The following is a 72,089-nucleotide window of genomic DNA, read 5'->3' as shown; positions in this document are numbered from 1 at the left end:
CTAAGATGCTACACCCCAAAGCACTCCCTCTCATAATTATTCTTTCAAGAACAGTCTCCTAAGGGTAGGGTAATTTTTTTTCCCCCCCTTAGGGTTCTATACCAATCCCCAGCCTTCTCACTCAAGGTCAGGCTTAAAGCATTACTCTTATGTAGGTCATTGTGTTCTCCTAGGGAATCGCATATTTGTTTAAACACTTCAATATGCTTTCTCACATCCCCGTTTCCACTAAATTTTTGTGTGAGCTTGGCTATTTGCACTGCCTTACTTCTAGGCTCTCTATCCGGCGTGTTACGCATATTTTCATCAATGGATTGCCCAATAGCTTGAGCAAAGGTTGCCAAGTCACCTAAGTGAGCAAGTATGGTGGGGACAGGTGCTCTTGGGACTGCATGTGGAATGGGGGTTGGCATTGGGCTTCGCATATAAGCCGCCCTTGGCTTCCAAGTTTGATATGGTGTTGTGCCATGTGGTGGCGTATAAGCCGCCCTTGGGTTCCAATTTTGGTATGGTGTTGTGCCATGTGGTGGCCCAAAGTTGATATGTGTGGCCCTAGGCATAGCAGACGTGGGATGTGACATGCTAATGCTAGCAGATGTGGTCCCATTGAAATAAGAGCTTGGATGTTGTGGTTGTGGAGCATAAGTTTTTGAAACAATGGGAGGGTAGAAGCTACATGAGCATGAGGAACCATAGGTGCATATGATTGATACACACTTGTAGGTATTGTTGAAGGCATTGAGCTACCATGTGGTGGTGCTTTACTAGCAAATGAGATCCATGACGTGTTTCTTGGCAAATGAGATCCATGACGTGTTTCTTGGCATACCCATCACTGGGGTAGGCATGGTAGCCATGGTGTCATCAAGAGAAAGATGAGCTAAACTTGGAAAGGTAAATCTATCACTTGTGGTCTAAGATTGTACTAAGACTCCTGGAGAAACAACATATGGAGGAACCATCAGACTTATCGAGGGAGTCTCCATTTGTGATAAGGTTGGTTGCTTAGCCTTCCCTGTATCCAAGAATCTCATGAGACCCGTTGGATGCATGTGGATCCCTTTGTTCTGCCTCTCTAGCTCAATAACCCTAGGGATAGCACCACAAACTCTGTGTTATTGATCCACTATGCTAGTAGCACCAATTGTGGATTGAGTACATTTAACCAACCCACGTGATAGTAGGTGTGACTGTGTATAGGTCAGTTAGTGTTTCTGTTTGTAGTTCATACTCCCAATTATCATTTGGAAACACTCCATCTAGGATTGAGGTGCTAGGGGTGTCCTTTGAACTAGATGCAATGTGGCTCTCTATGGGTTGACCCTTAGTGGTTGCTAACCTAGGAGCACTCGATTGCTCGACTAGCATGGATGTTGACATAGGGGCATTTTCCTTAATCTCTCTCCATTGCTCCACCTTGTGTAGGCTCTTGATTTCCTTTTCCCTAGCGGCAATGATATATCACTCAACCTCCTGCACTTTGACAAGGCTTCTACCATTAGGTAATATAACGTCGGAAGGGAATAGCTCTAAAGATTCAGCGGGTGTAGTGAATGGAGTATTCACGTTGTGACGTGTTTTTACGGAATGATGCAAGCCACCCCAAAGAATTTGGAAAGGCTTTCTTAATGCTTTTGGGTCCCTTATATGTAAATAAAGCATGCTTGTACAAAGTGTACAAAGGCAGTGTGTGCCAACTGTCTCTACGCATGCGGGCCAGTTGTGCGGGGTGCATAGTTTTGCTCTTTTTGTACATAGACGTGTTGAGACTTGAAAGAGTCACTTAGTACTTGAAAAATATGAACAAAAACTGAGTTTTAATCTGCTTGCGGTCGTGAGTGAGTGTGGGATTTGATAGAGGAAGATCTAGCAACAAGAAGCCCTAATTGCCGCGAGGGATAGAGGCGTTTGGGAGTAGAGCAGCCTGTCTTGCTAGTCGAGGGCCCGATGTGGTGAGTTGAGAGTGTGTCTCTCCTCAATGGGCTGATGAAAGTGGGTGCTTAGCTCTGCATATTGACCTCTCTTCATCTTGTTTTGAGGTATGGTGGCTATGGTGTGTGCAGCTCCTTGTGGTGCAGCTAGTCGAGGGTAAACTATGTGCTGCAATGCCTTGCTTGTACATATATCAAAGGGCAAGGTTTCCCCCAAGTTTTCCATCAAATTTTTTGATTTTTTTTGCTGAAATTTGTGGATTTTCAAATTAAGCTTGATTTGAGTGGGTTTTGGTCAAGCTATGTGTATATATGGGAGCGCCTATGGAAGCCCTACTAGCACATGGAAGGGCGTTTGAAAAGAAGTGAAGCTCTTTGAGTTATGGTCAAAAGTGAAGATATTTCCATGGTTTTTTTCTCACTTTTTTCCTTGATTTTATTGCTTCCTTGGTGTCTTTGAGTGCAATGGAGTGTAGTGGGAGTTGTAGCGGTGTAGAGGGAGGCTAGTCGGAGCTAGTCGAGGCTAGTAGAGGTTGAGTGTGTGTGAAATTGAGAAAATTAGTGAGAGAAGATCAGCCCATATTATCTCGAGAGACCTATAATCTTCATCCTCTTTTCTTGGTGTTGGTTTGAGGTGTTGTAGAGTCCAGCCCCCCAATCCTTCACACAAACTGGTGCCCCCACGGAGGAGAAGAGAATCCTTCTAACAGGGTTTTGATCTACAGATTGGCATCCATTTGAAGATCAACTCAAGGCCTATGGCGGGAGATGGGTATGAAGTATTCAAGGGTGGGAAAGGAGAAGATGTGGACAAGTTCATACGAAGGATCGAATTGATTTCATTGAAGAGCAATAGGGACGATGGTGCATTCAAGGTACGTTTGGTGAGTTTGCTACTTGAAGGTGAAGCACGTCAAAGGCATGAAGATAGTCTTGGAGGTGATGTAAAGGGATATTGGAATCTTCTTTCTCATGCCTTGAGAGAAGATTTTGAGAAGGAGGATGATCCTGAGTATTTGTGGAGAGAGCTAAGCAAGCTGCAACAAGGAGAACATGAAGACATCAATGTGCACATAAACAGGTTTGAAGCTTGTTGGAGAAAGATCATAAAGGGACTTGAAGAGAATCAAATGCCCCCTGATTTCTTGAAGAAAGATAGGTTTGTGGTTGTCTTACATCAAAGCATTAGAGACAAGGTGGAGCTCAAGGACCCAGGGACCTACAATGAGGCAGTAAAGGTTGCTAGAGAGCAATGGAGAAAGAAGGTGAGAAGGCATGAAATGGAAAATAGGGAAAGAGAAGTGAATGTACATCAAAGGGATGGTTATGTATCAACAAATAATGTGGTCGAGCCTTTGCCTTTGGATATGCATGTTGAAAGGGAAATCCATGTAGAAGCTCCAAGAGTGGACAATAGAGGACATGAATCCTTTCACCAAGACATTCAAAGATTGATAGAGCAAATAGGAAACCTCAACCTTGCTATGCAAGCTATCCAAAAACAAGTAAGAAGACCTCAAGGAGAACGGCCTCAAAGGAATAGAGGTGATAATGTGATGTGTTACAATTGTGGGGAGAGAGGGCATATATCGCCCAATTGCAATCAACCAAGGAGAGATCCAGGAGGTATATATCCTATCATACAAAGACAAATAGGTAATGAAGGCAATGTAAATGGAAATGTGCAACCTCTCCAAGGTCAAGGACTTGCACAACAACAGGGACAAAATCAAGCTCAAGCACCTCCACAATTTAACGTAGGAATTTTGGAGGCAGTTGAGGAGGGAGATGAAGATGATGAGGTTGATGTCTTTGCAAATAAGATAACAAGGGCACAAAAATCAGGCAGTGAAGGCCTTTTCAAAGAGGAAAGAGCAAGGAAAAAGCCAAGGAGAGATGTAAATAAAGGCAAGGCACCTATGGAAGAGGCTGAAAGTAGTAAGCAGGCAAAGGTAAGGGCAAGAAGAAGGAAGATATACATGGATGATTTTCAGCTTGGGAAGGGTCAATCAGCATACAATCTCTTAGAAGACTTGAAGAACAAGAGGGCCGACATATCATATGGACAACTCTTGCATTTGAGCTCAAGTATGAGAAGGCACTGGCATAAACTAGCTAGTGTTAGAAGGGTGAAGGTAAAGACACGCGATGCACATGTAGTGCAGCTTCATAAAGTTACTGATGTTTTGCCTGTGGTTGATGCTTGGATACATGGAAGGAGGGTGAATAAGGCGTACATGGATGGTGGAGCCCAAGTGTGCGTTATGACAGAGGAAACAATGCAGCAATTGGGATTGCAGCTCACAGGCAAATCCTTGTTCAGTGTGAAGATGGAAAATAGTAGTAGAGTGAAATGCTTGGGAGTTATTCATGACTTGGAGCTTAATTTTTTGGGTCAAAGGGCTGTCATGGACATTCATGTGATGCCTACAAAGCTTGGGGCATATCCAGTTATATTGGGTAGACCTTGGTTGATTGCTATGAGGTCAACGCAGGACTGGTACAGGGGATGTATTGACCTCTTTGTGGACAAGCCTAAAGAGAAGAGGATTAGATATGATATGAAAACATGTAAGGTGCTGGAAATTTCTGATGAACCAGCTATGCATCAAGATTTATCGCCATCCACTTATGACATGTGTGATAGTTCTTCTAGTGCATCCTCTACATGTACTGACGATGAGGTTTATGATCAAAGTCTTCTTGATCTTGATGTAGATCTTTGTGGGATACATGTATATGATGAAAATTGTGATAAAGGGGATGCTATGAGATCAGAAAATGACCATGGGGCTGATCATGAGCCGAATGTACCAAAAGTTGAATTAATGGATATGCTTGCAGGTGACCTGACTAGTCGTGAGAGAGAAGCATATGACGCATTGTTTGATAAGTATCCCAAGTTGTTTGCCAAAGATTATGCTCAAATGAGGGGAAAAAAGAGTGTTGTTCACAAAATAAAGCTTAAAGAAGGTGCAAAGCCTGTTGCTCAAAAGCTAAGGAGATTGGGCACCATTCAACGAAAGGTGTTGGAGATAGAGGTGAGTAAGCTTTTGCAAGCTGGTTTTATCTACCTTGTGAATGATGCAGAATGGGTTTCCCCTATGGTTATAGTCCCAAAAAATGGAAATAAATGGAGAATATGTGTGGACTATAATCCATTGAATGCGGCAACAAAGCAGCATCACTATCCCCTTCCCTTTCAGGATGAGATTTTGGACACTGTTGCAAGTCATGAGAGATATGCGGTATGTGATGGGTTCAGTGGGTATTTTCAAATTGGGATTGCATATGAAGATCAAAAGAAGACCATCTTTTTGACCCCATGGGGAGTGTTTTGCTATAGGGTGATTCCCTTTGGCTTGATGAATTCTTATGCGAGCTTCCAAAGTTGGATGGACAAAGTATTGGGGCCTTACCTTGGAAGCTTTGTAAAAGTCTTTATGGATGATTTTTGTGTTTACAGTGATAGAATGCTTCACATGAAAAATCTTGATATGGTGTTTAAAAGGATTGATGATGATGGGGGTCAACTCAATCCTTTCAAATGTAAAATTGCAAGAGCTAGAGTGATACTTCTTGGCCATGAGGTAAGTGAGAATGGGATAGCTCCAGATCCTACAAAAGTGGAATGTTTGCTTATGATGGAGAGTCCTAAAATTACAAAGGAATTGATGAGTTTTGTACAAAAGCTAAGGTACTTGTCGAGGTCTTTTTGTATGCTTGCTGAATATGTACACCCTTTGCAAGAAGCAACACAAAAAGACCCTTTCCTTTGGACGGAGCATGAGCAAACAGTTTTTGAGGACGTCAAGGAAAAGCTATCTACATTACCTTTGATGATGCCTCCTTGTTGGGATGAAATGTTTTATTTGAGCTTGAGCGTGGGTGAGCATGCTATTGGTGCAGTATTGATGCACAAAGGAAAAAAACAATCTTATATGAGGCCGGTTTACTACATAAGCAAAGTGAAGAATGATGCACAAAAATCTTGGCATGAGATCGAGCAATTGGTTTGGGCATTGGTATATGCAACAAAAAGGCTGAAATCTTATCTTATTTGTAAGCTTTTTGTGGTGTTAACATCATGTAGTTTATGTAAAGAATGAGGATGCAAGAGAGCTACACAAGACAAGCACAAAGCACACAGAGATGGAAAGCTTCTTCTTCTTCTTTACAGAAAAGAGAGTACAAAATGACTAAGTGCTAAAGCTGAAAAGTAGCACATATGTACATGCGGTCACTAAGTGTGAACTCGCTAGAAGTGTACTAGGCTGGCACTATAAGTGTAGTCCAGCTGTAGAATCACTGGCAGAGATCCTCCGTGTCGGTCACCTAATGCGCCAGTGAGTAAATGCCATAAGCGGCCAAGACCCGTAGTGGATGCCAGCTCAAGGTGTAGATCTGGACATCTCAACACTCCCCCTCGAGCTCTGCATGTCGCAGAGTCCAAGCATAGTCCGGAAACGTCGAAGCTTCTCAGCTCCGAGGGCCTTGGTAAAGATATCCGTTATCTGCTCCTCTGTGCTGACGTAGACCAAGTCGATGTCGCCCGCCAACACTCGCTCTCGAACGTAGTGGTAATGGACCTCTATGTGTTTGGTCCTGGCATGGAACACTGGGTTCCTAGCCAACTGCATGCTGCTGAGGTTGTCACAATGGATGAAAATCTGCTGGTCCACCTACACTCCCAAGTCCTCAAGTAATGTGCGTAGCCAAGCTACCTCGCACGCCGCAACTGCTGCACCTCTGTACTCGGCCTTTGTGCTCGATAAAGCAATTGTAGGCTGCTTTTTGCTGCTCCAAGTAACAGCAGCACTCCCAAAAGAGAACATGAAGCCACTCATAGATCTCCTATCAACAATGCTACCTGCCCAATCTGCATCTATATACCCATACAATGCTAATGGTGCATCTGCTGCATAGAACAATGCGTAGTCAAGAGTACCTTGCACATAGCTAAGTGTGCGTCGTACTCCATCCAAATGTGGCTTCCTTGGAAGCTGCATGAATTGACTCTCCAAGCCTACTGTGTAGCTCAAGTCTGGCCTCGTGATAGTCAAGTAGATTAGACTACACACAATCTTCCTGTACATGTTGACATCCTCAACAACATCACCCTTCTCTGCACTCAGCTTTGCATTCACATCCAAGGGAATAGAAATTGGATTACAATCAGCGATACCATACTTTGGCAACATGTCCAAATCATATTGTCTCTGTGATAGCCATACACCCTCTAGAGTCCTGATCACCTCAATGCCAAGAAAGTAGCGCAACTCGCCTAAATCTTTCATTTCAAACTCCTGTTTGAGAAGACCCTTCACATGGTCAATCTCCATAGCATTGTCACCAACAATAATAAGGTCATCTACATATATGGTAATGACCACAATCCCCACATCACTCTCACGTACATAGAGTGAATGATCAGCATGAGTTCTCCTAAAACTAATACTGACAAGATACTTGGCAATCCTGTCATACCATGCTCTAGAGCCCTGCTTCAAACCATACAAAGCTTTGAGAAGTCTGCATACATAATCTGGGTAACCTGGATTGACATAACCAGGTGGCTAATCCATATACACTTCCTCTTGCAACTCACCATTCAAGAAGGCAGTCGTCATCTTTGCCACTGGAGCAAAGGTCTCCTCATAGTCTATGCCATACGTCTGTGCATAACCCTTTGCGACCAGCCTTGCCTTGTGACGCTCAATGTTACCATCAGCCTTATGCTTGGTTTTATACACCCATTTACAGCCAATAGCTTTCTTGCCACTTGGCAATGGCACCAACTCCCATGTGTCGTTTGCTTCCAATGCAGCCATCTCTTCATTCATTGCATCATCCCAATGCACATTTCCAACTGCATCCTCAAAACATGTGGGCTCCACATCCTGTATCACCTTAGCCATGTAGGCTTTGTGATGCGCTAGATACCCATCATAAGTCAATTTCTGAACTGGATTTCTGACTCTATTAGATCTGCACAGTCCTGGGTCACTCCTTTGCCCTCTAGCATCTTCTTGTGCTTTCCTTACACCAGGTGTCCTGACAGCCGGAATTCCAAATTCCTCATCAAGACTTTGTTCAGAACCATTTGAATCCATGTCTACATGTGAAAAACCTGATGATGCATCATCCATAAAGGGAGGTTCATCAACCTTTTCCTTTCCTTTTCGTGATACATTCCCTGTACCTATTGGTGGAGTAACCTGCGTACGTAGTCTACCATTCCATGGTTTCTCAACAAAGCCACGAGAAGAGGACACTTGTGGTCCACTCAAAACCTGTGACTGTGGCCTCACATTTTGTACAACCACATCATCTTTTACATCAGCCCCAATAGTGCCATGTGCATTACTGTACCAGCTGCTCATCTCATCAAAGACTACATCTCTGCTCACTCGTAATTCTCGTGTAGTAGGATTGTAGCACCTGTACCCCTTTTGTTCAAGGGAATATCCCACAAGAATACATTTCTCTGCTTTAGGATCCAATTTCCTACGCAACTCATCTGGTACATGCACGTAAGCTATGCAGCCAAAAACTTTCAAGTGTGCCAAATCAGGCTTTGTACCTGTAAACTTTTCCTCAGGTGTTACATCATGCACCGCAACTGTAGGTGTCCTGTTCAAAATGTACACAGCTGTATTTACGGCTTCAGCCCAGAAATGATGAGGCGTGTTCTTCTCATTCATCAATGCACGTGCAACCTCTGCAATGTGCCTGTTTTTCCTTTCTGCGACCCCATTCTGTTGTGGAGTATATCTGCATGTAAACTGCCTGCGTATACCATGCATTCGCAAAAAATCTGAAAAATCATTGGAGAATTACTCTCCCCCTCCATCTGACCTCAATGTCTTGATTTGCATATCTGTCTCCTTCTCAATCATGACTTTGAAGTCTTGAAAGTGACCAAACACTTCACTTTTGTTATGCATGAAGTAGACCCATACTTTCCTTGTATGGTCATCAATGAAAGAGACATAATACCTGCAACCATGTATACTTGCAGTATCGGTTGGACCCCAAACATTTGTGTGCACCACCTCAAGTGGCTTTTTCCAAACTGGCATGCTGCACACACTTTATGCATACCATCCACCTTGAATTTGGGCAAACCTTTTACAATCTGTTTTGATTGCATGCTGCGCAACCTCTGCTCATTGACATGGCCAATGCGTTTGTGCCAAATGTCAACATCAGCCACAACACCTGTGCTTTGTGCAAATAATGCAGCTTTTACCTCAGGCATGTCTACATTCAGCGTAAACATTCTGCCCACACATTTGCCCTCTGTGATCAGCTTACATCCATTCTGGAAATCTTCTACATAACAACCATTTGGATTGAAGCGAACCTGCAAACCCTGCTAAACCATTTGTCCAACAGAAACAAGATTCTTTGTAATGTTTGGGACATGAAGTACATCTTCTAAGTACTTTGATTTCCCACTCTTCGTATTTAGAGGTATGTCCCCTACATGAGCAATGGGGTGAGCTGTGTCATCTCCTGTCTGCACATAGCCTGACACGTCTGGTTTGCGCATATCTCTAAACCACTCTCCATGAGACATCATGTGATTAGAGGCACCTGAATCCACATACCAAACATCATCTTGGGTGGAATTCTCTGCAGTCATTGTATTCATTACATGCTGCATAACAAACATGCGCTCGTTTTTGTTGTCATCTGCATCTCTGCTAGTAGATGCATAGTTGCCCTGTTCTCTCTTTCCACTTGCTTTTCCCTTTGGACAGTCACGTGACATGTGACCTCTTTCACCACAAGTCCAACATTCTCTGCTATCTGGAGTATGTTGCTGCCTGCTTGATCCTGCACCATGACCTCTTTGACTCCCCTTGCCTTGAGACTGGTTTCCCCTGCCACCTGTATTGTTTTGATTTGATTGACCTTCCAGAAATTGGCCCCTGCAACCCCTTGGGCCTCGACCACGACCTCTACCTCTACCTCTGTTGGAGTTAGAATAGAAGGCCTGTTCAGAATTATTTCTGCCATGAGAAGAAGATGTGTCAAGGTTCTTCTCCTCAAGAATAAGCATAGAAATCAAATCTTGGAACACGGGGATGTCGTCTCTTGTATTCATGGAAGACCTAAAATGTACATACTCATCTCCTAGACCATCCAAGCATGCACGGACAATGTCATCGTCTTCCACTGAGACTTTAATAGATCCAAGAGCCTCAATGATACTCTTGATCTTCAAGGCATAATCATTGATTGAGAGGTTGTTCCTCTTAACCTGATTTAGCTCTGACTTTAGTTGAAGCTTCCTGGCCTTGGTGTTCACCTCGAACACTCTGCCTAAGTTTCTCCATGCATTGGCGGGGGTTTCAGCATCCTGTAGATAGCCCATCATGCCATCTGTGATGCTCATAGAAAGCCAATACATCACTTTGCTCTGGCCTTGTTGCCAGTCCCTCAAAGCTTTCCTTTGTTCTGCTGTAGCATTTGCCTCGGGAATCTCTGGTTCCTTTTCATTGTCTCCTTCTACATAGTCCCAATAACCTTTTCCTTTTAGGAAATTTGTTATTCTGAAATTCCATGCAGGATAGTTATTTTTCTCAAGCTTCTCAGTAAGAATTTGACTGAAACCGTCAGACATCTTGAAGCACTAAGACAAAATAGCTGCAATCTGCAAAAACTTGCAAATCTGCTGAACCTGTTATCGTGGTACCTGTAACGCTTTCTACACTCAACGAGTGTCCACAATCAAGCGTACATACAACCACTGTACTTGTACAGTAAATCTCTGTATACTGCACTTTGGAGACCTGTTCAAAAACTTGTGCGAAAAACCCCTAAAATTGTGGATTACGAACGAAGGGATTGTGATGCTCTTGCTCTCTTAGCCTCTCTTGCCTGCACCAGGCTCTGATACCATGTAAAGAATGAGGATGCAAGAGATCTACACAAGAAAAGCACAAAGCACACAGAGATGGAAAGCTTCTTCTTCTTCTTTACAAAAAAGAGAGTACAAAATGACTAAGTTCTAAAGCTGAAAAGTAGCACATATGTACATGCGGTCACTAAGTGTGAACTCGCTAGAAGCGTACTAGGTTGGCACTATAAGTGTAGTCCAGTTGTAGAATCACTGGCAGAGATCCTCCGTGTCGGTCACCTAACGCGCCAATGAGTAAATGCCATAAGCGGCCAAGACCCGTAGTGGATGTCAGCTCAAGGTGTAGAGCTCGACATCTCAACAGTTTATTGCCTCATGCACTAAGGTATCATGGGGATAGTCCTAAATTGCAAAAGTGGATACTTAGCTTGCAACAATTTGACATGAGCTTTACTAAGGAGGATAGTGGGAGAGCAAATATGGCGGATATGCTAACTTTTAAAGAGATTGCAAGGAGTGAGTTGAAGAAAGATTTGGAAAAGAAGATAGCACCAAGCCCAACTATGCATGCGGAGCTTCAGGATGTAGAGGGTACCTTATACTTTGACGGGGCTTTCAAAAGGAGCATTAATAAGGGCACTATTGGTTATATATTTGTGGATAAAAATGGCATTGAGTGCTGGTTTGGAAGCCAAGAAGTGGATGTAAAGAGTAATAATGAGGCTGAGTATGCAAGACTCTATTTGGGCCTGGAAGAATGTGTCAAAAGACATGTAAGGAGGCTTTTAATCAAAGGTGATTCAATGTTAATTGTGCGGCAAGTTCAAGGTACCTGGAAGGTAAATCAAGAAGGCATGAAGGGCTGGTTTTTCAAAGTGAGGAAGTTGTTAAAGTCTTTTACTTACTTTCAAATATGGCATGTACCACGAAATATGAATGTAAGGGCTCATGAGTTTGCGGAATAGGTGTTCACAAAGGATGTGCATGCGGTGATAATTAGAGAGCCAAGGTATCTTGGAAGGGAATCCCTCCATGAGGAAGAACATGTGTTGCAAACGGGTTTTGCAAGAAAGGGATTGGCTTCTCAACAAAGGCATGCAATCACACGAAGAGCTATGAGGTATGTCTTGATTGGAGAGCAAATGTATCACAAGGGGGCTGATGGTGTCATGAGAAGAGTTCTCTACCATGATGAAGTTTTTGATTGCTTAAAAGCATGTCATGAGGAAGGATGTGGAGGCCATTTTGGAGTGGAAATTACAAGAAGGAAAGTATTGAATGCTCAACTTATGTGGCCAAGTATGAATAGGGATGTTGTGCATTGGTGTAGAAGCTGTCACGAGTGCCAAATATATCAAAAGAGAAAGCTGATACCGGAGCCTTTGAGACACATTGTAAGCTATGGACCTTTTGAGAAGTGGGGTGTGGATGTAATTGGTCCTCTTCTAGGCACTAGAAATGGGAAGCACTACATACTTAGTGCAATGGATTATATGACAAGATGGCCAGAAGAAAAGTCTAGTAGAGGGGCTACAAGCAAAGATGTATGCAGCTTTATTTTTGATTGCATATGTTGTAGATTTGGAGTGCCGTTGGAGCTTGTAAGTGATCAAGGGAAAGAGTTTAGGAATAATCTTATCACTAAATTGGTGGAGAAATTGGAGATCAAACATAGGTATGCTACTAATTATCATCCACAATGCAATGGGTTGGTGGAGGCATTCAATGGAGTTTTACAGAAGATATTGTTCAAGCTTGTGGAAGAACATCCAAAAGATTGGGATATGTATTTGGAGAGGGCATTGTGGGCATGTAGAGTGACTCAAAAATCATCCACGGGCTTCACTCCATTTCATTTGGTATATGGAGAAGAGTGTGTTATGCAAATTAATGTGATGCTTCCTTCATTGGAGTTCATTTTGAAGCATAGTTTGGTTGAGGAGGAGCATGTAAAAGAGAGACTGGCATCTATGAATAGCCTCTTGTTGGATAGAGAAAGTTCCATTAGATACTATGAAGACTTGGGAAGAAGAAGGGCTGATGTATTCAATGAAAAGATGAAGGAAAAAGGGCTATGTGAAGGAATGTTGGTTATCAGGTATAATAGTGCTTTGGACAATACCTTTCAAACAAAGTTCAAGGCAAAGTGGGAAGGTCCTTTTGTGGTGCATAAGGTGTATGATAATGGAAGCTATCAGCTCAAGGACTTGGATGGAAAGATGCATAAGGCAAGAGTCAATGGGATCCGAATCAGGCCTTATGTGACCAGAATCATGTGATGAAGCAAGAAATGTACATGAAACACTTGAAAGTGTTCCATGCTTGTTGGGGGGGAAATATGTGACGTGTTTTTACGGAATGATGCAAGCCACCCCAAAGACATTGGAAAGGGTTTTTTAATGATTTTGGGTCCCTTATATGTAAATAAATCATGCTTGTACAAAGTGTACAAAGGCAGTGTGTGCCAACTGTCTCTACGCATGCGGGCCTGTTGTGCGGGGTGCATAGTTTTGCTGTTTTTGTACATAGACGTGTTGAGACTTGAAAGAGTCACTTAGTACTTGAAAAATATGAACAAAAACTGAGTTTTTATCAGCTTGAGGTCGTGAGTGAGTGTGGGATTTGACAGAGGAAGATCTAGCAGCAAGAAGCCCTGATTGCCGCGAGGGATAGAGGCGTTTGGGAGTAGAGCAGCCTGTCTTGCTAGTCGAGGGCCCGATGTGGTGAGGTGAGAGTGTGTCTCTCCTAAATGGGCTGATGAAAGTGGGTGCTTAGCTCTGTATATTGACCTCTCTTCATCTTGTTTTGAGGTATGGTGGCTATGGTGTGTGCAGCTCCTTGTGGTGCAGCTAGTCGAGGGTAAACTATGTGCTGCAATGCCTTGCTTGTACATATATCAAAGGGCAAGGTTTCCCCCAAGTTTTCCATCACCTTTTTTGATTTTTTTTGCTGAAATTTGTGGATTTTCAAATTAATCTTGATTTGAGTGGGTTTTGGTCAAGCTATGTGTATATATGGGAGCGCCTATGGAAGCCCTACTAGCACATGGAAGGGCGTTTGAAAAGAAGTGAAGCTCTTTGAGTTATGGTCAAAAGTGCAGAGATTTCGATGGTTTTTTTCTCACTTTTTTCCTTGATTTTATTGCTTCCTTGGTGTCTTTGAGTGCAATGGAGTGTAGTGGGAGTTGTAGCGGTGTAGAGGGAAGCTAGTCGGAGCTAGTCGAGGCTAGTCGAGGTTGAGTGTGTGTGAAATTGAGAAAATTAGTGAGAGAATATCAGCCCATATTATCTCGAGAGAGCTATACTCTTCATCCTCTTTTCTTGGTGTTGTTGTAGAGGCCAGTCCCCCAATCCTTCACAACGTGCACACTGTCCAGGAGCATGGGGTGTACATTGGTCATGAATGGTGAATTTACTTCCCCACCCCCTTCATTTACCTCGTTAGCTCCATGTTCAGAGTGAGTGGCTCCACTAAAATTTTCCTTCAAGCGGCTAAGCACGCTCATCCCGGACCGTGGGCCCATGGCATGCATGTCTTGGCTTGAACTATCAGGATTAGGCATTGGGTAACCTTCCATGATGGAAGAGTCACTAGACGCAATATGTGGGTCATTAGTGGTACTACCTTGGGTTCCCACTAAAGGCCTAGAGCCTAAGGTGGAGGAATAATGAGTGCTCTCGTAAACGAAGACACTCTCTATGTGCTCGTCCTCTAGCATACGACCAGAGAGTAGGTGCATGTGACCTCAACACTCTAGAAGTGTTGGTGAGTGTCAATGAAGGCCGCTCACCTAGTTTTTTAGGTATTTATAACCCAATTTTTTTGTTATTTTTGGTATTTTTTTTAAATCAAGCCTTAGAATAATGCATGTGATAGCTCAAAATAAGCATGTTGGCTAGAGGGACAGCCCCCAATTCGGTTAGGTACATTCCTTAGAATCCTAAAAATAGTGTTTTCCTAGGTGGAAAGAGGGCTAGAATTAGTAAGTTCAAAGGGTGAGTGTGAACGGGATGGTGGAAGCATTGCACTATATGGTTAATGTCGGCGCAATGCTTGATCACACACACACACTCTCTCTCTCTCTCTCAAGCATACACACACACACACACATACACACAGAGCACATGAAGGAGAAGGAGACAGAGATGGAGCAAGAGCACTTCTTAGCTTACACCTCCAAGAATGAGGATTTTTAGGTCAAATGGACCTTTTATAAGAGTTCTACCCATTCACATATGGGCGCCCATAGTGGTCGATCGTTGCAAAACTACTATAAAAATAAGATAAGTGGTGCGCCTCTCATTGGCGATCACCTACACACCTATTGAACCGACAAGCCCGGTCCATGACTCAATCAAATAAATAATATGCATCCGTCAAAGGTGATAGGGTATCTGTGAGGGTTAACATTCCCTAACAATGAAGTGGTTCCATACTATATGGTTAATGTGGTAAATAGGAAAGAGGAGAAACTAGTCTTTGAATAACCTAGGAAAGACAAACCGGTGAAAGTAGACAAAGAGGAGTTGTTTTATGATTCACGAAAGCTTCTTGAGCAAGATGAGGATGCAGATAATGAATGCTCTAACAATTTGAGTGAGCCAGAGGAAAAAATAGCAGATGTCAGCTGCTACAACTTTCCAAATCAAGAACCAATACGTCAAGAATGCTATAAGAGCAAGAGAGCTAAAAACAGGACTAGAGAGAATTTGATGCCTAAATTAAGAGGCAAAACAAATTTTTTGATGTTTGCAAAAGCTGAAGATTGTGTTAAATACAAAGTTCCACGGAGATTCTCTACAGCTCCGGATCCAAAGACACAAGACAAAAGAAGAAACGTGAAACAAAACCCAAGAACACAAAAGAACCAGGACTAGATGAGTTCGAAGAAACTAAATGGACCAAGTTGAGAGAAAGAAGAAATACAAAGAGCTCAAGGAAACTTTGAAGGAAGTGTGGACTACATAAATAGATAGTAGTGACAAAGAGGGTGAGAAAAATGACGACAAAATGGACGTGCCTTCCCACTATAGGAAATTCATGATAGAAGGTAGGAAGTAGTAACACCATATTAGTAAAGTTCCCAATTCCCACTTTCAACAAGATCTTAAGATTTTTCCACATGGTCAAATCTTAGCCAAAGATTTGAGGATATAGCTTCAAAGATCTTTTCAATTAATACCTTGTGAAGGCTTTGGTCATAAAAAATAGTTTGAGATTTTTCCATATGGTCAAATCTTCAAGATATTGGTGATTCCCACATTGGCTATAAAGTCTCTAATTTCATAAATTGGTGTTTAGTGATGAAACTGCCCATATGAGAGCAAAAGGACAAGGAGTCATATGATGGTGGGCCAGGGGATGCAAAGAAGATAGACTTGGTAGAGCTAGGAGAAGATCCAAGACTGGTCTATATAGTAAATGATCTGAGTCCAGATGAAGAGGAGAAGCTCATAAGTCTTCTCAAGGAGTACAAGGACATGTTTGCTTGGTCATATAAATACCTAAAGGGAGTAGATCCAACAATATGTCAACACACAATCCCATTAAAATGTGATGCAAAGCCTAGCCGACGGAGATCGTACATGTATAATGATATGTTTGCTAAGCGCAGCAAGGAAGAGGTTGATAAGCTGAAGGAAGATGAGTTCATCTATGCGATACAACAAACCAACTAGGTATCTCCAATTGTGGTAGTGCCTAAGAAGAATGGTAAACTTTGAGCGTGTGTCAATCTAAATAAGGTTAATGCAACCAAAATTAGAGACAAGTATTTGTTAGCTATCATTGAGCATGTTCTCAAATGAGTGGCACACAAGCGGGCATATTCCTTCTTGGATGGATTTTATGGATACAATCAACTTGAAATCGCTCCTAAAGATCATTATAAGAAGGAATTTGCCACAAAATGGGGTATATATGCTTATAGAGTCATGCCCTTTGGATTGACTAATGCTCCCACAACATTCTAGAGAATAATGACACATGATTTTAAAGAATACTTGAGGATATTGTTTGAAATTTATATGGATGATCTATTTGTACACTCTCTCTTGTGAGATGAACATACGGAACACCTCAATAAATTATTCAAGAAGTGTAGGATGTATAGGATCTACCTTAACCAAAAAAGGTTCATATTCATGGCTAGACAAGCTAGAATCTTGGGACATATTGTCTCGAAAAATGGAATATCTACACATATGGAAAAGATAAAATTGATTGTAGAAATACCTAGACCAAAAAACACAAAGCAGGTACAATGCTTTATGGGACACTATGGTTATTACAAGAGGTTTATACACATGTCTACAATCATTTCTCAACCCCTATATAGACTTATAATAGTCTTTGAATGGACGGAGGAGTGTGAGGATTCATTTCAAAAGTTGAAGAAAGCACTACATCCACTCCATTATTAAAAGCACAAGATTGAAAAAGATCTTTCATGTTCATATTGATGCTTCAGCATTTGCTATAGGATGTATCTAGGCTCAGCCAAAAGAAGGAAATATGGACTCCCCAATTTGTTATGCTAGCAGACAGCTTGATAGTGTTGAAAAGAACTACACTCCCACTGAGAGGTAAGGGCTAGGGATGATATATGATGTTAAGAAATTTTGGCATTATCTCCTTGCAAACCAGTTTGTGTTTTTCATTGATCATCAAGACTTCTTATACCTTGTAAACAAACCATGCAATACTGGAAGAATTGTACGATGGTTCATTTTATTGATGAAGTTTTATTTTACAGTAGTGGTTAAAAAAGGGAAGACACATCTTCAAGCAGATCATCTTTCCAGATTGCCAATTGGAGAAGCTCTAGAAGGCATAGAAAATTATCATCTTTGATACCTATCTTTTCAATGTTGAAATGGTACCCAAGTGGTATCAAGAGATAGTCAGTTTACTATCATACGGAGAAGAGTTCGATAGGACTGAACAAGAATTTAAATGATAGATGGTTCGACAATCCAAGAATTTTCAATTAATTTGCGGACATTTGTATTATTTAGGCTCAGACAACATTTTACAATTATGCATAAGTCGAGAAGAGTACGACTGATATCTTTTAGAAGCACATGTTCGGGACTTAGCATTTGTTGAGGGCATACACCCTCAATAGGGAAAACTCAGAGACGACTCTCAAAACAGGATACGTAAAGATTGAGAGAGAGCAAGAATAGAGAGAGAGAGAGAGAGAGAGAGAGAGAGAGAGAGAGAGAGACTCATAATTTCTTTTCATTCCTTTGCTCGTATCAAACATTGCAATTTATAGCTTTTACCTACCTCCTAACTGAATACGACTAAGTCTAATAGAATCTGACTAACCATCCGGTTTCATAAAAATATCATAGAATATCCGACTTAGCAACTTTTGATGAGCAATACCCAGTCAACACATGGCATGTCTCGGTGGTGGATTTTGTAGAAATCTGACACGGATTCACATATCCCTTGATCACAATCAAATCTCTTATTACATGGGATAAGATTATAAAGATTTGAGAATAAAACATGTTGGGAAAAACAAAATGATTTCATTTGGCATTGGTTCACCAAAAGATTCCTCCAAATGTTTGTCTAAGATTGTGTTTCTTGCAAGATTTTGTGTCTCTAGGTAGCCTACATCCAATATTCACTTTGCCAGTATGCCCCCTTTGGATCACTTTGTCCTTGCCAAGAGTCATCATCTTGAAACCGCTTCAAAAAAACACCATCTAATGTCCATGCTTTTTGTTTGCATGTTGATGTTATTTTCCTTCTTGATGCCAATTGTAGTGTTCTAGTGCCTTGAGATGTGGTATTTGAGATGTTGTGCAAGCCGTTCTAGACGGCTCCTCAAACCGAGCCCCGATGTGAAAGATATTAAAGGTTGAAGTTAGAAGGTTTTGCAGAACCCCAATGGATAGGGTAGCTGAGGAAAAATGGATAAAGGCCGTGGGAGTGGATACACGTGAAGAGTTTGAGTTATGGAGCATGCCAGTGTTCTTGGATTGCCAATCGGCGCTCCAGAGGGAAAGATATGGCTAGTGAAAGTTTTGTTGGGTCTCAGTTTGTGCCCACTTGGTGGCATAGGAAGGTGTGCCATCTGACGCTTTTTGGGCCTGGACAGGTTTGCCAATGTAGGACACATCATGTTGAGATGAAAAGATTTGATGGCGCGTCAATTGGACTCTTGAATAACAAGATGTGGCGATCAAAGTTGAGGGCTAATGCCGAGCAGGTGAATACAAATGCTTTTCCCAAATTTTGGGCTCTCTGTTCAAGGACTTGACAAAGTCGACATGCGATGAATCTGGAGGGGATTGAAGTCAAGAACCGGATCTACCGTTTGGGCTTTGCGGCAAGGGGATTGGGTACCTGAGCAACAAATGGCGGCTCTCAAAATTATAGAGAAAAAGGGGTTGTTTTGAAGGTTTTAATGGTTTTCAATCACCCTAAGGGGACTAGGCAAAGGGGTTGCCACATGGCAAGGTAGAAATCTCATATGCGCAATAGGGGCTTGAAGGTTTGTGGTATATAGTCCACATAATGACCCTTGTGGGAGCATCAATGAGAGAGACGGAGGTGTCTCTGTGTGTCGCTACGACAGCCTTCTCACGGCTCTACATGGGTGCATGCACCTTGAGGTGTTGCTGGGGTGGCGACCTGGCCCGTTTTTGTGGTAGACAGTGATCGACGATAGCAAGTTCGTAGAGATGGTAATAAGCGCCCACCGGCAACGCTTGACTCTGTTGATGTCGTTCATCAATGGCATGATGATGTGACAACATGTAGGCCGCCTGTCCCATGCACCCCTTTTGAAGGTCAAGAGAGAAAAGCACAACCCCCCCCCCCCCCCCCCCAAAACAACCTCGCTAGTGCCTTGGGTTAGGGGAGGTTTCATGTGCAAATATAGAGAGAAAGAGAGAGAGAGAGAGAGAGAGACGGTCAAAGTGGTCGGCGGTCAAGGGTGATCCACAAGTGGAAAAATCCATTTTTACCTCTTATCTCTCTCTCTAAATAATCTCCTCCTCCTCCTCTCTCTGTCTCTCTCTCTCTCTCTATCCCTATCAATCTCTATTTTCCTACTTCTCTCTCTATCCTTCTTTCTCTTCATTTTTCTCTCTATCCATATATATCTCCCTCTCTCTCTCTCTCCCTATGGATCTCCGTCCCTCTATCTCTCCATTTCACTACATCAGCCCTACCCAAGGCGCGCCGAGCTTCAAGCCCCGTGCACCTTCTCCAGCCGCTCCTGCAGTTGTCGACCCACGTTTGCCAGCAAGCAAGAGACCTGATAGACCCTACGCTACCTCCAATGCCTCCTTTGCCTCGCCTTGAGACCTCACCCTGCGACCCACACATTAGTTCAATTTCTACCGCCAAGCTCTATCCGATAGAGCCTCGATTTGCCGACAGAGTCAATTAAAGTTGGTTTTTTTCGAAAGCTTACAGAGGCCCAAATTATTTTGGGAGGGTTTCTGTTTGACAGCTTACAAAGACTGGTCCAAGGGTTTTCCTGTTCGACAGCAAAGGTCCAAGGTAGTTCAACAGTTTACAGAAGCCCAAGTTTAATTGAATTTCTACCTCAGTTTTGGTCCTGGGTGCCTACCCATGGCCACTCAAGCCTCATCTCGAGGAAAGCTCACATTTTCCAGGGTCGTTGCAATGCCCCTGAAGAACGATAGCATCACTCGTCTTCAAAATGAAGTCGAAAGACTTCGCAAGGAAAATGAGGAGCTGAAGCGAAGGCTCATTCTCATCGAGTCTCGGCTCACTACAGTAGAGAACTCCAAGAAGGAAGAGATGGAACATATGGAAATCAAGCTAATTGAAAAAAATGGGAAGTGGAAACTAACCTCACGTAAAAGGTCAAAACTCAAGGGCAGGATGTCATCTCTCGCAAAGTTGAAGATCGTGTAGTATCTACGCTACACGAACAACGACGACAAATGATATCGCTCTCAATGTTTGCATTGGCGGGCTTCCAAGCGATTCAAAGGAGAAGGAAATTTCCACGAGTCTTCGCCCGCATCCAAACAACAATCCAATTGGTACAATGGGACCCAGTGAGTGGCATAAAATGGCAACCATCTTTTTGCAACATTTTCAGCTTACTCAACGTCCTCTTCCTCATATGTGTATATATTTTTCTACGCTATTAGGTTATGTAGAGTAAATTCCCTCTCTTTGTTTAACCTTTGTGGCAACACATACATCGTACCTTAGTCATATATTTATATTACCATCAATTTTTTTTTTGCTTTGTAAATAAAAATAAGCGTACAATAACCAACTATCTACCTCCAAACTTTCTTACCTCTTGTAAACTAGTAGTAGGAAAATAATATATGTATATTCCATCCCATATGAATAAATTATTATGAAAATCAACTCTCCACTTGTCTTTGCCAAAGATTATGGTCTAGCTCTATAAGTCTTCTATGCCCTCCATAGGTGGCCCAATATCTCTTAAGAATATCCATGTAGTTTTTCACCTTTCAAAAAAGACTCAAATTGTATATTCTTTTCACAAGCAAATAAAACTGGGCCCTCCTCTCTTTGTTTAAGCATCATACCCTTTTGAAAAAGCATGATTCCCCTTGGATCCATACACGCAAAGAGCCCATACAAGAAGATTTGGAAGCAAAAGATTCCCTAGCCTAGTGTGGACCTTCCAAACCGAGTTCCTTGGTGCATGGGCGTCAAGAATAGTCCAAATTCATATCAAACATGTTGATAAGATCAAATTTTCCTTTTGAAGCATGTCATGCTACAGATAAAAGGTTATGGTCAAAACAATGTAAATCAGTCAGAATCGTAGCAAAAGGGAACTGTAAATCAAGTAAATCAAGAGGGTGAGATCTTATCTTGCCCTTACTCATCTTCTAGAAGAGTAATGAGTTTTCAAAGTCACTTGCATGTGATGCGACCAACCTAAAGATGCTTCTAATGCCAACATAGATAAGTTGAGATATCCCGCAGGAGCCACTCGTAGGGCCTCATGGTGGGGCCCACATAAATTATGCACCCCTATGGAGCCTTCACGGTCAAAAATGCTATTTTTTGTAAGTAAATAATCTATTTTATGTCCAATATTCAATAAGTGGTCAAAGGACAGTTAACTAGGGCTAATCACTCACCCTAATTAAGTGTAGCATAATCCCACTCTTGCACAACTATAAATAGCCCCCCTTGGAGAGACTCAAGGACACACACTTATTTTTTCAACTCTATGTTGTTCTCGATCAATAATAGAGAAACTCCCAACTCTCCCTCTTTCCCATCCTCCCTCCTAACCCTCCTCTTTGGAGGAAGTGCAACTCTATCCTCCACTCTTTTTATTCTACAATCTCTTACTCCATCAACCCAATAAATCATTGTAGCACCTCAATAACTTGTAAATACATCATGATCTATCTCATGGTTATGTGAATGATCATTAAATCATCTTTGAACAATCAAGTGTCGCAATTTGTGATGGTTAGCCAGCGTCTTTCTTCCCCTTAAAAAGTGTGCGAGAAATCAAGTAAGTGTTCTACTCTCAGTTTAACATTGGTTTGTTTCTCCACACTTATTAAATTAGTCTTAAGAAATTTCTCTCTCCAACTCTCTTTTGCTTCAATACATATGCATGTGGCTACCTCTCATGGTGATTTTATTTTTCACGGCATTGCATAGATGGAGATGAGCTCTCTATGCAAAGTGTGTTAGTTTGGTGTAGGTGATTCCCTTGTGTTTTTTTTTGAGAGACAAGTCTTGTGCGCATGATTTTTGATGAGTGCTTGAGAGAGGAGGAGTTTGGATATATCATGGATATTCTTATGGGAGAAGGTAAAAGTAATTCCACGAATTGTATATTTACATTTGATGCATGGCATTGGGTTGCATAATCATTGATGGTGTCAAGCGTCCAATGTGTACATAGAGTAAGGGGTTCTCAAAGTGCATTGCTTGAGTGGGTGGGTGAAAGTGTTATTTGATTGGTTTCCTTCTCCACTCCCAAAAGAAGGTGGTGCCCAAGTAGTGTGTGTACTTCTCTATGAATGTCGTGTGAGGGTTGGCCCATTGGTTTGGGTTTAGAGGCCCCATGTCAAAAAGCTCGCTCTCATAAAAGTGGTGTCCCCACTGAAGAACATATTTCTAAGTTACCTTCATTTTTTAGTGTGATGAATAATGGAGTTCCCATCTATCCATTTCATTTTGCACAACACATTAGAGTAAATTTTCACATAGATAGAAAAGTCTTTTTTCAGCAACGCATTGTTTTTATGTTTGGTGCAGAAAGACTTAGAGAAATACTGGCATCACCCAATCCAATCATACTTCCAATCATCAAGTATGAAAATTATTTTGATGTTTGCGTGTTCATTTTGTTTTAAAGGCAGGAACAAGGAGTTATTTTCTAAACAAAATGTCAAGTGATTTTCCCACGTTTTATGCAAGAAGTGGGGAACATGTGCAAGAGTTTCTTCACAACTTGGAGATGGCACATCTCATATCCAGAAGAGACGAAGATGAAGTAAAGCTATGAGCCTTCCCGCTTGCTCTCAAAGAAGAAGCTAAAGCATGGTATGAGACCTAGCAACCTCCAATCAAGCCCAATGGGGACAGACTGTGAGTAAGCTTCCTCTCCAAGTTCGGGCAAGGTGATACTTCAGAAGGACTATGGAAATGTCTTATTGGACATAAGCATATATCACTTGAAGACTATCCCTCTTATGAAGAAACCTTTGTCAATCTATGGGGTAGGTGAGACGCTACATTAGAAAATCATGGTGGTGCACCAACCATTTAAAAAGAGAGATTCATGGTTGGCTTGTATCCACTTTTAAAGGCTAAAGTAGAGCTAAAATTCCCATCCACCTTCAAAGAAGCACTTGAGGTAGCCATCATCAAGTTTAGAAAACTACACGTCCAAGCACATAGAGCAAGGGGTTTGAATGAAGTGAGAGGGAGTCTTCACAACCATGGAAGCACCAATTAGGGCCCCTCTTGCACAATCTTCACAAATAGGAGATAACTCTCAACAAGAGGTTTTACAAAGGCTAACTCAACAGCTTGAGAACCTCACTCTGAATCTAGTACAGGGCCTACCTCAACAACGACAACCAAGAGAAGGGAATCGCAATCAACAAAGACAATCTCAAGAGTTGAAATGTTGGAATTGCAATGAAATGGGCCATGTCATGTACAATTGTCCACATCCAAGGCGACTACCGGGAGACATATACCCCCCTAGACTGCCTCCTCTCAATCACTGTGCAGCAAGAACTTGCTCAAGGCCCACAAATTCTTCGTCGACCACCGGGAGACATATACGCCCCTAGACTGCCTCCTCTCAATCACTGTGCAGCAAGAACTTGCTCAAGGCCCACAAATTCTTCGTCGACCACCACCAGCAAATATAGCCCCTATCCTACATGAGGAGGAAGAAAGAGGAGTCAACGTCATCAAGCTAGAAGAGGTAATGAATGAGCATACTCTAAACTTTGATGTTATGCCGGCAGAAAAACGCACAAGAGCACATGATAAGAATGAAGACATGAGAAGTGAAGGAACAAATTTAGCCAAAAGGGACAAGAAGAATAATTCAAACATGGAAGAAGCTGAAAGTACCAGGAAGAAAAGATGAATGCGAAGAGAAATTGGTATCAACGACTTCCCATTGGGAAAGGAGTTAGAGCCCTACAACATCGTGAATGATTTACAAACCCAAAAGCCAAACATTTCATGGCCTCCACTTCTACACCTATCAGCCAAAGTAAGAAGGCAATGGCCAAAGTTGGTAGAATTCCAAAGAAGAAAAAAAATCTTTCCATTAAGGTATTGGCCTCAAAGCTGCAAAAAGATGTGGAACCCAATGTGGATGCTTACATAAGGGGTAAAAAGGTGGAACCCAAATGTCTGTGATCACGGAAAAATCAATGAATAGGTTAGGGCTTGAAATTACAAAGTCCTCTAATTCTCAAGCTAGGCTAGCCAACAACTCAAGTGTGAAGTGCTTGGGGATCATTGAAAATGTAAAAGTCTTTGTATGTAACATAGATGCACGAGGGGATATGTATGTCATGCTAGCTAAGGGGGAGGGCTATCCCATCATCCTAGGGAGGCCTTGGCTCATTTCTATGAATGCAGATCAAAAATGGGGATGTGGTCGATTGATTCTTAAGAAGGGTCAACCGGTGGTGTATGACTGGCGAGAAGGAAAGCAACTAGATATCAACTATGAAACCACGGCAGATGAAGAGAGCGAGGAGAGTCCTTACTCAGGTTATGAGAAAGTGTCAACCACTGCATCAACTAGTGAAGAGGAGTCTTCTTGGGAGGTAATGGGAATTGTATTTAACACCAATACCCAAGATGTTTCCATAGAAGAAAAGCCAACAGACAGTTGCACACGAGGGGATGAAAGATACCACCACCTCGAAGAAGGATTTGAGACGATGCTTGCAAAAGACCTTAATTGTGAGGAGAAGAGGTCCTACATCAATATGTTAAGGAGGTATCCCAATTTGTTTATCATTGACTACTCACAAATAAAAGGTGTAGATGTAATAGAGCATTGAATTGAACTGAAACCACGGACCAAACCTGTGGCTCAAAAGTTAAGGCTACTAGAATATGTGCAGCAAAAGGCTCTCCTACAAGAAGTGAATCAACTCTTGAAGGCTGGCTTCATGTATCCCTTATCTAGCTCCGAATAGGTATCTTCTATCGTAGTCACTCCCAAGAAGAATGGTAAGTGGAGGGTCTGCGTGGATTACATTAAACCCCTCAATGCTGCGACAAAGAGAAACCACTTCCCTCTCCCTTTTCAAGATGGAATTTTGAATGAAGTAGCAGGTCATGAATGCTACACTGTGTGTGAGGGGTATTCAGGATATTTTCAAATTAGAATAGCAGAAGAAGACCAACCAAAAACCACTTTCATCCCACCTTGGGGATGTTTTTCATTTACAGTAACGCGTTTTGCGCTCACCAATGCTCGTAGCACCTTCATGAGATTCACAATATTTGTATTTCATCCATTCTTTGGAAAATCTATAAGAGTCTCTATGAATGATTTCTATATGTATAGTTGTAGATCACTTCACTGCCAAAAGGTTGAAGAGGGGCTTAAGAGGCTCCGTCAATTTGAGGGACAACTCAACCCAGAGAAGTGTGATATTGTTGAATCTCAAGTGGTTTTGCTAGGCCATGTGGTTTCTTCACAAGGTATTCAAGCGGATCCCTCTAAAGTAGAGGCCCTTTTGTCATTATCTCCACTTACAACAACTAAGGAACTAATGACCTTCAACCACAAAGTGAGGTACATGTCTCGCTTCATCCATCTTCTAGCAGAAGCCATCATCCCTTTGCATAGGTTGGCAAACCAATCTACATTTGAATGGGGGAGGGAGCACGCAAAATGTTTTGAGGAAGTGAAGGGCATTCTTAGCTCTCTCCCGACCCTAATGCCACCAGATTCAAAGGAAACCTTCTATGTCACTCCAACTGTAGGTTTGGAAGCAATTGGTGTTGTTTTGAGGCAAATAGATCCTAAAACATCATACATGAGGCCGATCTATTTCGCAAGCAAGGTGATGACTCCTGCAGAGAGGGGATATACTGAAATGGATAAAGTGGTATTTGCAATCTTGTTTGCTTGTGCGCTCCTTGCTGCACTATCGAAGCAAGGGACTTGCCAATACACCGTGTGCGAGCCACAAATGGCTCCAAGCACACAACAAGCCTAAACTAGCAAGCTCAAGAGAGCAAAGGGTGTGTCACTCACCGCTCTACGCTCGCCTTCGTGGTGGATTCCTTGCCGCGAAGAAGAAGAAGCTGCAATCGTGCCGCGCTCAACCGCTTCGCCGCCGTCGTGCCTTCGTAATGCTCAATCGCACACACACTCTCCCTCTCTCTCTCTCTCTCTCTCACACACACACACACACACACACACACACACACACGAGGAGGTGAAGAAGAAGAAGATGGAGATGGAGATGGAGCAAGAGCTCTCTTCTATTGCACAAATGAGAGAATGAGTAAAAATTAGGTTTAGTTGGCTTTTATATGAGCTCACCCCATTCACACTTGGGCGCCCATGCTTAGCCAACTAATCCCTTGAATGTCCCAGTTAGAGTGCGCCTCTCATCGGCGATCACTCTTACCCTTTTCCTATTGGTCCGACAAGCCCGGTACCTGACTCTAAATAATACAACGTTTATAGATCATAGGGTGTCCGTGTGCCGTGAGGGTTAACATGCCCCCCTTCCTGATGTAGATTGCGTCCTCGGAAGCTATTGAATTGAAGCTGGTTCGTCGAGGTGGAAGAGCATTTGAGATGTATGTCCTTAGCCTTCTTCAGTCACTACAAAATCAAAGAACATTGGCACAGTAATTGCATTCTCTTAAAAGGCATATGTGGTTTTAGGTAGACAAATTGATTGGTAAAAGAATTTCAAACAATTTGTTAGCAATGAACATTAAATTGCAATGTAATCAAATGCATAAACAGATGTAAAGGTAAAAAATTAAACAAGTCTGGGGTCGCTAATTTGACGGTCGAAAGGCACTAGAGATCCAATATTAATACCATGGGTAAGCTTCTTAATTTTCAGTGGTCAATTAAGTTGTTTAATCGCGAGAGCCAAGTATTCATGTTCGAGGGCTGACTAGAGGCTATACCTAGAAGACTTTGTAGTTAAGCTACGATAAAAGGAATTTCTCATGAAATCATCGCCTGACTGATTACCTTTTCGTTGACCCCCCAAAGTCTTTTCACATTGATTCAATTATGATGTGTGTGCTTATTTTGTATGCCTTGGGTTTTTTGCTTTTCAAGGAAAAGCGCCCACACTGGGAACCTCTTGGGCTCTAGTACCATAGGCGATACATGTGAGTGAAGTACCAATTTAAGCAGGGATTTCTCTTCCAGCTTAAAATTTTACATTGTGGCACTTTGATTTTTTGGTGTGTTCATTTTCAGCATTTTAATTTTGTAACTTTGGGGGGTCATATAACACTGTTACCCTCCCCAGGCTCATCACATTAGTAAACTCCCTTTAGAATACTTAAGCTAAAGGTCAATAGGGTTAAGCCCACTAGAAAGCCCTAGTACATTTCATACAATGCTGCCTAAATCGGATTAAGAACCTAAGTAACCATTGTTTATTAGGAAGGCATTCCCCATGGTATTAAGAGAATATCTCTAACACCTAACTTGGTCAAACTAGCTTAGTCGGACTGTTTGAGTTTTAAACCTAGACAACTGATTATGACAAAAGATTACATTGAATTAAATGTTTGATACTAAGCAAATGCGCTGAATATTATGCTACTAATCATAATCAAGGCAGACAAACATGGATGCAAAAAGATAAGGGCAATGCTAATGGATATAAAACACCTGTTTGTGTTGATGGTCGCGCTTGATTTAAAGTGTGAACGAGAGAAAGGTTCCATGAAGGTCCAAATCCTATCAATAGCAACACGCTCCTGTACACACTAGGAAACAAAAGGAATACCTCCAGGAGGCACATTAGTGGAAAAAGAGAACTTCGCTAATCTCTCAACTCTAAAACAGAAACACTCCTATCGTACTAATATTACCTACCCTCCATCACTCAAGTGATGAGGATCAAAGGTGTTTTATGGCATAGGTTTCTGTTTCACTGTACCAGATGTGACATGTGTAGGTCTGAGTCAATGTTTTGACTTTTAATGTGCATACTCGTTTGCTAATTGCTCTTGCTCTTTATTTTTTGTTTTGTTTTTTTTGTTTGTGAGTATAAAGCTTTATATGTACATTCCCTAAGATTGGGAGATATAGAGGTCCGGGAGAAAGGTTGAGAGGGAAGCAAGTGAATGCTGGATGTCCACTAACACTCCCCCCTTCCTTGGGTAGATCATACCGTTTGAAATGAGCTTTTCACCCTTTGAAACCAATTGTTCCAGTTGGTAATAGGTGAGGATTTTTGCCAGTAGTTTTCTATTACCCTAGGTGCCTCGTCAAGTTGCAAGGGTGGTAAGGTACTCTCCCAGGATCGAACTTGAAGTGGTTCATCAGGTGATTCTTGAACACTGGGAGGTGTGGATTCTTTTGTAGCTTCATGGAGGTCCACTACTATAGATGGAGGTTATGTAGAAGCTTTTACCTCTATGGATGTATTACATGATGAGCTAGAATCTTCATGGGACTCCCCCCTTCCTGAGCTAGGTGGAACAAATCGTTCTTTCTTTGGTACCCAAACTAGCTCGGGAGCGGGTGTGTAGCATTCTGTGATTTTTTTCTTTCCACGATCATTGATTCGTTTTGGAGCTACAGGATTGGGCTCACTTGGGTCAGGTGATAGGTAAGAGCACAATCTACGTTTTGGCACCCAGATTTGATCATTTCCTTGATAGTAGCCTTGGGCTTCCAATAGTCGTTTAGGGATCCATCGCAACATTTTCTTACTTTTCTTGGAGCGAGTGGTACGTTTCTTACAAGGATTCTGTTTTTTAGCACTAGCTATGGTCACTAAAGAAGCTTTAGGGACCCACTTGTATGTTTTCTTCGTTACATTAGGATGAGTCTTGTCGGAAGCGATATGCATTGCTTGTAGCATATTTAAGGGTACAGGCATTTCATCCCCCTCAGGTGTTACCCAGGTCGTCCCCCTATTTCCCCAAGTGTCTATGGTTGCTGCTAGGTGGACCCAATCCACATTGTCCGACTCAGTCATCCCAGGTAGGATATCCATATAAGGAGAATCTTGGACAATGTCTGTATCCTTCTTACAAGTATAACAATATTGTAGTGGGGCCGAGTGAACTGTGGTGTCAGAGCGATGAACATTGTCCGACTCAGTCATCCCAGGTAGGATATCCATATAAGGAGAATCTTGGACAATGTCTGTATCCTTCTTACAAGTGTAACAATATTGTAGTGGGGCCGAGTGAACTGTGGTGTCAGAGCGATGATCAATAATGGTTTTACTCCCTAAGGGGTGTACCTTACTAGTCAGCAAATCCACTCTAAGGACAGAGTCTTGGAATTGCAAATAGACATGATTTTTAGACCAATCATGAACCATTTGTGCTTCCCTCATGAATGGTCGTCCTAAAATCATTTCATATGACATAAGGTGTTTAGAGAAATCCATTACAATGAACGTATGTCGTACCTTGTGTCCTAGAACTTTGATCTTAAGATCCTTGAGCATCCCCATAGGTTTGGCTATGGTACCATTTTCCATCTTTACCACAATGTTAGTAACACTGAGGCGGGGTTTTCCCATGGATTCCCAACAATCTTTTGTAATGATGCCAACTCCCACACCACCATCAAGAATTCCCTTTATAGTTAATCCCTTGGTAGTGATGGGTAGGGTCGCATTAGACTCGTCGCCTTCAAAATACTGCCCTAATTCATTAATGGGTACCTCAATCACAGACTCGTGTCCATCTAAGTCAAGTGATTGCACATGATTTTCCTCATCAATCATAATCGAGTCAGACCTATTTGGTTGCGCAAACTGCGGTAATCCCGTTCGTAGCTCTCCGTTAAGGAATGCTCGAAGTGCAAGGAATAACTCAGGATCTCCATACAGCTTTGCTATGATCGTGGTTCGAACCTCAGAAGACATGAAGTCCACTAGTTTGGCAACATTCATTGGCATTTTGCAGGGTGTAGGTCCTTGACTAGGAACTGGTGAGGATGGAATCTCATATTCCTCAATGGGATCAGGTATTCCTTCGTTAAACATTCTTTCCAACAAGAAGGGTGTATGCTCACTTTCTGATGTCCCGTCCTCACTCCCTTCTTGGATGATACTAGATATGGCTAACGGTCTATGGTTCATGTGGGGTGGATGAACTTGCGTGGGAAACACTGTGTCATGAATTTTGACATGCATGGGTTCTGGTTCTAGTTTCCTTTGAGTCTCCTCCACTAAACCTCTTAGATGTTTCACCTGCTCAATCTCGTCTACTGGGTTTGGGTACGTCCCAATCTTCTTCTTTCGATTCTTCCCTTTTTGCCCCTGCGGTTTATCTTGGGGGTCTTGGATTGGATTTGGAAACACTTGTGGTGTTTTCAGAGGCTCTTTATGGTTTTCTCTTATTCGGTTTTCATTTGGTTCCATGTTACAGTTTTCTTTGTAGGTCTTTCCCTTTGTGGTATTGGTTCTAGTCTCCATTGTCTCGATTGAATCTGAATCATCCTTGAGGTCATTCATATACACGGGGTCATCTCCTGTTCCTATGTTTGTTTTGGAACTTGGCTTTGAATTTCCCGTATTCTGCGACTCTTCCTTCGTGTCTTCTTTTTCTTTGCTTGGATAACTAACGCGGTATCTCTCTCTTCGAGGATATGGCCTGGCCCTTGAAGCATGGACCGTGTAATCACATAAGCGGGTGCGATGGGTGGTGTTGGCGATGTCACACTAGCAATTTCGACCAAATTTAGGGGTGTGATTTTAGGCGCATTTGGGTTATAGGGGCATTGGGCAATCAAATGATCTATGCCACAACGATTACATGTGAGTATTGGCATTGCAGACGTGCTCCCTTGATTCATTTGCATCTGTGCATCATTCTTTTGCAGCCTAATAGGGCACTCCGTTGCTCGATGTGGTCCACCACACTCGTAGCATTGAAGAGGTGGCCTCCTAGCCTGGGTGTTGATATTTTGACCTCTGGATGCGAGAGCAGCAGCTTGATAAACCGGCTTGACGTGTCCCCAACAATCTTCCATGTAGTATATAGGACACTCTTCCAATGTATCAAGTCCGTAGGCAATACTAGTGTCTATTTCCTCCTCACAGCCATCTGCATAAGCATTAGATGGCTCGCAACCCACTTGGTTCATAGGGGCGACTCTTGGATGCGGGGGCTGCGGTCCTAGCACAGGAGGTGGTAGCGGTGTAGCTTGTACAACATTTTGAGATCTAGGGACCATGTGTTGCAGTAGTTGCTCAACAGGTTTGTCAGGCATCAATACAGGAGCTCGAGGTGCATCCGTCCAGGCTACAGGTGGTCTATTTGCCATCATACGTTTGATCATTAAACAATCCTTAGCTTGGTGACCATACCTACCACATGCGTTGCAAGCTCCATTAAATTTTACTCTAAACGTAGGGCACTCACTAGTGCTATGTGGACCTAAGAAAATGGAACACCATTGTTGCTCCCTTCTTGGATACATGTGACTATTTTGAGGGGGTCGATTATCCTTAAGAGACTCTTGGATTGCCTTGGTGAGGTCTGTCAAGAAGGTCTCAAATACCTTTGGCTCATTGGCAATGGGCTTTGCAGTCATGGGTTCATACTCAATGGCTTGTGAGCTAGTGGATCTCGTGTCAGTAGACACCCTCATGCCTGCTATCATCAAGTTGTCCTCTAATTGGATTGCATTGGCAGTGACATCTTCCCAGGTTGTGATACCTCTAATCACTAGTCCATTATAGATTCCTTCATTCCTCAACCCTCGAATGAATCGATCAAGCAGTTGGTTATTGTTGAAGCGCTCATTTACAGGGCAGCGAGAGTTTAAGTGCTTTAGACGACTAATGAAGTCCCTTACTGACTCTCCTTCTGTAGCTGAGATGCTACACCCCAAAGCACACCTTCTTGTATGTACTCCTTTAGAAACAACCTTCGAAGGGTAGGGTAGATTGTTTTCTCGTCCACCGTTAGGGTTCTATACCAATCTCCAGCCTTCCCACTTAATGTCAAGCTTAAGGCATTGCACTTATGTAGTTCGTTGCGTTCCCCTAAGGAATCACATACTTGTTCAAACACTTCAATGTGTTTTCTAGCATCTTCGTCCGCATTGAATTTTTGCGTGAGTTTGGCAATTTGTACTGCCTTACTTCTAGGCTCTCTATCAGATGCATTACGCATATTTTCCGCGATAGATCGACCTATGGTTTGAGCAAACGCTGCCAAGTCACCTATGTGAGGAGGCAGGGCCAGTGGAGGTACTCTTGGAATCATATGTGGGAGAGGGACGGGTACCGTTCTTGACATATGTGTGGATGATGCAGGATATGGAACATAATCGGGCATAGGTCCACTCGGATAAGGGCTAGGGAGCGGCACTCGAGGAGCATAAACAAGTGGTACAATTGGAGGTGTGGGGGCCATGTGTGCATAAGGGGCTAGAGGCACATACGGTCGAGGCCCCATATTAGGTATTACGACACTAGGTAGTGGCACTACGCTAACCGTAGATGTCATCGGTACATTCTCTTTCAGGCTTATTCCTGGAGTGAGCACTGTGTTTTCCTTAATAGAGGGTTGAGCCAAGTTAGGGAAGCTAAAGTTGTCGCTCGGAGGCTCAGATTGCATAGAGACCCCAGGTGAAATGACGTAAGATGGGTCCATGGGGCTCATTAGAGGAGTCTCCATTTGTGATAGAGTAGGCTGTTGAGCCTTGCTCGTATCCAATAATCTCATGGGGCCAGTTGAGAGTATATTTACCCCTCGGTTTTGCCTTTCCGATTGAATAATGCCATGGATAACATTACAAATCATTTTCTGTTGATCTTCGAGGCTCGTGGCACTAGAGGTGGATCGTACAATCTCTATCCATCCTACATGGTAGGCGTGGCCAGAGTGTAGATCCGTCAACACCTCAGTGTGGAGGTCGTATGTCCAATGATCATTAATGAACAATCCTTCTAGAGTCGACGTGTTAACGGTTTCTTGTGAGGTAGAAGCAATGTTTCTCCCCGTGGTTTTACTTGTCACCAACGGTACTCTAGAGGGAACTTCTGAAGGAGGCAGCTCAACAGGGCCTTCTTGGTAAGAAGTTGGAAGGATATCCACATGGACACTCTTTGGGGGTGTGGGATCCACGTGCGATGTGAAAGGAGAGTCCACTTCCCCACCCCCTTCGTGTGCTTCATTTGCATCAGGTTCCGAGCGAGTAGCTCTACCTAATGTTTCCATGAAACGGCTAAACATACTAGTACTAGGCTGTGGAGCTTCGAGAGGTGCATGGCCTTCTCTCTCAGTGTTTTGGGTAGGGTATGCTTCCATGATTTCTGAGTCGGAGGAGGAATCACTAGCGGCTATTTTAGGGTCTTGGGTGGTGCTACCTTGTGTCCCCGCTGAGGGTCTAGAGCCTATCGTGGATGGGTAATGGGTGTCCGTATGAACAGAGGCACCCTCAATATGGTCGTGTTCTAGCACCCGCCCAGAGCGTAAGTGCATGTGCTTTTGATACCCTAAGGTGTCAAAAAGCTGCTCTAGGAGGCCTTGTGACTAGTTTTTTGCGTGTTTTTTGTTTGTTTTTTTGCTAGATTTTTTAGAGCGTGCCGTGGAATGGACCGTGTGATAGCTCGAAACGAGCGTATCGCTAGGAGGGACGCGCTGTGCTTTACAACCCACCGTTTGGTTCTATTTTTCTCCAGAAAAGCCCGAAACAGTCTTTTCCTAGCTGGGGAACTAGGCTCCAAATAGCAAGTCTAAGGGTGCAAGTGGGAAGAGAAGGGAGGAGAGTGGAGGACTTGTCCCACATGCTCTCATTCCCTCTTCAGGGGGTAGGGTATATATATAAGAGTGAGTCTAGTATATATCATAAGACTAAGGACTGAGGCCTGGGCTTGGGCTTGGCCTTGAAGAAACGATCCCGATCTAACTTTTATACAAACCAACCCATCCATTTTTATAACCTCCGTTTTTATTTTTCGAAAATTTAACCTCCCCCTCACTCGCGTTTTTATTTTTCGGATTTTTTTTTCCCAAAAAATTTAATTTATTTACTCTTTTTTTTTTTTGGTGCGCGTTGACCTCACCTACCTACTTTCTGTCTCACCTAATTACTAGCCTACTTAATTAACTAACTGTGTGTCTAACTGTGCACAAACCAGAAAATGTAGAAAATTGAAACTTGACAGAAGTGTGCAGTGCAAACTAGAAAATGCAGAAACGCAGGAAATGCTACCTGTGCAGTGCAAACCAGAAAACGCAGAAAACGCAAAAAACAAAAATCTCCACACAACTACACACACTCATTCCCTGCCTTTCCTATGATAGAAATTGCACCACAAGAAAGCGTAAAGTGCTTAACTGAGCTTAGTGTAGGACATTTCCCCGGTAGCGGCGCCAAAAATGTGCGCTCCTTGTCGCACTGTCGAAGCAAGGGACTTGCCAATACACCGTGTGCGAGCCACAAACCGCTCCAAGCACACAACAAGCCTAAACTAGCAAGCTCAAGAGAGCAAAGGGTGTGTCACTCACCGCTCTACGCTCGCCTTCGTGGTGGATTCCTCGCCGCGATGAAGAAGAAGCTGCAGTCGTGCCGCGCTCAACCGCTTCGCCGCCGTCGTGCCTTCGTAATGCTCGATCGCACACACACTCTCCCTCTCTCTCTCTCTCTCTCACACACACACACACATACACGAGGAGGTGAAGAAGAAGAAGATGGAGATGGAGATGGAGCAAGAGCTCTCTTCTATTGCACAAATGTGAGAATGAGTAAAAATTAGGTTTAGTTGGCTTTTATATGAGCTCACCCCATTCACACTTGGGCGCCCATGCTTAGCCAACTAATCCCTTGAATGTCTCAGTTAGAGTGCGCCTCTCATCGGCGATCACTCTTACCCTTTTCCTATTGGTCCGACAAGCCCGGTACTTGACTCTAAATAATACAACGTTTATAGATCATAGGGTGTCCGTGTGCCGTGAGGGTTAACATTGCTATCAGGAAGTTTCGATCGTATCTAACTACAACAAAAAAGGGGCCTTCGATGCAGGTTTCAACGCTCTCCATTGAAAAAACCGTCGAAATACGCGTCCCTACAAAACCGTCGCAATATGCATCGATATATGCGTCAAAAGGTATTATTATTGACACATATTTCAATGTGCCTAGCGACGCAGATTGCGACGACCATAACAGAAAAAAATTTATTGGGCAAAGGGCAAGCAGCCTGGCCTGTGCCCAGTGAAAAGATGGACACAGCCACAGCCAGACTACCTGTCCTCTGCCCAAGAAAGCGAGCAGCACCAAAATTAACCGTGCTCCCGTAAAAATTTCGGCAGAGTTCCCTTCGTTTTAACATAAACTTTTAAAAAAAAACCATATGTATGCGTCTCCTACATGTTATCCATGTAGGATCTCACATGAGATTTAAGGCAAATGAAAGAAATGAAATGAACTTTGTGCAAAAGCATAACCAACTTAAAACCATAAACATAACAAACTTTGTGCAAAATTATAACCAAATTAAAACCATAACCAACCATAACCATATGATCAAAACCATAATGATAACCATAACCATAAACAAAACAATAACCATAAAGTTAAACATAACCATAAACAAAACAATAACCATAATCATGTCTATACAAGAACAATAACCATAACCATAACCATGTCTATACAATGACAATAACCATAACCATAAGGAAAACAATATCCATAACCATGTCTGAACAATAACCATAACCATGTCTATACAAAAAAGAGACACAGAAGCGTGTCTGTGTCTCACAAAATATATATATGAAATCCATTGATGACTAGACGTCACAACCTGCACATAGGACAAGTCACAAAATTAGTATTGATATTACTTCACATATACTTATTTAATTAAATCAACTCACACATATTAACGTCTCACCTCAATCAATCAGCGAGACTCTAAGGCCTCCCAGTCTACAGGCTCTCCTGAAACATCGAGATCATTCAATACTTCATAGATACCTCTGTGATATCCATCTGTCTCCTCTTGGCGTTTCGGGGCTCGAGGCATTGCAAGATTCTGCGTTTATACAAAAATAAAAGAAATAAGAATACATGATTCATCTTGTTTAAAAGAACGCCATAGCTAGGATTGGATTGGAAACTCACAAACTCATAGAGTGAAAGGTGTACAAGTCTCCACTGCCAAGATGAGATGTCCCCTTGGTCATCTGTCGTATCTGCGCGGCCTGACGCTGCTGTCTGAATCAACGGGCACCCTAAATGTTGCATCATTGGATCTGTTTGTAGAATGCCACCGCATCAACTTTGCAATGGAACCACAATGAAACATGCTATATATCCTAGGAATAATAGAAAAATGCCGCAACACTTTAGCTGGCAGTGTCTCGCCAACCGCATCTTGTTTGTAGCACATTGCTCCGCACTTAGGACACGACAGAAAATCTGCGAATTCATTGCGAAAAAGAATGCAATCATTTGGACATGCATGAATCTTGTTGTAGTCTAAGCCAACTGAGGTCAATAGTTGCTTTGCGTCTGGTCTAGATGGGGGCGTTTCATTGCTAGCCGGGAGAAGTTGCTCCCGCAACAACCTGTGTAAGCCACATTAAATTAAAAACCTCCCCAAGCACGTCACCGTTGCAATCGGAAAATCTCTTTTGTAAATTACGTACCTAAACAAAGCAGTGACACTTGCATCTGACCACCCGTATACTGACTGAAGATTCAAAAACGCCAGACAAGTGCAAAGCACATATATTTTGGCACCTTCATAGATTGGTTGACGTGCCAACTTCCTCAACATGTCTTCAGGAGATAGGTGCATGGGTTCTGGTTCTGCTTCGTTAGCGTTCTCCTCGCTTGTCTGGAAGAAGGCATCTAGAATCTCCTCCATGCCATCGTCTTCTGTCTGTAAGCCCTTTTCTGCTTCCATCCTTGGCTCTATATTGGTCGGACCTTCATGCATAATCCTTTCTCTCTCTCTCTCTCTCTCTCTCTCTCTCTCTCTCTCTCTCTCTCTCTCTCTCTCTCTCTCTCTCTCTCTCTCTCTCTCTCTCTCTCTCTCAGATGTAGATGTTCTATCGCGAAAATCAATGCCCGTTCCGTAGGAGTCGTATCGTAGATTCGGTACGATTTCTCTAGCAAACTCTCCGTACTTGTGCACATGCTCATTACATATCCTACGCATTTGTTAACCCTCACGGCACACGGACACCCTATGTTGTATTATTTAGAGTCAGGTACCGGGCTTGTCGGACCAATAGGGAAAGGTAGAGTGATCGCCGATGAGAGGCGCACTCTAACTGGGACATTCAAGGGATTAGTTGGCTAAGCATGGGCGCCCAAGTGTGAATGGGGTGAGCTCCTATAAAAGCCAACTAAACCTAATTTTTACTCATTCTCTCATTTGTGCAATAGAAGAGTGTTCTTGCTCCATCTCCATCTTCTTCTTCTTCACCTCCTTGTGTGTGTGTGTGTGTGTGAGAGAGAGAGAGAGGGAGAGTGTGTGTGCGATTGAGCATTACGAAGGCACGATGGCGGCGAAGCGGTTGAGCGCGGCACGACTGCAGCTTCTTCTTCATCGCGGCGAGGAATCCACCACGAAGGCGAGCGTAGAGCGGTGAGTGACACACCCTTTGCTTTCTTGAGCTTGCTACTTTAGGCTTGTTGTGTGCTTGGAGCGGTTTGTGGCTCGCACACGGTGTATTGGCAAGTCCCTTGCTTTGACAGTGCGGCAAGGAGCGCACATTTTTGGCGCCGCTGCTGGGGATATGCCCTACACTAAGCTCGGTTAGCACTTTACGCTTTCTTGTGGTGCAATTTCTATCATAGGAAAGACAGGGAATGAGTGTGTGTAGTTGTGCGGAGATTTCTGTTTTTTGTGTTTTCTACGTTTTCTGGTTTGCACTGCACAGTTAGCATTTCTTGCGTTTTTGCATTTTTTGGTTCTGTCAAGTTTCAATTTCTGCAGTTTCTGCGTTTAATTTTCTGTCAAGTTCCAATTTTCTGCAATTTTAGTGCGTTTTCTGCATTTCTGCATGTCTTGCGTTTTTTCAATTTCTGTGCGTTTTCAATTTTCTGCAATTTCTGCGTTTTCTGCATTTCTGCATTATATTAAAAAAAATTAAAAATAAAAATTTGAAAAAAAAATCTGAAAAAAAAAAGGAAAATAAAAACGCGAGTGAGCGGGCGGTGAAATTTTTCGAAAATAAAAAACGTGACTCTTAAAACGGACGGGCTGGTTTGTATAAAAGAAAGATCGGGATCATTTCCCCAAGCACAAGCCCAAGCCCAAGCCCAAGCGCAGGCCCAGGCCCCAGTTCTCAGTCTTATGATATATACTAGACTCACTCTTATATATATACCCTACTCCCTCAAGAGGGAATGAGAGGATGTGGGACAAGTCCTCCACTCTCCTCCTTTCTATTCCCACTTGCACCCTTAGACTTTCTAGTTTGGGCCTAGTTCCCTACTAGAAATTGACAGTTTTAGGGATTCCGAGGGCATAGAGTGACCAAACGGAGGGCTGTAAAGCACGGCACGACCCTCTGACCGATACGCTCGTTTCGAGCTATCACACGGCCCATTCCACGACATGCTCTAAAAAATCTAGCAAAAAAACAAACAAAAAACACGCTAAAAACTAGTCACAAGGCCTCTTAGAGCAGCTTTTTGACACCTTAGGGTATCAAAAGCACATGCACTTACGCTCTGGGCGGGTGCTAGAACACGACCATATTGAGGGTGCCTCTGTTCATACGGACACCCATTACCCATCCACGATAAGCTCTAGACCCTCAGCGGGGACACAAGGTAGCACCACCCAAGACCCTAAAATAGCCGCTAGTGATTCCTCCTCCGACTCAGAAATCATGGAAGCATACCCTACCCAAAACACTGAGAGAGAAGGCCATGCACCTCCCGAAGCTCCACAGCCTAGTACTACTATGTTTAGCCGTTTCATGGAAACATTAGGTAGAGCTACTCGCTCGGAACCTGATGCAAATGAAGCACACGAAGGGGGTGGGAAAGTGGACTCTCCTTTCACATCGCACGTGGACCCCACACCCCCAAAGAGTGTCCATGTGGATATCCTGCCAACTTCTTACCAAGAAGGCCCTGTTGAGCTGCCTCCTTCAGAAGTTCCCTCTAGAGTACCGTTGGTGACAAGTAAAACCATGGGGAGCAACATTGCTTCTACCTCACAAGAAACTGTTAACACGTCGACTCTAGAAGGATTGTTCATTAATGATCATTGGACATACGACCTCCACACTGAGGTGTTGACGGATCTACACTCTGGCCACGACTACCATGTAGGATGGATAGAGATTGTACAATCCACCTCTAGTGCCACGAGCATCGAAGATCAACAGAAAAAGATCTGTAATGTTATCCATGGCATTATTCAATCAGAAAGGCAAAACCGAGGGGTAAATATACTCTCAACTGGCCCCATGAGATTTCTGGATACGAGCAAGGCTCAACAGCCCATTCTATCACAAATGGAGACTCCTCTAATGAGCCCCATGGACCCATCCTACGTCATTTCACCGGGGTCTCTATGCAATCTGAGCCTCCGAGCGACAACTTTAGCTTCCCTAACTTGGCTCAACCCTCTATTAAGGAAAACACAGTGCTCACTCCAGGGATAAGCCTGACATAGAATGTACCGATGACATCTACGGTTAGCGCAGTGCCACTACCTAGTGTCGTAGTACCTAATATGGGGCCTCGACCGTATGTGCCTCTAGCCCCTTATGCACACATGGCCCCCACACCTCCAATTGTACCTTTTGTTCATGCTCCTCGAGTGCCGCTCCCTAGCCCTTATCCGAGTGGACCTATGCCCGGTTATGTTTCATATCCTGCATCATCCACACATATGCCAAGACCGGTACCCGTTCCTCTCCCACATATGATTCCAAGAGTACCTCCACCGGCCCTGCCTCCTCACATAGGTGACTTGGCAGCGTTTGCTCAAACCATAGGTCGATCTATCGCGGAAAATATGCGTCATGCATCTGATAGAGAGCCTAGAAGTAAGGCAGTACAAATTGCCAAACTCACGCAAAAATTCAATGGGGACGAAGATGCTAGAAAACACATTGAAGTGTTTGAACAAGTATGTGATTCCTTAGGGGAACGCAACAAACTACATAAGTGCAATGCCTTAAGCTTGACATTAAGTGGGAAGGCTGGAGATTGGTAAAGGACCCTAAGGGTGGACGAGAAAACAATCTACCCTACCCTTCGAAGGTTGTTTCTAAAGGAGTACATACGAGAAGGTGTGCTTTGGGGTGTAGCATCTCAGCTACAGAAGGCCGAACGTAAGGAAGGAGAGTCAGAAAAGGACTTCATTAGTCGTCTAAAGCACTTAAACTCTCGCTGCCCTGTAAATGAGCGCTTCAACAATAACCAACTGCTTGATCGATTCATTCGAGGGTTGAGGAATGAAGGAATCTATAATGGACTAGTGATTAGAGGTATCACAACCTGGGAAGATGTCACTGCCAATGCAATCCAATTAGAGGACAACTTGATGATAGCAGGCATGAGGGTGTCTACTGACACGAGATCCACTAGCTCACAAGCCATTGAGTATGAACCCATGACTGCAAAGCCCATTGCCAATGAGCCAAAGGTATTTGAGACATTCTTGACAGACCTCACCAAGGCAATCCAAGAGTCTCTTAAGGATAATCGACCCCCTCAAAATAGTCACATGTATCCAAGAAGGGAGCAACAATGGTGTTCCATTTGCTTAGGTCCACATAGCACTAGTGAGTGCCCTACGTTTAGAGTAAAATTTAATGGAACTTGCAACGCATGTGGTAGGTATGGTCACCAAGCTAAGGATTGTTTAATGATCAAACGTATGATGGCAAATAGACCACCTGTAGCCTGGACGGATGCACCTCGAGCTCCTGTATTGATGCCTGCTCCACCTGTTGAGCAACTACCGCAACACATGGTCCCTACACCTCAAAATGTTGTACAAGCTACACCGCTACCACCTCTTGTGCTAGGACCGCAGTCCCCGCATCCAAGAGTCGCCCCTATGAACCAAGTGGGTTGCGAGCCATCAAATGCTTATGCAGATGGCTGTGAGGAGGAAATAGACACTAGTATTGCCTACGGACTTGATACATTGGAAGAGTGTCCTATATACTACATGGAAGATTGTTGGGGGCAAGTCAAGCCGGTTTATCAAGCTGCTGCTCTCGCATCCAGAGGTCAAAATATCAACACCCAGGCTAGGAGGCCACCTCTTCAATGCTACGAGTGTGGTGGACCACATCGGGCAGCGGAGTGCCCTATTAGGCTGCAAAAGAATGGTGTATAGATGCAATGAATCAAGGAAGCACGTATGCAATGCCAATACTCACATGTAATCATTGTGGCATAGATCACTTGATTGCCCAATGCCCCTATAACCCAAATGCGCCTAAAATCACACCCCTGAATGCTAGTGTGACATCGCCAATACCACCCGTCGCACCGGCTTATGCGATTACACGGTCCATGCTTCAAGGGCCAGGCCATATCCTCGAAGAGAGAGATACCGCGTCAGTTATCCAAGCAAAGAAAAAGAAGACACGAAGGAAGAAGTCACAGAATACGGAAAGTTCAAAGCCAAGTTCCAAAACAAACATAGGAACAGTTGATGAAATCGTGTATATGAATGACCTCGAGGATGATTCAGATTCAATCGAGACAATGGAGACTAGAACCAATACCACAAAGGGAAAGACCGAGAAAGAAAACCGTAACATGGAACCAAATGAAAACCGAATAAGAGAAAACCATAAAGAGCCTCTGAAAACACCACAAGTGTTTCCAAATCCAATCCAAGACCCCCAAGATAAACCGCAGGGGCAAAAAGGGAAGAATCGTAAAAAGAAGATTGGGACGTACCCAAACCCAGTAGACGAGATTGAGCAGGTGAAACATCTAAGAGGTTTAGTGGAGGAGACTCAAAGGAAACTAGAACCAGAACCCCATGCATGTCAAAATTCATGACACAGTGTTTCCCACGCAAGTTCATCCACCCCACATGAACCATAGACCGTTAGCCATATCTAGTATCATCCAAGAAGGGAGTGAGGACGGGACATCAGAAAGTGAGCATACACTTTCTTGTTGGAAAGGATGTTTAACGAAGGAATACCTGATCCCATTGAGGAATATGAGATTCCATCCTCACCAGTTCCTAGTCAAGGACCTACACCCTGCAAAACGCCAATGAATGTTGCCAAACTAGTGGACTTCATGTCTTCTGAGGTCCGAACCACGATCATAGCAAAGCTGTATGGAGATCCTGAGTTATTCCTTGCACTTCGAGCATTCCTTAACGGAGAGCTACGAACGGGATTACCGCAGTTTGCGCAACCAAATAGGCCTGACTCGATTATGATTGATGAGGAAAATCATGTGCAATCACTTGACTTAGATGGACACGAGTCTGTGATCGAGGTACCCATTAACGAATTAGGGCAGTATTTTGAAGGCGACGAGTCTAATGCGACCCTACCCATCACTACCAAGGGATTAACTATAAAGGGAATTCTTGATGGTGGTGCGGGAGTTAGCATCGTTACAAAAGATTGTTGGGAATCCATGGGAAAACCCCGCCTCAGTGTTACTAACATTGTGGTAAAGATGGCAAATGGTACCATAGCCAAACCTATGGGGATGCTCAAGGATCTTAAGATCAAAGTTCTAGGACACAAGGTACGACATACGTTCATTGTAATGGATTTCTCTAATCACCTTATGTCATATGAAATGATTTTAGGACGACCATTCATGAGGGAAGCACAAATGGTTCATGATTGGTCTAAAAATCATGTCTATTTGCAATTCCAAGACTCTGTCCTTAGAGTGGATTTGGTGACTGGTAAGGTACACCCCTTAGGGAGTAAAACCATTATTGATCATCACTCTGACACCACAGTTCACTCGGCCCCACTACAATATTGTTACACTTGTAAGAAGGATACAGACATTGGCCAAGATTCTCCTTACATGGATGTGTTACCGGGTATGACGGAATCAGACAACGTAGACTGGGTACACCTAGCTGCAACCATAGATACCTGGGGAAATAGAGGAACCACTTGGGTCACACCAGAGGGGGAAGAGGCACCACAAATTGCACCTCTGAACATGATAAGTTCCATACATGCATCTTCTAAGGGCAAGGCAATTGTGGACCAATCTGACAGTGACACCGATAGCTCAATAGAAGACTTTGACCAACACGACTTGGACACTGACTCCCAGAGTGAAACAGATTCTGAATCTCATGAATTAGAGAGTGGAGCAAGTTCAGAGTCAAAACATTCGGAAGGACCGAGCACATCAACCGATGATAGCTCCTCCGAGAGTGAAGAGGACACCAACGAGGACTCCTTTAGTGAGCCAGATCTAAATGCAAATCAAAAGCAGGTCTCAAATAAGAAAAAGAAAAACCTTAAGAGGCGTCGATATCGAGCCAATGTACGTGCTAGGATAAACAAGAAGAGATCCTCAGCAGAATGGCTCAGTTATATAGGAGCATGTGATGCTCATCGAAAATTGGTAGACAAATGGGGTGAATATCTCCAAAATGTTATGTGGTGTAGACCACGACCCCATGACATAGCCCAATTAGAGATCATAGACAAGCCAAAGTTGAGCCGCACTGCAAGGAGGCGTCAAAACCAAGAGTTAGCTCGACAACACAAGAAAGCAGAAATGGAAGCACAAACCAAAGCACAACCAGAATCCACAGACTTGCATCCTGCACCAGAACATTTCAAATCTTACACCACAGGGGAAGCAAAGGTTGTGTACACAAAAGCCCAAAGAATACCTATCGATGGGAATAATGGAATCTACGATGGTCCGGCAATAGTTAAAGAAATAGAATTAGCTGACCCCGGTGAAGAATCAAAACCTGTTTTTATTGCCCAAGACCTCACAGAAGTTGAAGAGGCGGTCCTCAAAGAGCTTCTCAAGGAATTCAAGGACGTATTCGCTTGGACATACCATGATATGAAAGGTGTTCCGCCTTCTGTGGTCCAACATACAATCCCTATGATTAGCACTGCGAAGCCCGTACAACAAAGACCCTACCCGATGAATCCTAAGTACGCAAAGATCATTCAAGAAGAACTAGAAAATCTTATCAAATGTGGGTTCATATATCCTATTGAACACTTTGAATGGGTGTCGCCAATAGTTATCGTGCCAAAAAAGAATGGGAAACTCAGGGTGTGCGTGGACCTCAAAAAAGTTAATGCAGCTACTAGAAGAGACCATTACCCCCTACCATATTCCGAACATGTACTCGAAAGAGTTGCAGGCAAGGAAGCTTATAGCTTTCTAGATGGGTACTCAGGCTACAACCAAATCACGATAGCACTAGAGGACCAAGCTAAAACTGCCTTCATCACAGAATTTGGCGTGTTTGCATTTCGTGTGATGGCTTTTGGCTTAACAAATGCCCCTGCTACATTCCAACGATTAATAAACACTGCTTTTAAAGAATATTTGAGAGAGTTTTGTGAAGCTTTCTTAGATGAACTTTGTGTTTACTCTTCTTGGAAAGAACATCTATCATGTTTGCGGAAGGTGTTTGAAAAATGTAGGTTATATCGTATCTCATTGAACCCGTTCAAATGCCAATTTTGGGTCAAGCATGGAGTTATTTTAGGGCATATAGTATCCAAGAATGGTATCTCAACCGATGAGAGCAAAATTAAAGTGATTCTAGAGTTACCACCACCAACCAATTACAAGGGAGTTCAAAGGTTCATGGGGCATGTGGGTTATTATCGACGGTTTATTTTATTTTTCGCTGAGATAGCACGTCCTTTGTACAAGCTTCTCATTGAATTTAAATGGACTGAAGAGTGTGACCAGGCCTATGAACAATTGAAGAAAACACTAGCAAGTGCTCTGATTTTAAGGACACCTAACTGGGATGTCATTTTCCATGTGCATATTGATGCATCAAACTTTGCTATTGGGTGTGTTCTCACTCAACCAGGAGAACATAAATTGAACTATCCCATTAGCTTTGCAAGCCGTCAATTGAACGATGCTGAAAGGAACTACACCACTACAGAGCGAGAAGGTTTGGCAATGGTTTATGCAGTAAAGAAATTTCGCTACTACCTTCTGGCAAACAAGTTTGTATTTTATGTGGATCATCAAGCGTTGCTGTATCTGGTAAACAAGCCATGCTCCACAGGAAGAATCACACGATGGTTGTTAATTCTTTTGGAGTTTGATTTCACGATTGTAGTGAGACCCGGTAAAAGGCACGTCATGGCTGATCATTTGTCTCGCATACCCAATGGTGAAGCCCCTACAGGAGTTGATGATGAATTACCCGATACTTCCCTATTCATAGTTGAGACTATGCCTGAATGGAGTGAGAACATTGTTAACTTTTTAGTTAATGGTTTTCCACCCAAGGAACTTCGTAAGGATATCGCTCGAAGGCTAGTAAAAGAATGTGAACCCTATTGTTTGATTGCCGGAACTCTGTATAGATTAGGCAAGGACGATATTCTTAGGCGTTGTGCCCGCGAGGATGAATATTTGTATATCTTGCAAGAAGCACATATGGGCATAGCAGGAGGAAATTTTTTAGGAGACCTGACTGCTAGAAAGGTGCTGCAATCAGGCTATTGGTGGCCAACTTTATTTAAGGATGCATCACTTTTTACAAAAGGGTGTGATGAGTGCCAACGTTACAAGACCACACAGCGCAAGGACAGAATGCCCTTACATCCTATTAAAGTAACCCAACCATTTGAAAAATGGGGCTTAGTTTGTAGGTCCAATTAGTCCCGCAGCTCGCAACACTCAATCTCAATATATTCTAGTTGCTACGGACTATGTAACAAAGTGGGCTGAAGCTAAGGCTTCACAAAAAGCTGACGCGAGGACAACAGCTAAGTTTCTTTTTGAGAACATTATCACAAGATTTGGTTGCCCTTTTGAAATTGTTAGTGATAATGGTACCCATTTTATAAATGAGGTAACAAGAGAGCTTACCACGACCTTTATGATATCCCACCATAAGTCTACACCTTATTACCCGCAAGCTAATGGACAAGCCGAGAGCACCAACAAGACTCTAATCTCTATTTTAACCAAGACGGTAGAAGCTCATCGCATTGATTGGGATTTGAAGTTGACATCTGCTCTATGGGCTTATCGTACTGCTTATAAAGTGGCTATTAATTGTACGCCATTCAAAATGGTATACGGCCAAGAAGCGGTTATGCCTTGGGAGTTTGTCATTCCTAGTCTTAGGGTAGCTTCGCAAGAAGGATGGAATGGTAACCCCTTAACCGAGCGTTTGTTTATCTTAGAAAAACTAGACGAAGAGAGACAGTTGGCTGTGCAAAATGCTCTTGTGGAAAAGGATAGGAGAAAGAAGTGGTTTGATCGCCATGTGAAGGACAAGGACATCAAAGTTGGTGATAAAGTCCTTATGTATGGAGTACGTAAAGAGAAGAAAAAGTTGAAATATGCTGGTAAAGGACCATATAGAGTATGTGAAATTACCCCACAAGGTACCCTTCGTGTGGAAACTCTTGATGGAGTTGAAACCATTGGATTCCTCAATGGGAGTAAATTGAAAAGATATTATGATCCTTTAAGCCAAGAAGAACTACGGGCCATTCATCAAAAGAAGGCCGCCAAAGCACAAACCGAGTTAAACAAGATACAAGCTCAAGCTGAGGCTAAGGAGCGACAACAACGTATAAGACAAAAACGAGAGGCTAACCTTGGGGTCACAAATGCATTCCACGTGGAAATCGAAGAGGATAGGTTGGACTCTGACACACCTCTACGATACCCCATTGAGTTAAATAGTGCCTATGGAAAAGTGCTATATAACGCCTTGTTGGACACGGGTGCTAAATATAATCTGCTATCCTATGGGGTGTGGTGTCAATTAGGGAAGCCACCTCTATCTGAGAGTATTATCCAAGTCAAGGGTGTCAACAAGAAAAAAACTACGGTTTTTGGAATCTGGCACACTTCTGTCAGTTATGACAATGGGGTTGTAGCTCAAGACTTTTTGGTCATGCCTACTGGAACTATGGAGGGTAATATAAACCTAGGCCGCACGTGGATGATAGCCACCAAATGCACTATTGATTGGGGGACTGGGGGTGTTACAACGCAAAAACCAACTCTTAGCCCTACCACTCAAGCCACAGTCCTTGAGATATTGCCCAAGGAAATAAAACCCAAGACATTGCATGTCCAGGAGGTTGAACCATACGTCCCCATAGCCCAACTCTCTAGAGCTTCAACTGATGTAGTTGAAAGAAGGCTTGAGACACACAAGAACCATCCTAATATAACAGAGAAAACATACAAGTGAGTCCCTAAAACCTCTGTAGTGAGCATGGTTGATGCAAGAAAACGGAAACCTAGTAAGAACCGTACCACTCACTCCAAGAAATGTAAAGAAACGCTGCGTTGGATTCCTAAACGACTATTGGAAGCCCAAGGATACTATGAAGGAAATGATCAAATCTGGGTGCCAAAACGTAGATTGTGCTCTTACCTATCACCTGGCCCATGTAAACCCAATCCTGTGGCTCCAAAACAAATTGAAAATCGCGGAAAGGAAAAAATCATGGAATGTTACACACCCGTTCTAGAGCTAGTTTGGGTACCAAAGAAAGAACGATTTGTTCCACCTAGCTCAGGAACAGGGAAATCAAATGAAGCTTCTTGCTCTTCATGTAGTTCCTATACGCAAATAGAAGCTTCGACACAACCTCCACCTACCATTGCACATATCCATACAAGCACGAAAGAGTTTGCACCTCCCGAGGTAAGTTCACCACCTACAACAACGTTGCAAATAAAATCATGGGAGAGTACCTTACCACCCTTGCAACTAGATGAAACGCATAGGGCGGTTGAAAACTATTGGTTAAAACCTTCACCCATAACAACTTGGAACAATTGGTTTCAAAAGGTGACGACCTCATTCCAAAAGGTATGATCTACCCAAGGAAGGGGGGAGTGTTTGCTAACATCAATCATTCACTCGCTCCCCTCTCAACCTTCCTCCCTGACCTCTCAATTCCAATCTTAGGGAATGTATATATATAGCCTTATACTCACAAAAAAACAAAAATAGTAAAGAGCAAGAGCAACACACAAAAACAACTCTTATGTTTTAAAGGCCTAACCAAATCTATCTGTCTTGTCAGAAATGGCTACTTCACCAGAGGCATGCACTTCTATTTTTGATGAAAGGTACCCTTTGTCTTTTCCTCAAGTGTTCTACGTATGCTACCCTATACTTTCTTGCGAATGGGATTTGATAGAGAGCCTTGCATGTGAGAGAAATTTTGAGGAGTTAGAATGGCTGATACGTCTATGGCTAACTAGTGATCCCTACCCAGTAGCGAATGTGTCTCCAATGGCACATGCTTATTCTTTTGCACAAGATGAGTATCCACGCATCACGAGGTTCTTAATTAGCATGATTGCACAAGAGGATGATGAAGAGGAACTAATAGAGACCGAGGAAGACTATGGCCTCACGGACAACGATTTTATTTATCTAGATGATGAGGATAGAGGCCTAGCCTTAGGGTGGCCACCCGGTTTATATAATATCCTCTTTCCTTGATTCTGAATGGGGTGACAGATAGGTAGGTTAGGGGTCTAGATTGTGTTTTGAGTTTGTTTTTTAGGAGTTTTAATTTTTCACACTGACATGCCTCCTAGAGGTATAGTGCCTGTTTTTGGATGTGTTAGGTAGGACTTATATGGATCTCCATCCACATGGCTGAGGACATCTGCTTCAACGAAATGAGCCACTCCATACCTCCAGGTGTACTACTTTCCATGATTCATGTTGGTGGATATGTGTAATTGCTAATAATGATTTTTCATTCTTTGTTTGAGTGCAATAGTTATGATTGTTATCTATCATTATAGATGTATAAATTTGTCTTTGCTTAAGTTGATTGAACTCCAGTTTAATCTTATGGATGAGCCTGGAGATTAGGAGACCGTGACTTTAGGTTAACTCATTTACTTGACCACTAGGCCTAGCTAATAAAATTATCCGAGTATTTGAGACCTTAGGAATGTTTTAGGCAGAGAAAGGCTTGCTCACTCAAACAACAAAAAACACTAGTGCGAATACCAAGGAAATGGAAGCAAAAAAAAAAAAAAAAAAACATAAGTGCCACAAATGAAAAATCTTATGCTGGAAGAGAAATCCTGGCTTGAATTGGTACTTCACTCACATGTATTGTCTATGGTACTAGAGCCCTAGAGGTTCCCAGTGTGGGCGCTTTTCCTTGAGAAGCAAAAAACCCCGGACATACAAAATAAGCACACACGTCACATGATTGTGACCCAAAGTAAAAAAGTATTAAAAAAAGATAAAGAAAAATTAAAAGACTTCCATTGAGCTTACAGTTAACATTTCAAGCTTTTGTTTGCAGTTGTGAGAGCAAGTTGGCTAATCAAAGCTGAAAAGCATAATTAGGGAATCTTGCATTTAGATAATCTTCTTAGCTTGCTAGTACTAGAGTAGTTGTTTTAACCTTAGTCATAGCTAACTAATTGATAGACTCACCCATAAGCTCAAAACTCTTGATTAATTAATCTACTCAAAGTGCAATTTATTTGTCCTTAATGGCAGTCTAACATTTCATAAGTCTTGCAATTACTCATTTCCACATGTACTTTACATTCCCCTCATGATTTATGGCAATATAATTCCGCTTGCTAAAACAGTGACTTTGCCTTGCAGATTCAAATCTAGATGCTCTACAACATGGACATACCAAGCTTCAACTCAATCGCTTCCGAGGACGGAATCTACATCAGGAAGGGGGGCATGTTAACCCTCACGGCACACGGACACCCTATCATCTATAAACGTTGTATTATTTAGAGTTAGGTACCGGGCTTGTCGGACCAATAGGGAAAGGTAGAGTGATCGCCGATGAGAGGCGCACTCTAACTGGGACATTCAAGGGATTAGTTGGCTAAGCATGGGCGCCCAAGTGTGAATGGGGTGAGCTCCTATAAAAGCCAACTAAACCTAATTTTTACTCATTCTCTCATTTGTGCAATAGAAGAGTGCTCTTGCTCCATCTCCATCTTCTTCTTCTTCACCTCCTTGTGTGTGTGTGTGTGTGAGAGAGAGAGAGAGAGAGAGAGAGAGAGAGAGAGAGAGAGAGAGAGAGGGAGAGTGTGTGTGCGATCGAGCATTACGAAGGCACGACGGCGGCGAAGCGGTTGAGCGCGGCACGACTGCAGCTTCTTCTTCATCGCGGCGAGGAATCCACCACGAAGGCGAGCGTAGAGCGGTGAGTGACACACCCTTTGCTTTCTTGAGCTTGCTAGTTTAGGCTTGTTGTGTGCTTGGAGCCGTTTGTGGCTCGCACACGGTGTATTGGCAAGTCCCTTGCTTCGACAGTGTGGCAAGGAGCGCACAGCATTTGCAGGATTTGATACTTGCATAGCGTGCATGAGCATGCAATCTTTTCCTCTATGTTAGTTGATGACGTTTCCATCTACAATGATTATGAATGTTGTTTTAATATATATACTCCTCACAATGTAAACTACCTCGCATTCTCCAGTCTTGCCCGATCTCCGTACACCTCGGTCCAGAGGTGTACGGAGATCAGGACCACCGGGTCAAAATCTCATCTTTATTGGTCAAATCCTATATGGGTAGACACATACGTGCACTCCCAGGTGTACATGGAAATGCATGTAGCGGGCAAAACCCCTTTGCCTCTTTTAGTTCCATAGTTTCTTCTAGAGGGAGAGAGAGAGAGATAGAGAGAGTTTTTGTCCTTTTCACACAATTGGTCAGCCAACCTAACTCTTTCACGCCGACTTTCTCTATCTACTATCTATCTCTCTCTCTCTACCTCTGTAGCTATCTCTAGTTAATTATCTCTCTCTATATATATATCACTCTCTGTCTCTCTATTTCTCTCTCTCTCTACGTACACTATCTCTCATTCTTTCTCTCTCGATCTTGCTCTCCCTATCTCTCTTTCTCTCTCTCTCTCGATCTCGATCTTGCTATCTCTCTTTATCTTTCTCTCTCACTCTCTCTATTTGATTTCCTATCTCTCTCTCTCTCTCTCTCTCTCTCTCTCTCTCTCTCTCTCTCTCTCTCTATTTCCCTATCTCTCTCTCTCTCTCTCTCTCTCTCTCTCTCTCTCTCTCTCTCTCTCTCTCTCTCTCTCTCTCTCTCTCTCTCTATATATATATATATATATATATATATATATATATATATATATCATTCTCTTTCTCTCTCTCTCTCTCTCTCTCTCTCTCTCTCTCTCTATTTCCTATCTCTTTCTCTCTCTCTATTTTCCTATCTCTATCTCTATCTCTCTCTATTTCCCTATCTCTCTCTCTGTCTTGCTCTCCACTTCCCCCCCTCCCTCTCTCTCTCTCTCTCTCTCTCTCTCTCTCTCTATATATATATATATATATATATATATATATATATATATATATATATATATCACTCTTTATTTCTCTCTCTCTCTCTCTCTCCCTCTCTACCACAACAGAGCTCGTCGCTTTACACTAGAGGCATATTGATCGAATGAGCGACTGAGCTAGAGAAATCCAGACGTCTACAACTGCAGAGGACTACACAATATGGACAGAGGCTGCATAACAGGATCCAGGTCACTTTGGCTCGACATTCACAACGCTCGGTCAGACTACTGACCATGGAGGAGATTGATGAGATCCGCCAGTGATCGATGCTGGATCTCCTATGATCTACCTATCCCAGCTAGCTGTTTTAGCTTCTTAGTCCACACCCAGCAATTTAGGATTCCATAATATTTTATTTTGTCATTTTTTCATCTTGTTACTCTGACTTTGTATCAGATCCACCACATTGTAACTTTCTGGTCTCATAGGTCGCTTTGGCCTTTTGAAGACGTTAATATAACATTTCATTTTCATTTCTCTCTTTAAATCCTCTTTGTTTAATTTTAATTTCCTACGCATACATTCTCTCTCTCTCTCTCTCTCTCTCTCTCTCTCTCTCTCTCTCTCTCTCTCTCTCTCTCTCTCTCTCTCTCCTACACACACACACAAACACACACACGATGTAGAGAGAGAGAGAGAGAGGGAGAGTTTCATAATACCTGCGCAGCAGGTTTCGGCCAAGAGATCTGAGCGTATCGCAGGCGAAAATGGCCGCTTGCGGCGCTGCACACGGATTTCCCTTTTTTTTTCTCCCAATTTTTTGCGTCGATATACTCGTGGTAATATTCGTTGATATACGCGTGGTAAAGTATGCCTTGCCACGCGTATTTCCACGCACATATCGATGGATATTCTGATGCATATATCGACGGGCTGCAAGTACATTGATAACCGCGTGGAAAGGTCCGGCCGTCGATATCTTGATGTTATGATATCTTCTTCCCGTGCCTTGCAAGACTTGCAGACATTCTCACCTACAAAGTGAGAGAAAGGGAAGGATCATGACTACAAAGAGAGGAAGGCTCAAAACAGTTCAAAGAGAAGGAGATTGATAATGCCCATACTTTGTGGTTTAACGGAGATTATCAACACCAACATGACAAAACAGTAGGGGGAATCATCATTTTGAACCCAGAAAAGGAGGTAATGCTTAAAAAAGGTATCACTCTACCCAATGTCGACTCTAACAATGAAGCTGAGTATGCTCCTGTAACCCTTGGGTTAGAAGAATGCAAAGAATTAGGCATACAAAGACTTATTATAAAAGGTGATTCTTTGCTAGTGGTCAGGAAAATCCAAGGGACTTGGAGGTGCAAGAATCGTACATTGTTTGAGTGGCTTAGTAGTGTAAGAGCTCTGATGAAGGGTTCTAAAGCAGCACAGGTACAACACATTGTGAGAACTCATAACAAGGAAGCAGAGTTACTCACAAATGAAAAAATTCAAATGGTGGTAGGAGGTGTGAAACTTTATGAACCCAAATATCAAGGTCAAGAGGAGCTAAAAGACATTATTTTCTTCCTACAAGCAGGTGAGTGTCCCAAACACTTAGATAAGGTGCAAATACATAGACTAGTTAAGAAGGCCACACCTTACTAGTTGATCGGGGATGACTTATATCACAAAGGAAAACATTTGGTCTTGAGGAGAGTACCATGTGTGCAGGAGATTGAGAAATTTCTTCTTTCATGTCATGATGATGTCTGTGATGGTCACGTTTCTCAAGATATTACAAGTAGGAAGATTTTACAAGCAGGGTTTATTTGGCGAGCTTACAACGTGATGTCCAACATTGGTGTAAGGTATGTAAGCAATGCCAAATTGTTGTGGATAGACGAATAACATATGAGCCTCGAGTCCCAATAATATCTTATGGCCCTTTTGAAAAGTGGGGTATGGATGCAATAGGTCCCTTACCTCGTACTTCTACACGAAAAGTTGTGATCATCATGAGTATTGACTACATGACACGATGGGCGGAAGCAACAAGCACAACGCGAATCACTTTTGAAGAGGTGTTAGAGTTTAATTTTTATCATATTTGTAGTAGGTTTGGAATACCCCTAGAAATCTTATCAGATCGAGTCCCGAGTTTTAGGGCTAACCTTTTGAATGACCTATTGAGGAGGTTAAAAGTGAAACACTTGCATTCCACACCCTACTATCATCAATGCAACGGATTGGTGGAAAAAGTGAATGGAATGATATGTAAGATCATTTCTAAGTAGGGTGTGAACCGGCCTAATGATTGGCATCGCCATTTGACTGCTTCTCTTTGGGCATATAGGACATCTTTCAAGGTATCTACCCAATTCACTCCTTTTCATCTAGTTTATGGACATGAGGCACTTCTCCCCATTGAGGTGGAGCTCTCAATCTTGTGCGTTCTTGCAAGAGTGGAAAAAAAACCAAAAGAGGCTCTACATGAATGGACCTTAGATCTCCAACAACTTGAGCTAGATAGAGAAGAGTCCATTGATCACTACATCACCCAAGCTACAAGCCAAAGGGACAGAATCAACAAGAAGCTCAAGGGGAAAGGATTGAAAGAAGGTATGTTGGTTCTTCACTATGATAACCAACTTGATACTCGACTTGACAGAAATTTTTTGCAAAGATGGGAGTGACCTTTCATGATAAAAACAAAGTTTGGGAATGGTATTTTTAGATAAGCAGACCTATCAAGAAAACTCCACAAGACTAGAGTCAATGAATGGAGATTAACGCCCTACTTTCGATGTATCAATCCATTGGTAGGAAGTCATCTACCTACATCCCCTAAGCTCCAAATTGGCATGGCTCCCTTCGGTTTGGCAAATGCTTCACCTATTTTTAAATCTTTGATGTGCAAAGAAGACCCAGTCTTGGAATCTGAACATACCCAAGGCAACCGTCCCATCTCCCATTTATGGGACTGAGGTAATGAATAACAGGTCTAATGGAGTAAAAGAGTGCATGTCGCTCCTCCTATTATAAATAGATTTAAAAAATTTAAAAAGAGAAGAAGAAAAAACAACACCGTCCTCCTAAAGATATGAATATTTTTGGGCTTGGGCGAGGGTTAATATGAGTGGCATAAAATGGCAACCATCTTTTTGCAACATTTTCAGCCTACTCAATGTCCTCTTCCTCACATGTGTATATATTTTTCTACGCTATTAACTTATCTAGAGTAAATTCCCTCTCTTTGTCTAACCTTTGTGGTGACACATACATCATACTCTTCCCAAAAAAGTCACCTTAGTCATACGTTTATATTACCGTCAATTTCTTTTTTATATTTGTAAATAAAAATAAGCGTACAATAACCAACTACCTACCTCCAAACTTTCTTACCTCTTACAAATTAGTAGTAGAAAAAAAAATTATTTATATTCCATCCCATATAGATAAATTATCATGGAAATCAACTCTCCACTTGTCTTTAAAGATTATGGTTTAGCTCTACAAGTCTTATATGCCCTACATAGGTAGCCCAATATCTCTTAAAAATATCCATATAGTTTTTCTCCTTTCAAAAAAGACCCAAATGGCATATTCTTTTCACAAGAAAATAAGATTGGGCCCTCCTCTCTTTGGTTAAGCAGCATACCCTTTTGAAACAGCATGATTCCCCTTGGATGTATACAAGCAAAGGGCCCATACAAGAAGACCTGGAAGCAAAAGGTTCCCTAGCCTAGTGTGGACCTTCCAAACCGAATTCCTTGGTGCATGGGCATGAAGAATAGTCCAAATTCATATCAAGCATGTTGAGAAGGTCCGAAGGTTTCCTTTTGAAGCATGTCATTCTGTGCTACAGGTAAAACGTTATGGTAAAACCAGTGTAAATCTGTCAGAATCGCAGCAATAGGAAATTTTAAATCAAGTAAATCAAGAGGGTGAGATCTTATCTTGCCCTTACTCATCTTCTATAAGAGCAATGAGTGTTCAAGATCACTTGCATGCGATGCGACCAACTTAAAGATGCTTCTAATGCCAAGACAGACAAGTTGAGATACCCTGTAGGAGCCACCCATAGGGCCTCATGGTGGGGCCCACATACATTATGCACCCCTATGGAGCCTTCATGGTCTAAAATGCTATTTTTTGTGAGTAAATAATCCATATTATGTCCAATATTCAATAAGTGGTCAAAGGACACTTAACTAGGGCTAATCACTCACCCTAATTAAGTGTAGCATAATCCCACTCTTGCACAACTATAAATACCCCCCCTTGGAGAGACTCAAGGACACACACCTATTTTTTCAACTCCCATTTTGTTCTTGATCAACAATAGAGAAACCCCCAACTATCCCTCTTTCACATCCTCCCTCCTATTCCTCCTCTTTGGAGGATGTGCAACTCTATCCTCCACTCTTTCTATTCTACAATCTCGTACTCCATCAACCAATAAATCATTGTAGCACCTCAATAACTTGTAAATACATCATGATGTCTCTCATGGTTATGTTAATTATCATTAAATCATCTTTGAACAATCAAGTGTCTCAATTCGTGATGGTTAACCAACGTCTTTCTTCCCCTTAAAAAGTGTGTGAGAAATCAAGTAAGTGTTCTACTCTCAATTTACCATTGGTTTGTTTCTCCACACTTATTCAATTAGTCTAAAGGAATTTCTCACTCCAACTCTCTTTTTCTTCAATACATATGCATGTGGTTACCTCTCATGGTGATTTTATTTGTCACGACATTGCATAGATGGAGATGAGGGTGAAAGCATGTTAACTTGTCATGCGTTTTCATGTCCCGGACAATGCTAACTAGCACAATTTTGACATATGCTAACTAGTACAATAACTTGGCTACATCTCCAAGATCTATGACATATGATATATCAATAGAAAGCACTTGAAACAAGGAATCCAAATGTACAACCTCCGACAAATTTTGATATTATTTGTAAAAAATTTACCGAACGCCCAACTTTTCAAAGATGTGCTAATTTGAAACTGCTAACTAGCACAAAAAGAGCGACAGGTTAACATGCTTTCACCCATGAGCTCTCTATGCAAAGTGTGTTAGTTTGGTGTAGGTGATTCCCTTGTGTTTTTTCTGAGAGGCAAGTCTTGTTCGCATGATTTTTTATGAGTGCTTGATAGAGGAGGAGTTTGGATATATCATGGGTATTCTTATGGGACAAGGTGAAAGTGATTCCACGAATTGCATATTTACATTTGATACATGGCATTGGGTTGCAAAATCGTTGATGCTGTCAAGCGTCCAAAATCTACATAGAGTAAGGGATTCTCAAAGTTCATTGCTTGAGTGGGTGGGTGCAAGTGTTATTTGATTGGTTTCCTTCTCCACTCCCAAAAGAAGATGTTGCCCCAAGTAGTGTGCGTACTTCTCTACGAACATCTTGTGAAGGTTGTCCCATGGTTTGGGTTTAGAGGCCCCATGTCAAAAAGCTTGCTCTCATAAAAGTGGTGCCCCCCCTACTGAGGAACATATTTCCAAGTTACCTTCAATTTTTAGTCATGAATAATGGAGTTCCCATCTATCCATTTCAATTGCACAACACATTACAGCAAATGTTCACATAGATAGAGAAGTCTATTTCTAGCAATGCATTGTTTTTATGTTTGGTGCAAAACGACTTAGAGAAATATTGGCATCACCCAATCCAGTCATACTTCCAATCATCAATTATGAAACCTCTTTTGATGTTCACGTGTTCATTTTGTTTTAAAGGAAGGAACAAGGAGTGGTGAAGGTGCTCAAGGGCCATATGAAGGAACGAGGTCTTCAAACCAACAATGAGTAGTAGCACATGAATCACGATAAAAAAAATGAAACTTTTAGTCCTATTGCTCGGCAATCCATTCACATAGTCATTGCAAGTAAGTTTCGGTTTCAATTTATCATAAGGAGGATATTTCGATCCACTCGCCTCAATGAAATCAATGCTTCAATTCATTCATTTACTCTACCTATGATAAAGTACGAATTAACAATGGATGTGTACATCTTTATTTTAATGTAATCAGATTTATAGTGTCAAGAATCTTGTGCGGCTCGTAAGAGAAAAGTTTCTTGAAAAAAAATCAAAAGTCTAAACAAAATGTCAAATGCTTTTCCCACGTTTTATGCAAGAAGTGGGGAACATGTGCAAGAGTTTCTTGACAACTTGGAGATGGCACATCTCATATCCGGGAGAGATGAAGAGGAAGTCAAGCTATGAGCCTTCCCGCTTGCTCTCAAAGCAGAAGCTAAAGCATGGTATGAGACCTTGCAACCTCAAATCAAGCTGAACTGGGAGAGACTGTGAGCAAGCTTCCTCTCCAAGTTCGGGCAAGGTGATACTTCAGAAGGACTATGGAAATGTCTTATTGGACATAAGCATGTATCACTTGAAGACTATCCTTCTTATGAAGCAACCATTGTCAATCTATGGGGTAGGTGGGAGGCTACATTAGAAAATCATGGTGGTGCACCTAGCTTTCAAAACGACAGATGCATGGTTGGCTTGTATCCACTTTTAAAGGCTAAAGTAGAGCTAAAATTCCCATCCACCTTCAAAGAAGCATGTGAGGTAGCCATCATCAAGTTTAGAAAACTACACTTCCAAGCACATAGAGCAAGGGGTTTGAATGAAGTGAGAGGGATTCTTCACAACCATGGAAGCACCAATTAGGGACCCTCTTGCACAATCTTCACAAATAGGAGATAACTTTCAACAAGAGGTTTTACAAAGGCTAACTCAACAGCTTGAGAACCTCACTCTGAATCTAGTATAGGGCCTACCTCAACAACGACAACCAAGAGAAGGGAATCGCAATCAACAAAGACAATCTCAAGAGTTGAAATGTTGGAATTGCAATGAAATGGGCCATGGCATGTACAATTGTCCACATCCAAGGCGACTACCGGGAGACATATACCCCCCTAGACTGCCTCCTCTGACTGGGTAGCAGAAACTTTCTCAAGGCCCACAAATCCCTCGTTGACCACCACCACCAGCAAATATACCCCATGTCTCACATGAGGAGGAAGAAAGAGGAGTCAACGTCATCAAGCTAGAAGAGGTAATGAATGAGCATACTCTAAACTTTGATGTTATGCCGATAGAAAAAAGCACAAGAGAACATGATAAGGATGGAGACATGGGAAGTGAACGAAAAAATTCAGCCAGAAGGGACAAGAAGAAGAAGTCAAAGCTGGAACAAGCTGAAAGTACGAGGAAGAAAAGATGAAGACGAAGGGAAATTGGTATCAAAAACTTCCCATTCGGAAAGGAGTTAGAGCCCTACAACATCTTGGATGATTTACAAACCCAAATGCCAAACATTTCATGGCCTTAACTTCTACACCTATCAGCAGCCAAAGGAAGAACGCAATGGCCAAAGTTGGTAAGTACAAGAATTCCAAAGAAGAATGAAAATCTCTCCATTAAGGTTGTGGCCTCAAAGCTACAAAAATATGTGGAACCCATTGTGGATGCTTACATAAGGGGTAAATAGGTGTCTAATGTATATGTTGATGGTGGAGCCCAAATGTGTGTGATCACGGAAAAATCAATGAATAGGTTAGGGATTGAAATTACAAATTCCTCTAATTGTCAAGCTAGGCTAGCCACCAACTCAAGTGTGAAGTGCTTGGGGATCATTGAAAATGTAAAAGTCTCTGTATGTAGCATAGATGCATGAGTGGATATGTATGTCATACCAGCTAAGGGGGAGGGATACCCCATCATCCTAGCGAGGCCTTGGCTCATTGCTGTGTATGCAGATGAAAAATGGGGAAGTGGTTGATTGACTCTTAAGAAGGGTCAACTGGTGGTGTATGATTGGCGAGAAGGAAAGCAACTAGATATCAACTATGAAACCACGGCAGATGAAGAGAGCGAGGAGAGCCCTTACTTAGGTGATGAGGAAGCGTCAACCAGTGAAGAGGAGTCTTGTTTGGAGGTAATGGGAATTGTATTTAGCACCAACACCCAAGATGTTTCCATAGAACAAAAGCCAACAGATAATTGCACACGAGGGGATGAAAGATACCACCACCTTGAAGAAGTATTTGAGAAGATTCTTGCAAAAGATCTTACTTGTGAGGAGAAGAGGTACTACATCAATATGTTAAGGAGGTATCCCAATTTGTTTATCACTGACTACTCACAAATAAAAGGTGTAGATGTATAGAGCATCGAATTGAGTTTAAACCAGGGACCAAACCCGTGGCTCAAAAGTTAAGGAGACTAGGATCTATGCAGCAAAAGGCTCTCCTACAAGAAGTGAATCATCTTTCCAAGACTGGCTTCATGTATCCACTATCCAGCTCCAAATAGGTTTCACCTATCGTAGTCACTCCCAACAAGAATGGTAAGTGGAGGGTCTGCGTGGATTACAAACCCCTCAATGCTGCGACAAAGAGAAACCGCTTCGCACTCCCTTTCCAAGATGAAATTTTGAATGAAGTAGCAGGTCATGAATGCTACACTATGTGTGAGGGGTATTCATGATATTTTCAAATTAGAATAGCAGAAGAAGACCAACCAAAAACCACTTTCATCACACATTGGGGATGTTTTGCATTTAGAGTAATGCCTTTTGGGCTCCACAATGCTCCTAGCACCTTCATGAGATTCACAATATTTGTATTTCAGCCATTCTTTGGAAAACCTATAAGAGTCTCTATGGATTATTTCTATATTTATAGTTGTAGATCACTTTACTACCAAAAGGTTGAAGAGGGGCTTAAGAGGCTCCATCAATTTGGGGGACAACTCAACCCAGAGAAGTGTCATATTGTTGAATCTCAAGTGGTTTTGCTAGGCCATGTGGTTTCTTCACAAGGTATTCAAGCGGATCCCTCTAAAGTAGAGGCTCTTTTGTCATTATCTCCACTAACAACAACTAAGGAACTAATGACCTTCAACCACAAAGTGAAATACATGTATTGCTTCATCCATCTTCTAGCAAAAGATGGATAAAGCATCTTCTAAGGAACTAATGAACTTCAACCACAAAGTGAAGTACATGTCTTGCTTCATCCATCTTCTAGCAGAAGCCATCATCCCTTTGCATAGGTTGGCGAACCAATCTACATTTGAATGGGGGAGGGAACACGCAAAATGTTTTGAAGAAGTGAAGGACATTCTTAGCTCTCTCCCGACCCCAATGCCACCACATCCAAAGGAGACCTACTATGTCACTCCAAGTGTAGGTATTGAAGCAATTGGTGTTGTTTTGAAAGATCCTAGAAAATCATACATGAGGCCGATCTGTTTTGCAAGCAAGGTGATGATTCATGCAGAGAGGGGATATATTGAAATGGAGAAAGTGGTATTTCCATTCTTGTTTTCTATAAGGAAGTTTTGATTGTATCTTCTTCCCGTGCCATTTATGTAGTACAACACATGAGCCTCTCATTTAGAATAGCAAAGTGGGTGCTTGAACTCTAATAATTTGAATACACTTTCCTTGTAGAAGATAGCACAAGAGCAGGACTTGCAGACATTATCACCTACAAAGTGAGAGAAAGGAAAGGATCATGACTACAAAGAGAGGAAGGCTCAAAACAGTTCAAAGAGAAGGAGGTTGATAATTCCCATACTTTGTGCTTTGACGGAGCTTATCAACGCCAACATGACAAAGCAGCAGGGGGAATCATCATTTTGTACCCACAAAAGGAGGTAATACTTAAAAAAGATATCACTCTACCCAATGTCCACTCTGACAATGAGGCTGAGTATTGTACTCTAACCCTTGGGTTAGAAGAATGCAAAGGATTAGGCATACAAAGACTTATTATAGAAGGTGGTTCTTTGCTAGTGTTGGTCAGAAAAATCCAAGGGACTTAAAGGTGCAAGAATGGTACATTGCTTGAGTGGCTTAGTAGTGTAAGAGATTTGATGAAGAGTTTTAAAACTACACAGGTACAACACATTGTGAGAACTCATAACAAGGAAGCATACTTACTCGCAAATGAAAAGCTTCAAATGGTGGTAGGAGGTGTGAAACTATATGAACCCAATTATCAAGGTCAAGAGGAGCTAAAAGACATTATTTTCTTCCTACAAGCAGGTGACTGTCCCAAACACTTAGATCATGTGCAAAGACATACACTAGTTAAGAAGGCCACACCTTACCAGTTGATCGGGGATGAATTATATCACAAAAGATAAGATTTGGTCTTGAGGAGAGTACTAGGTGTGCAGGAGATTGAGAAAATTATTCTTTCATGTCATCATGATGTCTGTGGTGGTCACTTTTCTCAAGATATTCCAAGTAGGAAGATTTTACAAGCAGGGTTTATTTGTCCGAGCTTACATCGTGATGTCCAACATTGGTGTAAGGCATGTAAGAAATGCCAAATTGCTGGGGATAGACGACTGACATATGAGCCTCGAGTCCCAATAATATTTTATGGACCTTTTGAAAAGTGGGGTGTGGATGCAATAGTTCCCCTTCCTCGTACTTCTACAGAGAAAATTTTCATCATTATGGGTGTTGACTACATGACACGATGGGTGGAGGCAACAAGCACAACCCGAATCACTTCTGAAGAGGTGTCAAAGTTTATTTTTGATCATATTTGTAGTAGGTTTGGAACACCTCTAGAAATCTTATCAAATCGAGTCCCGGGTTTTAGGGTTGACCTTCTGAATGATCTATTGAGGAGGTTAAAAGTGAAACACTTGCATTCCACACCCTACTATCATTAATGCAAGAGATTTGTGGAAAAAGTGAATGGAATGATATGTAAGATCATTTCTAAGTAGGTTGTGGACCGGCGTAATGATTGGGATCGCCATTTGACTGCTGCTCTTTGGGCATATAGGACATCTTTCAAGGTATCTACCCAATCACCCCTTTTCATCTAGTTTATGGAGATGAGCCACTTCTCCCCATTGAGGTAGAGCTCTCAAGCTTGCGCGTTCTTGCAAGAGTGGTAAAAAAACCAAAAGAGGCTCTATATGAATGGACCTTATATCTCCAATGACTTGAGCTAGATAGAGAAGAGTCCATTGATCACTCACCCAAGCTACAAGCCAAAGGGACAAAATCAACAAGAAGCTCAAGGGGAAAGGATTGAAAGAAGGTATGTTGGTTCTTCACTATGATAACCGACTTGATACTCGACTTTAAAAAAAAGAAATTGCAAACATGGGAGGGATCTTTCATGATAAAAACAATGTTTGAGAATAATGGTAGTTACAGATAAGAAGATCTATCAGGAAAACTTCACAAGACCAGAGTCAATGGATGGAGATTAAAGCCCTACTTCCGACATATCAATCCGTTGGTAGGAAGTCATCTACCAACATCGCCTAAGCTCCAAATTGGCATGGCTCCCTTCCGCTTGGTACCTTTTTTTAAATCTTTGATATGAAAAGAAGACCTTGTCTTAGAAACTAAACATACCCAAGGCAACCCTCGCATTTCCCATTTATGGGACTGAGGTAATGAAAAATAGGTCTAATGGAGTAAAAGAGTGCATGTCGCTCCTCCTATTATAAATATTTTTTTAAAAAATAAAAAAAGAGAAGAAGAAGAAACAACACCGTCCTTCTAAAGATATGAAGATCTATAGGGTTGGGGGAGGGCTAATATGAGTAGCATAAAATGGCTATCATCTTTTTGCAACATTTTCAGCCTCCTCAACGTCCTCTTCCTCATATGTGTATATATTTTTCTGTGCTATTAAGTTATCTAGAGTAAATTCCCTCTCTTTGTTTAACCTTTGTGGCAACACATACATTGTATTCTTCCCAGAAATGTCACCTTAGTCATATATTTATATTACCATCAATTTCTTTTTTGCTTTGTAAATAAAAATAAGCGTACAATAACCAACTATCTACCTCCAAACTTTCTTACCTCTTGTAAATTAGTAGTAGAAAAATAATATATTTATATTCCATCCCATATAGATAAACTATCATGGAAATCAACTCTCCACTTGTCTTTAAAGATTAAGGTTTAGCTCTACAAGTCTTATATGCCCTACATAGGTAGCCCAATATCTCTTAAAAATATCCATATAGTTTTTCTCCTTTCAAAAAAGACCCAAATGGCATATTCTTTTCACAAGAAAATAAGATTGGGCCCTCCTCTCTTTGGTTAAGCAGCATACCCTTTTGAAACAGCATGATTCCCCTTGGATGCATACAAGCAAAGGGCCCATATAAGAAGACCTGGAAGCAAAAGGTTCCCTAGCCTAGTGTGGACCTTCCAAACCGAATTCCTTGGTGCATGGGCATGAAGAATAGTCCAAATTCATATCAAGCATGTTGAGAAGGTCCGAAGGTTTCCTTTTGAAGCATGTCATTCTGTGCTACAGGTAAAACGTTATGGTAAAAACAGTGTAAATCTGTCAGAATTGCAGCAATAGGAAATTTTAAATCAAGTAAATCAAGAGGGTGAGATCTTATCTTGCCCTTACTCATCTTCTATAAGAGCAATGAGTGTTCAAGATCACTTGCATGTGATGCGACCGACCTAAAGATGCTTCTAATGCCAAGACAGACAAGTTGAGATACCCTGTAGGAGCCACCCATAGGGCCTCATGGTGGGGCCCACATACATTATGCACCCCTATGGAGCCTTCATGGTCTAAAATGCTATTTTTTGTGAGTAAATAATCCATATTATGTCCAATATTCAATAAGTGGTCAAAGGACACTTAACTAGGGCTAATCACTCACCCTAATTAAGTGTAGCATAATCCCACTCTTGCACAACTATAAATACCCCCCCTTGGAGAGACTCAAGGACACACACCTATTTTTTCAACTCCCATTTTGTTCTTGATCAACAATAGAGAAACCCCCAACTATCCCTCTTTCACATCCTCCCTCCTATTCCTCTTCTTTGGAGGATGTGCAACTCTATCCTCCACTCTTTCTATTCTACAATCTCGTACTCCATCAACCCAATAAATCATTGTAGCACCTCAATAACTTGTAAATACATCATGATCTCTTTCATGGTTATGTTAATGATCATTAAATCATCTTTGAACAATCAAGTGTCGCAATTCGTGATGGTTAGCCAGTGTCTTTCTTCCCCTAAAAAGTGTGCGAGAAATCAAGTAAGTGTTCTACTCTCAATTTACCATTGGTTTGTTTCTCCACACGTATTCAATTAGTCTAAAGGAATTTCTCACTCCAACTCTCTTTTGCTTCATTACAAATGCATGTGGCTACCTCTCATGGTGATTTTATTTGTCACGGCATTGCATAGATGGAGATGAGCTCTCTATGCAAAGTGTGTTAGTTTGGAGTAGGTGATTCCCGTGTTTTTTTTTTTTTGAGAGGCAAGTCTTGTGCGCATAATATTTGATGAGTGCATGAGAGAGGAGGAGTTTGGATACATTAGGAAATTTCATAGGTCATTTGGAGGGCCTTCTAAGAAAAATATAATTTTGAATTTCTCTCTCTAGAAAATAGGTGTGGTAAAAGCAAATGTAAGGTTGGAATAACCATTTGAAAAGTGTACTTACAAGTAGATTATTGCCACAAGTAGTTTTTTTTAGTTGAACTTAGTGAACGTCCTAGAATTGGAGGGAGTTTCCTATACATGGAAAGTATGAGTAAAGGAAATATCCTTCCAAACCTGCTCTCTCCTTACTCTTGCACTGTTTGTGCGATGATCTAAAGAAATCCTCCCTTTTTGTTGCCCTGTTTCACACATGGCTTCTTGTTCCACCCTTAAAAATGTCTACCTTAAGAGACCCTTCTATCATCTACACATTGACGTGGATCCCCAATATACGCCATTGTGTAAGCGAGGAAAAAATAACATCAAAGTGACACCGATCATGACAGAGAGACTCAGAGCAGAGGGAGAAAAACACTTAGATATTTGGACAAAAGGCTCACTCTGTCCATTGAATCCCATGACAAATGCTTTCCCAGCATTTTTAAATCCCACTAACTTGTTGAGTTTTGTAGGTAATGGAGAGAATGGATTGCTTGGCTACTGTAAAGCTCTAAACAACAAATCAGAAACTTATAAAGACACGGTGAAGCACCAAGAAAATGAGATTCAAAGACTTTCAAACTTACATCATGAGGACCAAAAGACTGTAATGCAGCGCACACAAGAATCACAGGTCTTGTGAACAAATTTACGGTCATTACAAAACAAAGAGACAATGTTAAGCACTCGTGTACGAAAGAAGAAACTACGAAATCTTGAAACATTGAAGGTAGGATCTGGTGGCCTTAAGAAAAGAATCCAAGCATTGAGGTGAGCATTGTAAACTGTCTAATTAATATAAATTAATATAAGTGTTTGTTTGTATTAGTTATGATTTCTTTGTAGAGATTCCATCTATCCAGGCAAAGAAAACATAGACCCGAAGGCCAATGTAGGAAATCACTTAAAGCCATTGATAACTAGTGGTCTTGCAAAGGATATCATGCATGAAAAAAAGTTTAAGGTTTTGCAACGAGATGTCATTGACAGATTCATTTCAAAGAATGTAGTGTCTTCCAAGAGTATACAGGCTATATTGGACTCCCTTGGAGTTAGTAAAAGAGGTTACGCAGCTATTCAACACTCTCTCTTTTCCATGTTTGTGAAGAAGGGAATAAAGTCTAAGCTTTTACCAACAGCTACAAGTGTTTCGAAGGAAAGACTACAGCTCAATAATGAACAGACAGACTTCATTGGATGTCCATTTCATATTCAAGATATTTATAGCTCACAGGGAACTACTGTCACTTATGATTAGTACAACAATATCTTCATGGACCTCACTTTGTTGCAAACTAGAATGGTAGAGTTCTACAATATCACATTCGAAGAGACAGGTGGAGTTCTACATTTTGTTTTGAAGTCAGATGAGTGTGAGATTCTTAAAGAGAAGAAGCTAGACCAAGTTACAATCACATTAATGAATAGGGCCCTTTCTAAATGTCCCATTGATGACCCTTCATACTTCAGTGTTCAATCAGAAAAAAACATATGGTGGCTTCAGGTAATCCAGTTATCTCCAATTTTGCAGCTCTAGCAAGCCCTCTATTGTACCTAAATTTTAGATTTAATTTTTGTATCTCATAAGGATTGATCTTGCAGGTAAAGAAAGAAGACCATGAAATTTTATTTTGGGTGTTCCATCAAACCCCTATTCCAGATATCATTGATAGGCAAATGAATCGAGGAGAGGTATTGGCTTTAGATGGGAGAGGAGACTTTCAAGTTCAATGGCATCTTGCATGTGACCTCAAAACACTAAAGTGTATGTATAATTGTGGAATGAGCGCCATGGCAAAGTCTCCATGCTTGTATTGCATGGAACCTACAAAAGTGATGGACCCAAAGTGGTGGCAAAAGGCTCCTACTCGTCACAATCAAGACTCTAATTTTCGACCAGTTCTAAATATACCACTTGTTAATGTCCATATTTTTACAATGCATGCTCTCTGCCGAATTGTAGAGAAGTTGGTATATCTGTACATTGAGTTTGCTTGGAAAATAAAAAAGTCATTTGAATGACAAGTCGCTCTAGAGGCTTTGGAACTAGTTTTGCCAGATATTGGTCTACATGGGGAAAAATGTGAAAATACAGCGGGACGAGAAAAGGTCAACCAATGAGAAAGATGTACCCTGCAAACCATCCATAGGTGGGGTCAAGGCACGCCATTTTCTATCTAAACCTCAAGGTATGAAAGATGTGAAGCTAACAAAGGGAGGGAGAGTATATCACTCTACCTACATTAGCAAAGTTGAGTATATGCACTGGAAAAAACTTCATTTAGCAGTGAAAGACCAAGAGCCAACAACTCACAATGCAAAGGTTGATGTGCGTCGTTCCATTGACATATTATTTCAAATGTGTGTGAATGATGATTGGTCGCAGGATAATCTCAGCAAGTTTAAACAAAACCTTCATCTACTAAAAAAATCCTTCAAGATAGCATGGACTGACACTCAAATCACTCATTACATGGTAAATTTAAAGCGCCTCATATAGTCTTAGTACTAAGTGTGTGTTTAAATTTCTAAATAAATTTCTTCTTTTGCAGCATATTATTTTTAATCATTTGCCATACTTCATCCAAAAGTATGGGAATCCAAGTATATGGAACACCCAGGGCCTGGAGAAGTCTCATTACATGGCTAGAAATGACTACTTCAGACACACACAACATGGAGGATCTCGAAATAAGGCAAACAGTCTAAAGGAGTTATTTCATTGGTTTTATTGCAGAATCATTCATCGCATGCAACAAAAGAAAGTATTGGCCTCTTCAACAACCGTACAGGCAATTAGACATTTGCAAATTCAGAAAAGAAAGCGAGTAGACGCATTCAATAACTCAAGTGCTCTTGAAAGTCAAATTAGGTGGAGAGAGACAATGCAATATGCCAATCCGGTGGAAAAAGAGAGTTAGAGTTTAGACGATCGATGTACCCTAGATTCCTGTAGAATTAAATTCAATATGTACCACAACTATGTCAACATTTTGATGATTTGCAAATATCATTTGGAACCTCGCCCTTGTATCTGATTGTTAAATGTTTGCCATACTCTAAGAGTTCAGTAGGGTTTTCTTTCCCTAAAGATAATGCCATTGCTTTGTATGTGTAGTAATATGCTGCACGGCCCCCAGTATATCCTGGTGAGTAACAAAACATTCTCTCCCAAAAACCTTATCTTGTCGACGAGGATTACTTTGTCATCATTTTATGGCAGCATTGGGCCTCCTAAGAAGCGAGATAATGTCTTGAAAGCATAGGTTGCAGTATTCCCCTCTTGTGACATTCCGTTGTGGAAGATTCGGATGGGTGCCTCGCATAAACTAGGAAGATATTGTCCTAGAGCTGCATCCCTACCACAGAACTGTCTTCATCGACGACAAAGAAAGTCGTCCTTTTTAGCAATCCATGACTGTAAACAAAAGAAGTGTGTGTGTGTGTGTGTGTGTGTGTGTGTGTGTGTGTGTGTGTGTGTGAGAGAGAGAGAGAGAGAGAGAGAGAGAGAGAGAGAGAGAGAGAGAGAGAGAGAGAGAGAGAGAGAGAAACAGAGATGTGGGGGGGGGGGGGGGGATTTATACCATGAAACTCTCATCTTGCAAAAAAAGGTCATCCTTCCATAGGTTAACTGATCTGGTTGACTCCTACGCTAGTCGCTTAAACCAATCCTCCATATCCTGTTTACTAGTTGATGGCTTAAGATTATTTTGAATAGCTTGAAATGTGGCTTCATCAGGAAGGGTCTCTTTATACTTTTATGCCTTTTCAAAGCTGAGTTTAAGGTAGTCCACTGGGTTACTGGAGATCTCCATTTCCTCATCATCACTATTGTCATCTGAAACAAATCCATTCCTCTCCTCCTAATACTTGGAAATAGTGGACAGTGCAAAGTCCTCCCGCAAACAAAAAATACTTTGTATATCATGCAAGAAAATGTACGACCTATATCCAAATTTAAACTCTGGCACTCCTGGTAGCATTAAGGTGGCTTGCCGCTCATTGAAACCTGACACATCTAGAGGTAGCTTGATATCTGAGGTTTTCACTGAGAGAAGATTGATTCATTTCACCTCTTTTTCTTCTTCTTCAAGATCAATGGACTCCTCTATCTCTATCACTTCAATATATTTTTCATTATTTTCCTCTTTTTCATGTGCTGGTAAATCTTATTCCTCCATGACCTCCTTAGGATCTTTCATAAGACTTGTAAATAATCCATTTAAAAGTATTAGAAATCCAAAGGACTCTTGAATCAGCTTGCACTCCCGATCATGTAAGTTGCACCAATGCGGCCTGTACATAAGAGGCAGCTGATTATACTTCTTGGAAGACTGTCTTTCAGGATCACAGTCCTTTAAATGGACTACCACCATTTCACCAACAATAACCCAGCCCTCTTGAGTGTGAAGATCAAACTTCTCTCGTTCCAGCTTCAAGCGTTCACTCTGTTCAGTTATAAACACATCAAGATTAAATGGAGCATTAAACATGCAGGAGACCAAATCAAACTTATCACCATCCCCAGAAGTAACTGCAAAAATCTAAAAGCCTTTCATCAATCACTATAGGGTCTTCATAAATAACTGTATCTTTTTTCCTTTGGATTGTTGCAATACATTGGGAACTTTGCAAAGTAGGTGTTGAAAAATCCACTTCTCTCTTAAGTGAGTTGGGTACATTAAATTTTGGAGTAGAAGGGGACTCCAATTCGAAAGATGGGTCAGTATCAGGCTCTTCCAAACCTAGAGCTAGCTCCTCCAAACTACTCGTAGACTCTGCAACAGTTATATCAATGGGTTCTGTGGATTCTACATTCCTCTTCATTGATGTTTTTAACAACTCCGACAGTCTTCTTGGAAAGTTTCCTTGGCCAACAATGCGCTCGAGATCAATTTTCTGCCTCTTCCTCCTATGTGATCTTAAACCTGTCATTTATTTCATAATCACAAATATAAGTTTCAATGAGTATATACAAAAAGAAGAGCACCAAATGATCATATAAGTTTTGAACAAACTATAATTAGGTATCTCACAATTGTTACCGACTAACCATGTAGTCAATAAAATAAGATGATTACTATGGATTAAATGCAAAACTAGGCAAAATTGGGTTATATATGTGAGGAGTAAAAGCCATACAAGTGGATCATGGAGCGATAAGTACATAAACAAATATCCATAGAGCTATAGGCGCGCCGTGATCCACTTAGTCGGCTTTTAGAAAATAGAATAGCTACAAATACATCAAAGCAATTGTACTTTCAGAAGATTACTATGTACAAAGTCAAAAGAGGATCACGATGCGCGGAGTATGTAAATTAATGTTAAAAACACTATTGGCGCACCGTGATCCACTTTGCAGGCTTTAATGCATTGAAATACATACAATATTATTATACAAAAAATCCCTTTGTAAATATTAGAAGAGGATAATGGCGCGCAGAGTATGTAAACACATCTTCATAACGTAACTGGCATGCCGTTGTCAGGAGTTTTTTGGAAGAGGTGATTGCGCATATGTACATACACATGCATGGTCCATCGAATAAAGGATTGCCCATATTTTGCATAATTATCACAGGTTGTAGATTACAGGTTACAGGTTACAGGTTGTAAACACATCTTCATAACGTAACTGGCATGCCATTGTCAGGAGTTTTTTGGAAGAGGTGATTGCGCATATGTACATACACATGCTTGGTCCATCGAACAAAGGATTACACCTGGCAGTCATGATCAAGACCATATTCTAGGGCCACTTCACATGGTGGCAGGATGCATTATTGGAAAAAGTTGACTGCCAGGTGTGCGGATAGATGCAGCAGGGTAACTATGCACTGCGAGGCCAGTTTTTGACCTGTTCGGGGTCCGTTTGAGGTCAACTAAAAGTCCAAAGGTGCCCAAGTAATAAAGCTAAGTGTGGGAACTGAAAAACCAGAGATAAGACCAGAAAAAACATGTGGAGAAGAGGAGGAACAGCCGCAACTGTAATTTTTGCTTTTTTTGGAGCCTGTTTTGCCATAAACTGCTCATCCGAGGTCGGATTTGAGCACTTTGACATTGTAGACTAGGGTTTTGGGCCGTTCCAGAAGCGGTGGCACTATTCATTTTGCCAAATTACTCACTTTTTTTCTGTTGTTTTGGCTGTGTAAGTTTCTCCTATGAGCGAAGCTTCTATTCCAGTTTGTGATTGTATCCACCAAACTTTACCCATATTGTTGAGCTATTTGCCCCATTGGTGTTGTCCCAAGCTCAATCATATATAAACATCAGAAATTCTCCTCTTTTGAGCTAAGTTTTTTGGTTGTGTGTGTGTGTGTGTGTCTCTCTCTGCGTGGAGGGGGTAAATGGGTAGTCTCTCTCCTCTCACTCCATCGGTGTGTTCCCTGTCTCGACCAGGTGGGTTGTATAAGCCGAGTGGTGCCCCATAGTGTGTGTGTATCATCCCAAGAATGTGTTTTGGGTCATTATAGAGGCGTTGTCTGTGTTTTCATCCCGCTCACATTCTTTTGGCACCCCCACGGAGGATCTTCTTTGAGTACCTTCTACTTTGAGCTTCAAGCTTCGAGATTCAAGATTACAGGTTACAGGTACATGTATAGGTGACGCACACAGGTACAGGTACCTGGAGTAGAGTGACATACTTGCAAGTGGAA

The 72,089-nt window shown here is 42.0% G+C and overlaps 1 pseudogene; it reads left to right on the top strand.

Moving 5' to 3' along the window:
* The first annotated feature begins 20,400 nt into the window (after window positions 1–20,400).
* On the top strand, window positions 20,401–68,351 carry LOC147434248 (uncharacterized; annotated as a pseudogene).
* The last annotated feature ends 3,738 nt before the right edge of the window (window positions 68,352–72,089 follow it).

This window comes from Adiantum capillus-veneris, chromosome 19, assembly GCF_014529385.1.
Source record: "Adiantum capillus-veneris isolate H3 chromosome 19, ASM1452938v2, whole genome shotgun sequence".
Lineage (NCBI taxonomy): Eukaryota > Viridiplantae > Streptophyta > Polypodiopsida > Polypodiales > Pteridaceae > Adiantum > Adiantum capillus-veneris.
Note: the sequence above shows the minus strand (reverse complement) of the source record. Positions and strands in the feature narration are given on the sequence as shown.